The sequence below is a fragment of the Spermophilus citellus genome, assembly GCF_964194105.1.
Source record: "Spermophilus citellus genome assembly, chromosome: 4".
Lineage (NCBI taxonomy): Eukaryota > Metazoa > Chordata > Mammalia > Rodentia > Sciuridae > Spermophilus > Spermophilus citellus.
Window position 1 is genome coordinate 171,617,901 of NC_138185.1, and position 72,089 is coordinate 171,689,989.

The following is a 72,089-nucleotide window of genomic DNA, read 5'->3' on the forward strand; positions in this document are numbered from 1 at the left end:
TTATCTATGAGTTTCTCACACTCTCCAAATCATTTTATATTTTGACTTCTAAAGTAGCTTGTTTATTATACACAAGAAAAATTGTCATTTCTGTTCCTTTATGTTAGTCAAAGGAATCTTTCAAGAATATTGTTGCCTGCCTATTTGCCTTCAATTAACTATGTGTAGCTATGATTTACGTTCTTCCAAGAGTTTACAAATCAATCTCTATGCACAAATATACACTCATGAAAACAGACAGTCTTTATGCCCCTGAAACTTACATTGTGTTTCTTCTTTAATGGAAATGAATGCATTTGTTTTCTTTTACTAGGCTTCTTTTGTGTATATTTATGAAAAATTGGCAACTCCAAAAGGTTGGATCTTGATGTGTCTGTCTTACAAACCCATGCAGTTCTTTGATCTCCAGTTTGAATCACTAAGGTAAACTGTTCATGAGCAGAAACAGCAGGCATCGATTCTCCATCTGCTGCACAGCACTCCAGAGAGGTCATGGGCCCAAGGAAAGTAAAAAGCAGGAAGACAAAGAACATTTCTCAGTTTGTTTTAAATGACTGGAGCAAATGAAGCCCAAGAGTCTAGCTGTTAAGGGAAAAAGTAGAATCCATCATTATTTCCATGGGAAAAGGTGGATCATTTCCCTAGACACAGAAAAATGACCTTGAGGGAAAGAGAAAGAAAATAAAATCAAGTGCAAAGCACTTCAAAATCAATGTACTGTTAAAATCTAAAGCAATAAGTTAATTATTAAAAAGGTCTCTTATAGGGCTGGGGCTGTAGCTCAGCAGTAGCACACTTGCCTGGCATGTGTGAGGCACTAGGTTCAATTGTCAGCACCACGTATAAAATAAATAAAAAATAAAGTTCTATCCACAACTAAAAAACTTAAAAAAAAAAAGGTCTCTTATAAAAGACTCTTTCTCCCAGGATTCGTTGTAAAATCATACTTTCTGAGAGTCTCTGCAAGTGGACCAAGAAAATATGCCCCCAAACAGTGAGAAAGCATTACACTCAGTTTCAGGATATGAATATCCTGTTTGACATGTGTTTTCTCAACCAGATCATTACACCATGCAAAGCAGGAAGTGAAATCCTGGGTGCCACATGTCCAAATTAAAGGTAAATCAGTCTGCTAACTCCTTAACCGAGGTTGACAAGCTCTCCAGACTGAAGACTGAGGCCATTAGAACTGCAACTGTCCATTATTATCCCTTCTCTGTTATTATTCTTTTCTTAGCTGGTAGAGTTACTCTCTATCAGCATGAAGGCATCAGTCAAACTTCTGATTGACCACAGGAGCATTGATTAATACAAACACATGAGGAGTTCTCTTAAAACTTCAGAATCTTCCTCTAAACAGCTCAGGCACACAAAGTCACACTTGACACTGTGGTTATCAGAATTTGCAGCTTGCTATTTTTGATTACATTTCCTCCATAGTTAGGTCTATTCTTTATAACAGTGGATTATTATTCAGCAATTTCTGAATGAGAAGAGTGTACATACCATCCAGCAGATAGCCAAGAGGGCTCTTGATGCCTCCAATGTTAGGCTTGCTACTCAGTTCACTGTAACTAAATGAAAGTCAAAGTATGTGATATGTATTAGGGTCTTCATTTTAGGCAAACACATTACTCATATAACCCAATACATCACAAATTTAAATGCAGAGATGCTGCTAACTTACATTTCAAATCCTATGGATTCAAACTATACAATTCAGAGTGAACCCTAAATGTTTTTGACAGGTTACTGATGAACATTTGGAGAGCTTTTATGACTTTGTATGCTTATTTTTAATGTTAGTATTGAGTTTAGATTTAAAGCAGTAGTTATCAACAAGGGATGGATTTTGTCCTCCAGGCAATGTTTGACAATGTCTAGAGCCTGGTTATAACAGAGAATCTTCTAATAAAATAGGAAAAGGAGCATTGTACTTATATGGCCTAGCATGAAAGTCACCAGTCTCATTTGACAAATTTCAAAGAACAAATCACTTTCAAAACCAGGGACTAACTCCATCTTTGATATGGAATTGCCAAGGTTCTAGGAAAGCATGTTGCTGCAGTCTGACTGGGCACAAAATAACCGAGCTGTCACACAGCCTTGTAGGTTCAAAACAGGAACTCCTTTATTCTCCGCACCCCCGTGAACGCCACGCACACGGCCTTCTCCCAGGACACACCACACACCAACCGGAAATCCCTCCTCCGGAAATCCCTCTTCTGGCACTTCCCCAACCAATGCGAACTCTCCAGGAATCCCCCCCCCCAACTCCAAAGTAGCGGGCGGAGGCGAACAGTAAAGGTCTAATATACAATTGGATCATTCCAGCATCATCTTAATGGCTCGCCTCTCAACCAATACTATTGGCGAAATGCCAGGGGCCATTCCGACTCGGCTGTGGCTCTCAGCAGCATGTGAGACAGTAAATACTAATATTCAAGAGAAAGAAGAGTTTCCCATTGTAGTCCTACCTTACAACTCACAGAAGAACTTTGCTAATGAACACACTTCTCATTATCATTTACACAGTCTCATCAGGGCCTGCTGCAAGGAAAATTTGAAGGGTCAAATAGGAATCAAAACTCAAGACTTCAGGGGAAATTCAAATCCAACACTCACAAAAAGTGAGCCATAGCATATAATATTCAAAATGTGGTAATGTTCTGGCAGTGGTATCTGGGAAAGAAGAGGAGTAAAGAGAAAAACAAATCTGTGTGTACTCCAAATATAGATGTTGACCTGTTTCACTAAAGGAGGATCTATGTTTTAATTAGCTTCAATGTCTACAGATCACTAGGATTTCATAAATAGATCCCTGAGTTGGAATGTAGTTGTGAAATTCAATCATTAAACTAAATCAGAAAACATTTGAGTTCCTACAACATAGAAATGCAGTGGACACAGATACTTCCCCTGTGTGTAAGAAGATTCTACTTTAAGAAACTAAAAAGTAAAATTCAAAAAAAACGATTCTACTTTAATAAAAAAGATAGTAATGCACTATAATAATGCTATGTGAATAGGCACGGAGGCTTCTCAGGATGAGTATTTAGCTGTTTACAGCCAATATCCATTGAGACTTAGCCCTTCTCTGTTTTGGTTTTTGGTGTCCATGTCACATCAGGTGATAAATATTATCTATGGTACTGCTGCTAATTTTAACAGATGAGTATAACTGAGTGAACAGCCTGCTTGGGAAACTACACATAATACACTAGGAGCTACAGCAAGGTGGCAATGGTGGCAATGGAGAATAATAGATAAACTGGTGAGATTATGAAGGGTTTTCTATATTATTTTGGCATAAATGGAGAGCTATTGATGGAATTCTAATAAAGAGAGCAAGCCAATCAGATTGGTCTATTGAGACTATTATTCAATCTCTTTGCAAAAAAAAAATTGAGGGAGGGCTGGGATTGTGGCTCAGCGGTAGAGCGCTCATCTAGCACAGGCGGGGCCTCAGCACCACATAAAAATAAAGGTATTGTGTTATGTCCATCTACACCTAAAATATAAATATTTTTAAAAATTGAGGGAGCCAAAACCCAATTGAGTCTAATGTATGAAAGACGATATATCATGAGCTCTGTAATGTTTTGAACAATCAATAAAAAAAAAAATTGAGGGAGCAAAATGGCAAGCAGATAGTAGAAAGCAAATTCCAGAATCCAGGAAAGAAAAAAAAAGTTAAATATGATGAGGATGGAGAGCAGCAAACAAATATTAAAATGGAACTAAAAGGATTGTGATAGTTGAATGTGAGGCAGAGGGGACAAGGGCACTTTTCAAGAATAACCTTCAGATTTCTGGTATGGCAATTGGGATTGCTACCAATGGCTACCAAAGATATAACCCTGTGAAAACTTTAGCTACTGGCCACTGGAAGGTAGAAAACAACAATGGCACTTCTGTCTTAGGTGGGATAACCAAAAATGATGCTCAGATCTGGCTTAATAAGGATCAGATGCCAAGAGGTTTAGGGAGATGGGCAAGAGATTATTCCTTCTCCCTCTTTCCATCTCCTCTGCCTCACACACCCAAAGACCTAGAGATTACAGCTTTTACTGTAAAAGAGCAATGCTGGGTGAAAGACATGGAGGTTTCTTTAGGAGATTCTCCTAGGTGAGGGCAAAATGTTCAGAGTCTAATACCCAGTAGAAATCCTAGACTCATGAGAAAAAAACAGAAGCTATGTCCTGGTTATGATATCCTCCCCCAAGGGCTTCAGTACCCTTCTGTGTTAGGAAAAGAAACTCAATGGAGCAAGAGTTCAAAAGAGCTAATAGGCTAGGATATCCTAGCCAAGATTTTTATAGTCCCACCTTCTTTTGGCAATTAAAATCTGAAATTAAAAATCCTCAAACGGGGTTGTAGAATTTCAACCATAGTGGAGTCTTCAGGGAATTATAAGCAGAAAAGTATTGTCTAAAGTCTAGAGAAATATCAACATGGAGGTTCTGTTAGGGTGGTCACTTGCGTAGGAATTGTTCCCTTGGAGACATCTCTCATTTATGGAGCTGTCCAAGATGAGCCTGTTCATCATGGAAGAGCACCTTCTGTTCTAAGTTTGTAAATTTCCCTTAAAATTATCTCATTTGCAGTTTCTGTTTCTTGAGTAATTCTTAGTTATATTCTAGTTTATTTATTTAATAACAAAATAATCTTCCTAGAGAGCTTTCCATTTTTAGAAGAGAGAACTCTGAGACATTATTTCAGAATGTTCCTAAAATTCCTGCTATAGTCATTCATGAGATCACTACAAATAAATTATAGAAAATTTGCTTAGCTTCTTCCTTTTAATAGATTTTGGGAAAGTATTATTATAATTAATTAAAATGTTCCTCTTCAGAGACAATTTGGAAGTTTTGTGTGCCTTTGATATACTAAGTTGTGTCTCAACTTTGGCCAGTAAATTAACATCCCAAAAGCAAAAACTCTATGAAACTTGAATTAAACTACCATTTGACCCAGTCATCCCACTCCTAGGTTTATACCCAAAGGACTTAAAATCAGCATACTACAGTGACACAGCCACATCAGTGTTTAGAGCAACTCAATTCACGATAGCTAAACTATGAAACCAACCTAGGTGCCCTTCAATAGATCAATAGATTAAGAAATGTGGTGTATACATACAATGGAATATTTATTACTCAGCCTTAAAAAAAAGAATGAAATTATGGCATTTGCTGGAAAATGGATGGAACTAGAGAATATCATGCTAAGTGAAATAAACCCATCTCAAAGAACCAAGGGCTGAATGTTTTCTCTGATACGCAGATGCTAAGTTACAATAAGAAGAGTGGAGAATAGAGATACTTTTGAATAGACAGAGGGGAGTGAAGGGAGGGGAGGAGATATGGATGCAGGAATGATAGTAGAAGGAATCAGATATTATTACTCTATGTGCATATGAGATTACACGACCTGTGTAACTCTACATCGTGTACAATCAGAAGAATGAGAATTTATACTCCGTTTATGTATGATGTCAAAATGCATTCTACTGTGATGTATAACTAAATAAAACAAATTTAAAAATCAAGAAAAAGAAGCAACTATGATATTACAATGTGGACTGATCTAAGCATGTCATGATTTCACATAATTATAAAATGAGAAGTGTCTAATACCCCAGCTAACTTCCTCTCAAACTCTGCTCTGAGTTCAAGTGTGAATGGGTGGTCTCACACTAACAATATCTCACTTCCAAGATGGGCTTTGCCTCCTTCTAGCTTTCTGCCTCCAGGAAGTAGCTCAACAGCTTACATCTACAGCTCAAAAGCTCAAGAGAAGGAGCACCCTCCAGGGCAACCTGTGGTTGGTGGAAATAGAGCTGATGGATGTTACACCCTCCTCCTTTGGGCAGACAATTCTTTTTTTATTGGTATATACTAAGTATACAGAATGGTAGGTTTCATTTTGGTATACTGACACATGCATATAACAGTTTGATCAATTTCATTCCCCAATATCTCCCCTTGCCCACCCTTCCTCACTCCCCTGATCTTCTTCTTCCCAATTGGTTTCCCTTATACTTTCATGATGTCTTTTCTTTTCTTACCACTAGCTGCCACATATGAGAGAAAACACACAATACTTCCAAGTCTGACTCACTTTTCTTTTCATGATGCTCTACAGTTCCATCCCTTTTTCCACAAATAACATCATTTCATTTTTTATGGTTGAGCAAAACTCCATTGTGTATATACAACACTTACTTTTTTTTCAAGACCAGCCTCAGCAAATTATTTGGTTTTTGTTCTTTCTAGTTATACATGACAGTAGATTATAATTTGACATATTTCTACAAATATAGAGTACATCATATCCCAATTAGAATCTCAGTCTTGTGATGTACAGATGATGTACAGATTCACTGTGATGTACTCATACATGTACATAGAAAAGTTATATCAGAATCATTCTACTGTCTTTCCTATTCCTATTCTTCCTCCCACAACTTCATCCCCCTTTGTCTAATCCTCTGAACTTCAAGTGACCCGTACAGATGAACTAAAGAAACTGGTGAGGGGCAGAAGGGGATGTAGAAAAACACACACACGATATGAAGATTTAAAAAGGCTGAGATCCAGTGGGACACTGCTCTCTAAAGAGGGAATAGAGTCTGAAGAGTTGGCCCAACAAGCTTACTTCTATAGAGTGTCATAATCGAGAAGTAAAGGACTATAGAGGCAATGTTTTTTTGTGTACTAGAAAGTTAGAGGGCTAGAAACGTTGTTGTAGCTATTTTATTGTTGCAATGCTTGGAGCTTCCTGCAGCACTCAGGAAGCCCATTGTCTAAAGTTACTATGAAGCAGGCAGTCTTGGAAGTAGCAGCCTGGTAAAACATTGTTGTTAGCTTGCTATGTTCAGAATCCTGAATCCCTGGGAGCTAGTGTCTGAAATTTAGGTCAAGAATTAAATGGCTCTGGGGCTGGGGTTGTGGCTCAGCAGTAGAGCACTTGCCTAGCACAAAATAAAGGTATTGTGTCCAACTACAACTTAAAAAAAAATAAAAAATAAAAAAAGAATTGAATGGCCTGTGGCTAGCATAGAACCTCCTTTAGAACAGGGGGTCACCATGCAACTGGACCATCTCAATCAGCACCCTCATACCAAGAATATTCCCAGAGGGGCATAACCACTGTCACAGGACAGTTTCAAAACCCATCATTCAATCACTGTGTCCAATATCTTCTCCTCCCCCCTTGTTGTGTGTTAACATCCACATATCAGAGAGAACATTTGAACTTTTTTGCAGGGGGACGGGGGGGGGGGGGATTGGCTTATTTTTCTTAGCATAATAATCTTCAGATCCATCCATTTTCTGGCAAATGGCATAAAGGCATTCTTTTTATGGCTGAGTAATATTTCATTGTGTATAGATACCACATTTTCTTTATCTATTTATCTATTGAAGGGCACCTAGGTTGGTCTGATCTATTCCACTGGTCTACATGCCTGTGTTTATGCCAGTGGTTTTTGTTACTATGTCTCTGTAGCACAGTTTGAAGCATTATGATGACTCCAGCTTTTGGCAGGCAATTCTTGGAGACATTCTTATGTTTCTCAGGAGATCCCAACAGAATCACCCCCCATTGCCCCATCAGTAACCTCAATAATATTCCCTTGTATTGACTTTTTGTTTTTCCCTGTCCCATCCTCAGGTCCTTCTTCCTCCTCCCTTGGATGACTGCCCAAAATAAATCACCCACACACAGCCCTTATCTCCAACTCTGCTTTCAGGTGTTACTCAAGCTAAAATGGTTTTCCTGTGCTGGGGTTGTGGCTCAGAGGTAAAGCACTTGCCTAGCATGTGTGAAGCACTGGGTTCAATCCTTAGCACCACATAAAAATAAAGGCATTCTGTCCATCCACAACTACAAAAACAAAAAAAATGGCTTTCCTTTAATCTAACTCCTTCATTTCAAAGATGAGGAAACAAGAATATAATATTAGTTACAACAGAGACAAGCCTGCTATTTTCTTCTGGCTTCAGAACAGAGCATGGTTATTTTAGTGCCTCGGTCCCCATCAAATATTGAACAGTAAGAGATAGCAAGTAAGCACTGAACTATGGTGGACTGGAACTTCAGAATATCTGGCTTTCAGTTGGGACAGCTGTCAGTGAGCAGCTGTGCAGGCAGAGAAGGCTTCCTAGAGGAAGGGAACTTAAAGTCAAGCCTTAAATAATTATATAGACATTTCTAGGACATTCCAAGAACATGAAAAGATGAACAAAAGTATTAAAGTCAAAATTAGTAGTGTCTAATCAGGGTGTCTCATAGATTATCCTGGCAGGTCTCATTGAGGTATAAAAGAAATGCCAAACAGGTAAGATGGTGCCAGGTTGCAAAACTGCTAGTGAAGAAAAGGACTTTTTTCATACATAGTATGTTAATAAATCTGCCCACTGACACTCAACCAGGTAAAGATAAAGGTAGACCTAGAGGTAAATGTAGAGGCAAGTCCAGAAACCCCATATCCACATTTTTAAATCCTATGGTCCAAGGTAACTTCCTAAGTTACATTGACACATTTTAAAAGCTAACAATATTTTTGTATCATTTGTATTAAAATATTCATGGGATAAAATCCAAAATTCTTGCCCAGTTCACTAGATTCTGTGATCTATACCTTGCTTACCCCTCCTGCTTTCTCAATTCATTCAGCCCATACCCCATATTCTTTGCCTCAGGAAAAGTTCCTTCCTCCCTTGAGGTTGTAGCACCCTTCTTTGCCACATTACTTTTCTTGCTGGCTCTCGTTTATTGAACCTCAGCTTATTTGTCCACATAGATTGAGAATTACGTCCTGTGTTCCCAGGTTCTTTATATTTCTAGTCTCCCTGATATTCTGTGCAATGTGAACACCCACGCAGATGATCCAAATGATAACATGGCCTCATCATTATCTGCTTGATTTCAACTATCCTCTCTCCCCTCCAATCAATGCCTAGACCTTGTGATCAACCAGAACTGTATCAACTTTGAGATCTTGATTTCCAAAATATCAGTTTCTAAAAACAAACTCATAGTCTTCCTTCCCTTCCAGTATCATCTTGTATTTGTCAGGACCTAATCTGACATAATGGAGATTTGGGCCTACTTTTTCCCTCTATTAGGCACAGTGTCTCTGGTCTAATTCCTAAGTCCTTGATCCACTTTTAGTTGAGTTTTGTGCATGGTGAGAGATAGGGGTTTAATTTCATTTTACTACATATGGATTTACAATTGAAGAGGCTATCTTTTCACCAATGTATGTTTCTGGCACCTTTGTCTAATATGAGATAACTGTATTTATATGGGTTTGTCTCTGTGTCTTCTGTTCTGTACCATTGGTCTACATGTCTATTTTGGTGCCAATATCATGCTGTTTTTGTTACTATAGCTTTGAAATATATTTTAAGGTCTGGTATTATGATGCCTCCTGCTTCATTCTTCTTGCTCTGGATTTCTTTGGGTATTCTGGGTCTCTTATTTTTCCAAATAAATTTCATGATTACTTTTTCTACTTCTATGAGAAATGTCATTGGTATTTTAATTGGAATTGCATAAAATATGTATAATGCTTTGGTAGTACTGCCATTTTGACAATATTAATTCTTCCCATCTAAGAACATGGGAGAACTCTTCTAAGGTCTTTAGTGTTCTGTAGCTTTCATTGTAGAGGTCTCTTGCCTCTTTTGTTAGATTGTTTCCCAAGTATTTTATTTATGTATGTATGTATGTATTTATTTATTTATTTTGAGGTTATTCTGAATGAGGTAGTTTTCCTAATTTCTCTTTCAGAAGGTTCATCACTGATGTACAGAAATGCACTTGATATACTGGTATTGATTTTGTATCCTGCTACTTTGCTGAATTCATTTATTAATTCTAGAAGTTTTCTGGTGGAGCTTTTGGACCCTCTAAGTATAGAATCATGTTGTCAGCACATAGTAGTAGTTTGTGTTCTTCTTTTCCTATTCATATCCCTTTAATTTCTTTTGTCTGTCTAATTGCTCTGGCTAGAGTTCCAGGAACTACGTTGAATAGCAGTGGTGAGAGAGGGCATGCCTTCTCTCACAGGGAGTGCTTCCAATTTTTCTCCATTTAGAATGATACTGGCCTTGGGCTTAGCATAGATAGCTTTTACAATGTTGAGGTATGTTCCTACTACCCCAAGTTTTGTAGTGTTTTAAACACAAAAGGTATTGTATTTTGTCAAATGTTTTTACTGCATCTATGTTAAATCAACCTTGCATTCCTCGGATGAAACACTTGACCATAGTGCACTATGTTTTTAATATGACATTGACACATTTCTAGAGAAATATGATCTTCCCAAACTCAATCAGAAGGACATACACAATTTAAACAGATCAATTTTGAGCAATGAAATAGAAGACACTATCAAAAGCCCAAGAAAACCAAGAAAAGCCCAAGACCAGACAGATTCTCAGCCAAGTTCTACAAGACCTACAAAGAAGAACTAATACCAATCCTCCTCAAATTATTCCACGAAATAGAAAAGGAGGGAACCTTTCCAAACTCATTCTATGAGGCTAGTGTCACCCTGAAACCTAAGCCAGACAAAGACAAATCAAGGAAAGAGAACTTCAGGCCAATATCCCTGATGAACATAGATGCAAAAATTCTCAATAAAATTTTTTAGCTGCTTAATCCCTCCACTGTATCCTCCACCACTACACTCCCATGTCCTTGCTTCCTTCTCTTACTGGTCTAAGCTCCATAATGCAGTCTTTTAATTAATCACATCCTACTCCTCTCAGTATTGGTACTAGTCTCCTTCTCTTTCTCCTGCAGCCACTCTATACTCTCTAGATCTTGGATAATCTTAACAATAAGCCTTCTCTTACAATTGGTCTTCTTAGAGGTTCCTGAAAAAAACCCATAAATATTCAGGCTGATAGCATGGTACTCTGAATCTCTGATCTCCACCGGGCTGTTATCCTAGTCAGATCCTTGTTAGTTTAAAGCAAGTATTTTAATACTTCCTTGTCTTTTCACAACCTCACTAAAACACTAATGCTGCCATCACACATGCCAAATCCTAACAACTCTGCAAATTTCCTTTACTATGACCTCTGGAGCAATTAGAAACTTGATATCTCTCCAATCCTCTTTAAACTGTATTTTTTTTACTTCAGTAATATTGTTCCCTCTTGGTTTTCTGACTATATATTTAACCATTCCGAAAATTAAAATTTCTTTAAGCTCCATTCCTCTAGCCATTCCTAAATATTGGTATGTTGTACAGCTTTATATCAGGTCTTTTCTTCTTACTTTCATATATAAATTTAAGTTTCATCTACTTCTATAACATCGAATAGAGCCTTCTATAAGCTCAAAACAAAAAGCTAGATCTTCAACCAAGACATTATCTTAGCATCCAGAGCAACAGCCCACAGATATCTCTGTTTGACTCAACAGAGATAAACTTATTGTCCTTATCATTTCTCCCTAATCCAATTTCTACTGTTTTTTCTCTATCAAATTCACTCTTTTGCAATCACTAGCCTCCCAACCAACAAAGACCAATCTAAGAACTACTGTATGTTCCTCTTTATTTCATCCCTCAAAGATAATCAACTCACATTTATTCTACTTCCCAAACATTTTTCCTTATCCATTCCTTCAAAATAGGCCACTACATCCTAGTCGTACAGAATTATTGGATAGTATGTCCAAGTCCATGCTGTTTAATATCTCCATGGTTTTCTTGATTTGTTTTATTATCTGAAATACCCTCCTTTCTTTTTCCTATGCTTATTTTGCAGGACTCAGTATCATCTCCCTCAATTAGTCTCTTCTTGACCCTCTATTACTCCCCAAACCCACCAAAACTCCACACACACCCCCACTTAAACTCTCACATACCCCCCCCAAAAAGCACCTAAAATACACCATTTACTTGTGTCAATGTTTACCTGGCCATACATATCCTATTAAACCATAATTTCCCCCTGGAAAGAGACCATTTCTGATTTTACTTCGAATCCCTAGGACCTAGCACAATGCTTGGATCATTAAATATTTGTTAAATGAATGAATGAACTCAAAACATGTAACTCCTGTAATACATCATCTTGTGTAGCTGAGTAAACACTAAGAGATGGGCTTTGGAGTCACATAAACATAGGTTCAAGCGCTCAGCCTAACAAAGCATACATCGTTTGCCATTACCAAGTTAGTCTCTTAAATTTCAATTTTCTCATCTATAAAATAGGCCTGATACCACTACCTCATCCAGTTCTTGTGAGGATTAAGTGGAGAAAATGTATGCAAAGAGACAATCTATGTGGCATCTAGCAAAGACTGAAATCGTCATTTCTTATAGTCCTTCTGCTTGGTGACTCCTCTCCCAGGAAGCCAGTCTTCTCTTCTTTTAAAACTTAAGTTCGCTTTCGTCTTCTCTGGGTGTCTGCACTTTCTTCAACTCCTTGTCATTTTCACTTTTCCCAAGGTACTTTATACTGTTTGTTTCACAGTTCATGTTATAAGGAGCAAGTGTCTCCTTGCCCAACTCTTGCAGCAGACTTTGTGTTAAATAAGAATAAGAGCTAGACATTTTTACCCTCAGAACCTACCGATCTTCACAGCATGCATTTTGTGCTCAATAAACAAATACTGAAAAGAGAAACACTGCCTAATAGAGTACCATGAATATGGTAGACAAGCAAATATTTCTTGATGATTCAGTGGGATAAAATGATTGATTTACTGTGCCACAATGTTATCTGAGATAGACTAAATCAATTCCAGATCATCAAAAGATGTCAACTAGAACACAAAGAAATTAAGTGGTCAGCTATGATATTTTGATTTAGTCTAGATATAAGGGCTTGTATGTAGTGCATGGAAATAAGACCGCTTAGGAACAACTCCTTTTTGAATATCTCTGCCACTCTACCTTACACCTAAGTTTAAATGTAATATAGAAGGCTCTACATGAAGCAGAATAAAGCTTAATAGTAAACTCTTTCAGTGTCAAAGGCTACTTCTTCCCAGGTTTCTTTTTTGAATAGTATTTAAAATGTTTATTGCTTCATTCTCCATTCTGTTTAACACAAGGAAATTAAGACTATGAATCCTTGTCTTAATTACTACAATGAAACCTGCAGAATATAGCACATGTTGGTTTGATTTGTATTTGACAAAGAAAAATTATTCCTTGAAAGCAGCATGGTATCCTGAGATAATGGCTTAAAATATTTATTTATAATTGGGAAAGGCAGGCAGACTCTTAATTATGGCATAACTTAATTATAGCAATGTAAGCATAATTAGCACTGTTATAATAAATTACTAATTTTTAATACAAATTATCTTGCTTCAGTTTTCAAAATAAAAAAGAATTCTACACATTATTCTATAAATTCTTCCTTTAAATTATTATTCTGGATCCTATCAGTTGATAACTTCACATTATTTCTTCCTCTACACATTAATTTTTAATATTCCAAAGTTGAAAGTAAAAAGACCTTAAAAACTAACATAATAACTTTTTTAATTTGCATTATTTGTTCAGTATCAACTTTCATTATCTATTCGCCATTTTTAAAATTTATTTCAAATAGTTAATATTTGTTATCATTGTCATCGATACATGAGTAGAAATCATCATTATGGATTTATGCCTAAGCATGGTAGGGTGTAGTGACAAATGCTGAGATATTCTTGGGGATTATACAAGTTAATAACTGAAATGGTATTTCACAGGTAATTCAAATTCTTCAGAAGAAAGAATCATTTTGTATTGCTATAATAATGTCTTGCTTTTATTTTTCAACTTAATGCTTAAAATTCATTTTAAAGTGGCATAATTTTCTTTTAGACATCATTCTTTAGAAAAGGAGACCATGAAAGCAAAATATCACTAATTTTAATGTCGTCTACCTCCAATTACTCTTTTCTTTATTACTTGCCATTCTCTGTGAAGTGTGTTCCAGATATAAGCTCTAAACAAGACACATATTGCTAGAGAAAGATGGCCATTTAAAATTCTTTTTTCAATATGATTTTTGCCACAAATTCTAGACATTCCTTTTTCCTTTAAAAAGAAAAAGGAAAAAGGAAAAACTTTTCAGAAAAAAAAAAAGAATATTCTACTATTACATCAGGGCCCATAAAGTAAATAAAGGGTTAAAATAAATTTCAGAATTATCTACATTCCATTATAAAAGGCAAAGTGGGTTAAAATAATTAGACTTCTCAGTCTTCCAACTAATTTTCAAATTTTAGGGGTCAATCTACTGGAAAAGTTTGTACACTTCAGCCTTAAAAAATTTAATATATAAGTCTGGCATTTTGAAGTCATTTTCTGAAAACAATGATGTAATCACCTCGTTTTGTTGGAGTTCATATCCCCAGGCTGTCTCACTTCAAATTGGCCTGATGTGCAGACTCAACACAGATGTCTTTCAGATCAGCATTAATGAGACATTTTCCTCTGCCAAACTTCAAGAACTCAACCTCCATGACTCAGTGCTGAAATAATTTGCTACCATGAAGAACCCTGTGGATCAAAGAGGAAAAAATGATTAAGAAATTCCATTTAAGCTCAGCACAGTGGCTCACACCTATAATCCCTGTGAGTTGGGAGACTGAGGCAGGATAGCAAGTTTGAGGCTAGCCTGGACAACTTAATGAGACCCTGTCTCAAAATAAAAAGGGTTGCAAATGTAACTCAATAGTAGAGAGACTCTGGGTTCAATTCCCAGTGAGGAAGAGGAACAGGAACGGGAAGAGGAGGAGCGGAGGCAGAATCAGCAGAAACAGCAGAAATTCCATTTGAAATTAATAACATACATTATAAAATTTACATAGATTAACACAATTAGATATTTTTTTTATTTTTCCCCCCAGAGTAATAAACCATGACCTAGTCCTATTCTGTATAGTCTCACAAAAGAGTCAGATCATTGTAGTTAACTTTTTCATCTCGGTGACCAAAACATCCAGCAAGAACACCTCAGAGTAATAAAGGTTTATTTGGGGGTCTGGGGTTTCACAGCTCTCAATCAATAAACAGCAATCCCATTGCTCCGGGCAGAAAGTGAGGCAGTACTATCATGGCAGAAGTGCCAAATGGAGGAAAGTCCATTCGAATTAGGATGAAATAAATAAATAAATAAGGAAAATATTTAGGATGGACTGATTATGTTACAGTACTCATAATCTAATCATTTCACCTCTTAATATTCCTGCATTAACAGGGGTTTTTTGGGGAACAACTCATAACCAAACACATATTTACCATCTAAATAAAAAAATTAATTGTACCTTGAGATAAAAATATTCAACTAAATATGAAATATTTTCATTTGAAGACAAACTGGAATCTGTAGTATTATTGTTCTCTCTACCTAATCTTGTAGACAATTTGATGGCTTCTTCCTGACAGTGCCACTTTCAGTACGAGTCATAACAATGGAAGTCTGCTTACATAAGTGAGAGGAAACATCACTTTAAGCTGACATAGTCATATCATTGACCTTGAGCTTCTCCTGAAGGAAATGAATTGGCTTACAGAGGCAGTCAAGTAGAAAACAGAAACCATCATTTTCTAAAGGTTTTCAAGGTAAAAATCCTCAGGGACAATCCTTTGTCAGTGTCTAAGGCTTGATTAACTGTCTTAATTCACTATGATTAATGACTTTCAGAACTCTGGAGCACCAAGTTTCTTTATATGTCATATTATATGAACCCTGTAAGTGGAATGTTCTTCAAATGTAACCTACACACAAATAGTAACCTACACACAAAACACATCAACAACTGTAATAGATAATTATGCATTGTGTCACTCGGTTAGTAGGAAAGACATTTCCAGGGGAGCCCCCTCCATTCATTTAAATAGAGATGTCAATTTCTCACCCCAAAATCACTTTCTCATCACACAGACAATATTTCTTGCACCAATAAATGACACTCCAATCTTCCTGTTTCCACAAGTGACTATATGTATCTTTGAAAATCCACTAATGATTCATTTTCATCAAATCCAGATTTAAGTCAGAGCATTTAAAAATCTATTTGCTTTTTAACTGCTAGTGACTAGAAACTACTAAATAGAAAAAAAATGAATATGAATGCATATGGAGTATCAGAGCCATATATATTCTTAAAGATAATAAAGTTCAAGTTCCACCATCTAATGCAAATTATATAGAATTTGGTGGATTACTATGCTCTAAAGTGAATAAGACAAAGATTCCTATCTTTAATCAAAAGTAGAATCAATCAGTCACAAACTTTGGTCACAAAAGTTGTGATGCTAATATCAAAGTTATATTGAAAGTGCCATAGTCTTTCCCTGTGATACAGAGAATGAGAACATAAAACTTTCTTAGGTCTTCATATAGACCTAAGAACAGAGCACTGTTGTGGACTACTTGGGATTCCACTTTAGACTCATTTACCCTCAAAGCCAGTTTATTTCAAGTGTATGAGCATGCAGGAAAGCAGCCATGCCTCATATAGCCAGGTTCTCCCTAAGTGTGTCAGGAATATGCAACTCAAACTCTAAGATTTCCTTGTTTCTCCCAGGCTTTAGGAGAAAGATAATAAAAAGCAAACCAAATTAGCCAGGCACTGGAGCATCATCCTACTGGTGCTATTGCCTTAAATGATTTATTTTTTAGAGAGAGAAGGTTACATCCCACTTGGGCTGAAACTGGCATGACATATGTATCAGATGATCCTATAAAGCCTTTAGAAGTTACTTAAATTGAAAAACAAAAATGGAGAAATTTTACAAGAAAATAAGACTCTCAATCTACCAACCTCCTTCCCTAAATAAACTTAAATAATTCTAGCTAGTGCAACAATTATACTTTATAATTTTCATGAGTCAAATAACTTAAATAGAAATTGCCTCTTCTCTAAAGTTTGTTTATTTCATTCTAGATAGAGAATTCATCATTTGAATTATCTTTTCTTCTTCCAGAAGGGAAATAATGAGTTTAATTTTACATGGTTGATATGTGTTTATGATAGCTTTAAAAAAGAGTACCACAGGAGGCCTTTATTCATGGAAAATAAAATTGTTTCAGAGAATGCACTAGCTGGCCATTAGATTTTTTTTTCTCTCTACATTCCTCTTCTTTGTTAAGCTTACTTGATGATGCAGCTCAGCTATCTCTCAGGAATGTAAAACTTCTTTGATGTCAATTTTTTAAAAACGACACAAATTAATTCACAGAGGGAAGAAATGAATACAGACACATGATATTTAGGGTGTTGATAGGTGGTATTAATCACTCTGGGAAGGTTAAAATAGTATAGCCCTCAATAAAACTCTGCAACATTTTCTTTAGTGCAAGGTCTGTGACAGATGAAAAATCCATTCTATTTCTTCCTTTGTTAATAAAATGAACAACGATGTCCCTGAAAAGTTTTACAGCTAAACCTCGAGTGACTGACTTTCCGTACTGTACATAAAAGGAAAATGTAAAAAAGCACAGCCTTGGGAATATATGACCTTGAAGAGTTTATTCACTGGATTATTTTATCTTCAGTATCAATTTGAAATAAGTGAATATCCACCATAAATAAAAGCATTGCTCTTTGGGGGCAAAAAGCTACATAACAATAGTGTATTTTATGTATACACACACACACTCATATATATAATTACCATATAATACACAATGTAAGGACAGTTACTTCATGTATTTTACTAGCTAGTAAAAGATACAAATGGAAATCATCATGCTAGTATCAATTAGCTTTTGTCAGGTATCAAACCACAATAAAACTTAAAAGCTTAAAACAATAGTTATTTGTTATTATAGTTTACATGTCTGTATATCTCCTAGAGATATGCTCAACTCAATTGGGTTCATCTACGCATCTGTTCCTCCTACAACCAGAAAGTTAAGCTGGTAACATCCCTCTTGTGGTGATGGTAGAATTACTGGAGAACACAGAAAATCACCAAAAAAAAAAAAAAAAAAAAAACTTTTTAAGGCCTCTACTTACATTATGACTCATACCTTCTCATTAGCCAAAGCAAATCATAAAGCCAAACACAAACTTAATGAGAGGCAAATATATTCTGCCTCTTGATAGAAGGATTATCAAACGTATCTAGCAAAAAGATGAGGCAATAAAGAATGGGAATCATGCAGGCAATCTACCAGATCGGGCACTATTAGCCCTATTTTGTAGAAAAGAAGTTTTCCAAAATTCTTACTCTTTATTTTTGCAAGGTAGGTATTGAATGTACAGTTCCTCTAGCCAACATTTCCCAAACACTCATTTCATCAGGGAATAATTATTTCTAAGATCCCTTATGTCAACTAATAAACATTTTGGTACCGATTTAGATAGTGATCCTTGAATTGTTTGCCATAACAACCTCTGGAATGTATATTTGTCATTAAGGTGCTCCTGAGAATAACCAACAACTTTGGGAATGCAAATCCTAATTAGGACATCTCTAATGTTAACTAACAGTCCCTTAGCTGAAAAACAAAATTAAATACACCGTTTACCTCACGTTGTTTGTCTTGAAATATTTGAAAATAAATTACAGATAATATAATCCTCATAAATATAAAATAAAAGGAATTTTTTTTCAAAATATAGTCTGGCAGTATAATTACATAATCCCTCTAATACTGCTCTTTTTCTCAGTAGTGAGATACCCAGTAGTGGAATTGATGGATCATATGGCGTTACTTCTACTTTTACTATTTTGGGGAAAGTCCATACTATTTTTTCCACAATTGGTGTGTTGATTTACATTCTGTCCAGTAGCAATCAAGATTTTCCTTATTAACAAGATAAAACATAACAAGAATTGGTGAGAATATGATAATAAGATTCATTCTTCTCAAAAATCTCTCCAAAGCATTGATTTTGTTGAACACTATCTTCTACATATTTTTTATTTGTTCTAATTAGTTATCCATGACAATATAATAGATTTTGGCACATTGTATACAAATGGAGCATAACTTCTCATTTCTTCGGCCATACATAGTGCTGAATCACACCAATAGTGTAGTCATACATGTGTACGGGGTAATAATGTCTATCTCATTCTACCATCTTCCCAACCCCACAGCCCCACCCCTCCCCTCACTCTCCTGTGCACAATCCAAAGTTTCTTCATTCTTCCCTACCCCTACCCCATAATGGATCAGCATCCTCTTATCAGAGAAAGCATTCAGCCTTTGGTTTGAGGGGATCGATTTATTTCACTTAGCATGATATTCTCTAGTTCCATCCATTTACCTGCAAATGCCATAACTTCCTTCTTCTTTAAGGCTGAGTAATATTCCATTGTGAATATGTACCACATTTCTTTATTTGTTCATCTGTTGAAGGGCATCTAGGTTGGTTCCATAGTTTAGCTATCCTGAATTGAGCTGTTATAAGCCAATGGTACAAAATAGAAGACACAGAGACAAACCCACATAAATATGGTTATCTCATACTAGACAAAGGCACCAAAACATACATTGGAGAAAAGAGCCTATTCGACAAATTGTCCTGAGAAAACTGGAAATCTACATGTAACAAAATGAAATTAAACCACTATCTCTCACCCTGCACAAAAACCAAAGTGGATCAAAGACTTAGGCACTAGAACAGAGACACTATGCCTAATAGAAGAAAAAGTGGGCCTAAATCTTCATCATATCAGCTTAGGACCTGACTTCCTTAACAAGACTCTTAAAGCACAAGAAGTGAAATTAAGAATCAATGGAAGATGGGCTGGGATTGTAGCTCAGTGGTTGAGCACTTGCCTCCCATGTTTGAGACACTGGGTTCAATCCTCAGCACCACATAAATAAATAAAGATATTGTGTCCATCTACAACTGAAAAATTAAAAAAAAATTGATGGGAGGTATTCAAGCTAAAAAGCTTCTTCTCAGCAAAGAAAACAATCAATAATGTGAAGAGAGAGCCTACAGAGTAGGATAAAATCTTTACCACATGCACCTCAGATAGAGCACTCATCTTGAGGATATATAAAGAACTTGTAATACTTAGCACCACAGAAACAAATAACCCAATCAATAAATGGGCTAAGGTACTGAATAGACACTTCACAGAGGAATAAATACGATGGAGGGCTGGGGTTATGGCTCAGTGGTAGAGCACTTGCTTAGCATGTGTGAGGCACTAGGTTCAATCCTCAGCACCACATAAAAATAAAGGTATATTGTGTCCATCTAGGGAAAGGGAGAAAAAAAAGGGAAATCACATGGAAATGGAGGGAGACCCTCATTGTTATACAAAATTACATTTAAGAGTTTACGAGGGGAATGGGATAACAAACATGGAGGGAAATGAATTACAGTAGATGGGGTAGAGAGAGAAGATGGGAGGGGAGGGGAGGGGGGATAGTAGAGGATAGGAAAAGTAGCAGAATACAACAGTCACTAATATGGCAGTATGTAAAAATGTGATGTGTAACCGATGTGATTCTGCAATCTGTATTTGGGAAAAAATGGGAGTTCATAACCCAATTGATTCTAATTTATGAAATATGATTTGTCATGAGCTTTGTAAAGTTGTGAACATCCAATAAAAAAAAATTTAAAAAAAAATAAAATAAAATAAAATAAATTTAAAAAGAAATACAACCAATCAACAAACATGAAAAAATGTTCATCACCTCTAGCAATTAGAGAAATGCAAATCAAAACTACTCTAAGATTTCATCTCACTCCAGACAGAATGGCAATGAATACAAGCAATGGTAAGTGCTGGTTAGGATGTGAGGGGAAAGGTACATTCATACATTGTTGGTGGCACTGCAAATTGGTGCAACCACTCTGGAAAGCAGTATGGAGATTCCTCAGAAAACTGGGAATGGAACCACCATTTGACCCAGCTATCCCAACTCCTGGGTTTATACACAAAGAACTTAAAATCAGCATACTATAGTGATGCAGCCACATCAATGTTTATAGCAGCTCAATTCTACAGATTTTTAATCCCCTCTGATGGTTCTTAAACTAGCTCCTCTACCTTCTCCTTCCCCTCACATATGCCTGAACCCCTCACCTCCCACCCCACACATATAGGAATCAGTCCCCCTTTGCACCTCTTTCGGGGAAAATTTCTCATTGATTTCATGAAAAGTTCATCTGTCTCTTTTTGCCTTCAACTATCACCACAAGATGGAAGACCACTAAGTTCACCTCTCCCACACATCATGTCATCAAAATATTTCCTTTTTTTAAATTTTTCCCACCAAATTAGCAGTCACTCAGTCCTTTGTCATCCTTTCCAAATGTTCCAATTCTCATTCTTCACATTTTTTAGTAGTTGTTATTTTTTATTCTCAACACATTCATTTGACAAATATTTGCTGAATAGTCACTATGTTCCACGTACTGTTCAAGAAATTATGGATACAGCAATCAGCTAGGTCCTTATGTCGACTTCCTAGTTCCCACATTTCCTTCAAAGTGCCTTCTCATGACCAGAAATGCAACCCAATACCAATTCTACTCCCCTGGGGTTTTCTAGTAAGTTTACTCCCATTTTCCTTGGATCCAACCTATACTTTATCATCTGGTCCTTGACTTTAGTACAATTTTTATAGCGAATGCACTTATAAATAATTCATCCATATGTCTAGATGTACAGATGTTCCTCAACTTATGATAGGATTATTTCTCAATGATTCATCCTAAGTTGAAAATATCACAGAAGTCAATAATGCATTTAATATATTAATGCACTAACCTACAAACATCATAGCTTAGCAACATAGTACACTATGATGGAGTATCAGTTATTTACCCTGGTGATCATATATGACTGATAAAAATGATGTGGCTTGCTGCCATTGCCCAGTATCGTGTGAGGCTACCATACTGCATATCACCAACCTAAGAAGAAAAATTCAAATTTCAAAGTATGGTTTCTACTGGATATGTATCACTTTCACACCATTGTAAAGTTGAAAATTTGCAAGTCAACCATTGTTAAATCCACAACCATAGGTGTATTTAATGTATACATTATACAATATAGACAATATGCAACAAAACATGGAAATTTTTCCATCTACTTCGTAAGTTCCTCAAGAGATGGCGTATTTCTAACTTGTTTCCCTAGCACAGAATAAGAATATTAAAACATTTAAAGAATGAATCAATGAGAATACCACTGAAAAATAAATATCTATTTGTGCATAAATGAAACAGAGAAAACACACTGACTTAATTCCTCATTGTAATACTAACAGGTAATTCTTATGGAACACTTATGTATGCCAAGCATCACTGTAAATACTTGACATACATTTAATCCTCAAAAAAAATTCCTATGAGGAAGTTACTATTATTATCCCCATTTTTATATGATGAAACTGAGAAAAAGAGAAGCTAAAAGCTGCTTCAAGGTCATTAAATGGTAGTATCAGAATTCAAATCCATTAAATTTGATTTCAGATCCAATTTTCTTATTCTTTCTTACTTCAGAATCCATAGACTTAGTATTTTGACACTATCCAATGCCTCTGTTCTGATAACTTTCCTTAGTATCTGCATACAAATGTCTTAGTGAAACCTTTAACTGTCAATAAAAAAGAAAATCCCCTAATAAATTCATGAATGAAGCTTCTATTAACATATCACCTTTATATAGAGTCACCTTATCATTCTTTATCCAAATCAAGACACTTTTGAGAGTGGAATGGTGTTGCATTTGTTCTATTTTGCTATATAAAAATTATCCCAAAATTAAGCATCTGAAAACAAGGAACACATTATCTTGCACATTTCTCAGAGTCATAAATCTGGGAGAGAATAAGCTCACAGTTCTGTCTCATGGTCTCTCATAAATGTGTCACCAAGATATAGGCCCAGGCTTTAGTCATCGAGGCTGGATGGGGTTGGTTGGAGGATATGTTTCCACGGTTGCTTAAAGGGCTATTGTATTGGCAGAGGCTTTGATTCCTTGACAAGGCATCAGGTGTCTCCTAGAGGGAATGATGAGAAAGACAGAATAAGAATGAATCAGTCTTTTACAATCTAATCTCAGAATCTTTGTTCAATAGTTAAACCAACTGTGGTACAAGTGTTAAGAGATTTCCTATATGAATACTATGCAGAAGATCACTGGGCACAGGCTATCATAAGTGTTATTTAATAATTATGCCAGTACAACAGGCATAAATGAGGACAGTCCTTGACAAGTCAAGGTTTATAGTCACCCTATCTGTGCCTCAATTTAGTTACTTCAATTTAATTACTTCAATTAGGAAGTAATTTTATACCTCTGAAATTATTTTGTTCTATGACTAAGTCCCTAAAATTCTATAATATGAATAACTGCTCTGACCCTGTCCTACTCTCTCCACCCAAATCCCTCCCACGACATTGCTGTGGAAGCCACCAGCAGTCCACAACCAGTGGCTTCTCAACCAGTTCTCTTCCCTTCCAGAGCAAACACCAACCTGTTGTTTCTCATCCCTTGCAATTCCACTCAGGCTCCTAAACATCTATATATGTCTCCTTAGAAATCTAGGAGGTTCATGAATGATAAGAGTTTAGGGACCTTGAAACCTAATTAAGATCTAAGTAGATCTTGGAAAAAAATGAGTCCTAGAATAACAATCATGATATTTTCAATGCAGATCAATCTACTGAGATAGGAAAGCACTAAAATCCAAACAGGATTTGCTAGTAATTATTGGTACTCCCAACCCTGGGCATTTTCCCTTTCACAGTTAACTTGATTGAGTGTTAATTTCCAAGTGCATTTGGTCCTGGTGATAAAGTCAACTTGAACTCATCAACTGGTTTGGACAAAAACTAAAGCAGAGGTAATTATTTATGTTAAGTGGTTTGGTTATTAGAGTTAGTTAATTCTTCTTTGTTTTGGAGATATTAAGCAGATCTATCTACAAGCCTGATAGAGAACAAGAAAGAAAAATAATAATGACTGGTACTATATTATTATTAATTATAACTGAGTTAAGTAAACCAATTAAGTCTGAAAACAATCTGCCTTTTAACAACCATCAAAGTAAAGGCAAAAAGCAAACAAAAAAAAAAGAATTGTGAATATTGGAATTATTTGGTTCTCAGAAACTATCCTTTTCACCATCTGCATATTGTTGTGTAAGACTGAGTTCCCAGGAGAGCTCGTTAAAACTGGAGAATGTGGTGACTGTCTCAAATATAGCAATAGCCATGATCATATTAAAAAGCAATTTGGGAGTCAAGCTTAAAACCAGAGATTTCATGCATGATTTAGTGCTATTGATATATTGATATGATGCAAAGAGACTGAGAGCAAGTGGGGAGAGAATAAGCAGAGAGAGGCTCCACCAACTTCCTCCTAATTGTTTGTTCAACCCCACAATCAGGGAAGTCAGGAACTATCTGAAGAATGAAAGCAACTATAAATGTCCTATGAAAATCAAACCAAAAAAAATGAACCATGGGAGAACAGAAAAAAAGCATTCCAGGGCTGGGGATGTGGCTCAAGCGGTAGCGCGCTCGCCTAGCATGCGTGCGGCCCGGGTTCGATCCTCAGCACCACATACAAACAAAGATGTTGTGTCCGCCAAAAACTAAAAAAAATAAATAAATAAATTCTCTCTCTCTCCCCCCCCTCTCTCTCTCCCCCCCCCTCTCTCTCTCTCTCTCTCTCTTTTAAAAAAAAAAAAAGCATTCCACTGATGGCTATCATGTTTCATCACTTACATTCACCCAATTTCCTGAACCATCTTGACAAGACTGTTAGTAAGGATAAAGGAAAGTAACAGCATTACCAGGGTATATTAGATTGCTTTCCTTCATTGTCCTTTAGGTTGTGTTGGAGAAACAAGTTGTTTGCTATTTTTCTGGGATTTTTTTTTCCCAGTAGATCATACATCTTCCCATCAATGGTATACCCAAATCCCTTTTCTCATTTGAGTTTTAAAAACAAAGCTGCTGCCAGTTGAAGCTGACTTTGCCTTGCTAAAGCTGGGTAATTCCTCTAGGCAATAGAGTAGCTCATCAGTTACTCGAATGTTGTTTTCCTTAGTGGAGTGCTGTCAACTATTTTTTTTCTATTTCCCTGTAGTTTAGGGACCATTATTGATGAACCCTAAGTTAAGTCAATTTACCCCTAAATTTTCCTAGCTGTGATTTGGGAATATTCATTCAAGTGCACAAAACACCAGCCCATGAGTCACATTTACATGTGTATTTCATCTTAAACCTTCAAGCACCTGCTTGAGTTGTTCTCAGTTCTCTCTTGTTTTTACAGCATGTACACAAAACATTATTTAATGGGGAATAAAACTTCAAATCTTTTTTTTTGTTTAGTAGATGTCATAGAATAGATATCCACATGTAAAGAAAGTGTTTTATGTGTCTATAAACTGCATAAGAGTATTCAATTCTATTTGAAAGGAACTGTAAACTGATTTTATTTGTTAAATTGCATTTTCTAGACAAATGGAGTTACTTTTTTTGGTATGTTTTAAATTTAAAATACAGACAGTTTTTCTGTCTGGATTTCCTGAAATTTATAGAAATATAGCTTGTCCTTAGGCTGAATTTCTGATACAATACACAAATCCCATAGAATTAGTTGTTTGCTATCAAACATGGTCCCTATTATTTTTCCAATACTGGTTATATAGCAAGCTATATAGGAGTGAAACTCACTGTTGGCTACACAAATATGATGGCTTTTGCCTTTGCATTTCCTTCTTTCACATCACAGCAATTGTATTCATACAATAAATAATATGTATGGAGTATCTGTTATGTGCTAGGCACTAAAAAAGAACAACACAGTCCTTTCTCTCCAAGTGAATACAAATTCTGGAATTTGGGGATTATTTTTAATATTAACCCAGTGTTTTCCATGCCCTCTTAGCTGGATTATCATTTTTTGAACCCTAATACTACTTCATATACACCACAGATACAAGCTGAAAAAACTCTATTACAAGTAAATTCAATGGCGTCAGTAATCAGGAGCCATGATACTCAGCCTTCAACGTAGAGGATAAGGCAGTCACCTGATGAGGCTCTGGGACCCAACAGAGCATCTTTTAAACCATAGATATTTCCAATCCACCCATTTTCCAGGTTAGAAGCACTGTTTGACTGTAACCAACCAGAGGCCCATCCAGAACTATTCACTTCTCCTGACACTCAAGTTCTGAGTTCTTTCCAAGGAACTATAACTACTGCTTACTTTTTATAATGCTGATACTTCATTAGAAATACTTCCGCTTGTAAATATTTACCTTTTGGTGCTTTATTAATTTTTAAAATATATTGATTACATCTTAGAAGCAAAAAAAGAAAAAGTTTTCCTCATTTATTTATCTTTGATGTCAGATCATAGTCGATCTTTAAATGCCTTATCTCTTCCATGAAGTAGATACATGAAAACAGGGTAGTTCATCAGCCTTCACAAGTTAGAAGACTAACCACTATACCTCAGAAGAAAGAAAATATTTATTCACCTCCAAATCACTGAAAGAAATTCCTACTGCTAATAACTCCTAGTAAGAAGAAATCATGCATACCTCCAGGATAATAAATAATAAAATAGAAGACATTGTTGCATGTCCAAGACTGCTATCCTTCCAGGCTATTTATCTACTTCTGTCACTTTGCTCCTTTGTACTATGCCCACCCCCACCCCCCCGCAAGGGCTTCTTACAATCTTTTACAATACCTAGAGTGAAGGTGTTATGCCACAGCCTTTGCCCAGGTCACGTGCCCTACTACTAATAATAATGCCTCCCTATTGTTGAGAATACAGTGGCATTTGGATCACAGTGGCAAGAAGAGGAACACTGCCTCCCACAACAGTGGCTCAATATCGATCACAGGTATGCAGATACCTGAACCACTGTAAAAACTAATTTGAGCCGGCCTCTTCTCTAGCTTTTAATTATGATAAAACAGTCTTCCTCACCTCGTCAATTAGTATATATTCATTTCCAGGAGTCCAGCACTTTTTTCAAAAGTTATTTCTAATCCATTATTTAAAATAAAAACATTAACCATTACCCCATGCTATGCTGGTAAAACATTAAATCCAAGCTCCTGAGGCAGACTGTTTTTATACCACAGATATTATAATATGACCCTTGCCATTATAGACTGATTAAAAGGGAAATTTTATGGCATCCCAGCATGTAGTCTACTTTCAAAGATTAAAATTTAAAAAAGAGTAAATAATAATGAATTACAAAGGCAGTTGGAGCTATCAAAAAGTGCTTAATTTTAAAAAGTATTTCCCAGAGTTGTAGTTCAAGATGTTGATGCTCATAACCAAATTAGTTTACAACTCACCTGCACTAATTCCTTAATTATTCAGTTATTACTATGTATACTGTTTAAAGAGTAAAATGACTTTCAGAATAATAGTTTCTTTTTTTGTTTTGTTTTGTTGTTGTTTTTAATAAACACTCAGTTCCTTGAAACAGTAAATCATGTGTATTAACAGGTCTCCTTATAAAGGAGCTGAGCTGTGTGTTAGTGCAGAGGCAAAAAGGTATAATTCCTTTTCTTCACCAATCTCAAGGTGATGGCTCACACCCTATGACAAAGACAAGTTAAAGAAAAAAGGATAACAAATTAGTTTAATCAAAGTTTTTACATGACACAGGATCCTTCAGAAATAAAAGTCCAAATCCCCAGAGAAAATTACGTCTTTTTATAAGTTGTGTGAAGAATGGAGAGCAATATAGAAATATGATTGGACCAAAAGTGGCAATAATTAACCTGGGAGAAATTTAGCAAGGCCTATTTTTGAGATTTTTCTTGGTCTCTCCACGTAGCATTATTCCTTCCTGGGTCAGAGGCAGGGCCCCCCTAAAATGGGGGTCTCTGAGAATGAAGGTCAGAGAGTGGCAGTTCTAGGGTTTATGGTTGCCTTGGGGAGAAAAGAGTTCTAGTTTATATGGATAATATTGGGGAAGAGGAATTCTGGTTTCTTTGACTCATTTCAGGAAACAGGAGGATAGAAAATCAAAGAGATCCTTCTTCTGAGGCCCTTCCTCTCACCCACCACCCACGTGGGCTGTGGAAATTGGGTTCCCTTCAGTGGATTGAGCTGGCTGAGAAATGAAAGCTAGGAAAAATAGAATGACCAAAAAACCACAGGAAGCCGTTTCAAAAGCAGGGGGAAGGATAGATAAGCCAATCAGATGGATAGAGCTTCTAGATTATGGCAAAATGGAGTCTGGGCCTGCTTTATTTATATCAGAAAACATCAAAGTCTTCCATAGAATGTTCCTCACCAAAAAAGGTTCAAGTTGGGCTCTTCAGTTCCCAACAGGTTACGCTCATCTCCCAAGTTACTGTGAGGTATCTTCCTAGCAGAGCAGAGATAAAGGTCACGTACATTGGGAAATCTATTGCCAAGGGAGAGCCATAGATAGTTCACAATGCCAAACCTAAATTCCGTGGCTACCATACTGAGAGAAGACCCTCAAGTAACTCACAGATGTCTTCCTGAAGCTTCCAATCTCCCTCAATTCAAAGTTCTCCACATGCTAAAACATCATGGTACATACTTTGGGGATATTTTGTTCTGAGCCCCTAAAACAGCCAATGTGATTTGGATATTTTTCCAACAATATTAAGAAATTAAATGTTTTAACACCCTATGATGTATTATCCTCATTGCACAATTTTCTTGTATAAGGAGTAGTCTGTTTGTTTTCACATTTGTATAAAATGTCATAACATAATCTTATCATACAAATGTCCACTATAATAATAACTTTGCATGATAAATATACATTGAATTTTTCATGGGTCTATGAAGAACAAAACAGAAATGTACTACCACTACTGATTTAGCCTCATATATGTATACATTAAGTCTCTATAAATGTTTTGGATGTGAAGAAAGAAGATACCTAATGTTTCAAGTAAAATAGTATTAAAATAGACCCAATCTATATTATATAAAGTAACCTTACAGTAAAAGAAAAAAAAATACAGTCATTCCAATGCTTTAAAAATACCATAGGCCTCTGTTACACAAAAGGATATGTCCTGAAAATAGAAGGGATAACAGTATAGTAGTGAATGGGGATCAGGGTAGGGAAGGGAGGAGGGAAAGGGGAGGTACCAGGGAATAAAATTCACCAAATTATGTTATGTACATATATGAATATATCACAATGATTCCCAATGTTATATATAATTATAATGTACCAATAAAAATTGATTTAAGAAAAGGATATGATACCCAGGCTGGAGTTATGGCTCAGTAGTAAAGCACTTGCCGAGAATGTGTGAGGCACTGGGTTCTATTCTCAGCACCACATATTAATTAATTAATTAATTAATTAAACATCCATCAACAACTAAAAATATATTTTTTAAAAAAGGATATGTCCTAAGTCATTCATGAATTCACGAATCCCACATTTGTGAATATACTAAAACATCATTTCCTCTATAAAACACAATGAGTTACAACTGAAAAAGTTAGGCAATTTCTTCCGATCCTTAATGATTCCATAAGTATGTCTAGTCATTTGTAAAACTATTAAAATGATTCTCTGCCTCTAAAATAAACTCACAAGTACACACTATCATGTTATTCCTGGAATAAAGTAACACAAAATTGAACAAATTTCTAAATTCTTATAGCTTAAGTTGGGCTTTACCCAGGGACAGATGGCCAAGTGCTTGTGTGGGGGTTGAAATCCATCCGTGAGACCCAGAACTGCACCGGGCCAGCACCAGCTTTGTGGAAAAGGAAACTTCTAAAAATTATTATTACAGAGAGCCAGAAGAGGAAAGATTGGGAAGAGGCGCTCAGGGTGAGAGTGAGCCAGTTGCTACAGAAGGCAAGATGGGGTTCATTGTCATAGCTAGATACTGCAGCCTCCATCTTCACTGCCTGGGACTTGGGGGGAAAGGGGCAGGGGATGAGCAGGCTAGATGGAAAAAATAAATCAATTAAAATTCTTACAATGCTTTTTAGGTTCTGTTGATAACCCTACTTCTCCCTGTACCTCTGGACAAGCCAAAGTTAAGGAAAATCATATAAGTAGAGCCCAAATTATCTTTCTAAGTCTACTTGTTAGCATCACTGCTTAGACGGAAACACCACATACCTGAAAATACTCTCCCTTACTGTGTAAGGATTTGGAACAACCTTGGCAGACAGATGTTTGGATTATTCAACCTGTGCTCCATCCCCCCAGGGAGGCTGAGTACACAAACATCTCTTTCTATGGGACCAAGTAACTCAGTTTATTGAACTGCACTGAGGAGGCTACCAAACTGGAACAGTGCCTGGTGTGTTCTCTAGGATGGACTTTCCCAATAAGGTATATGCTAAATGTAGACCAGTTTTTATCTAATCCATGTGAATAATTAGTGGGGCCTGTGGGGAGACAGAGTCTCCTCAGGTCCCTAGAGAAACTTACGGGGAAATATTCAGATGATGAAACTGATTGTTTTCCCATGATAAGGAAACAAAAAGGCAAAACTTCCAAGGTGTCCAAGAAACAAAGTTCCTTTTGCAAGGTTGTTCATGCCAAAAAGATAAAGGCATAGAAGATAGAGAACCAAGAGTCCTTCTACAAGGTTTGACCAGGGTTAGATCCAGGACAGGTGAAGAATTGGAATAAGCATAGAAAACCTGAAAGTAATTAAGCTAGAACTGATAGTTCCTGTGCACACCCACTGAAATCATTTCTATAGCAGGAGTGATAATGAAACTGCTAACCCTATTGAAAAAGGACCTGTGCCAGACCCTAAGTAGACTAGGGAGGAAAAAATGAGAAGAGGTTTCCCCTTCCTTCGCAGGATACTGGAATGATTAAGCAACAGGTGTACTGGGATGACTGGGGCAGATCTCCAGGTGAAGTCGCCAGGGGCTTCCAAGTACACCTGGCCTCTGGCCCAAGATTGAGTCATCACTCTGCCAAGAAAGGTGATGTCATTTATATTTTTATTGGCTTTTTCTGAAAATCGAGTTAACATAAATGAAGTTTCCAATTTAATATTTTTCTCTCTGAATAAAATGCAGGTATCAAACTTTATCCTTGGATCTCTGGGATTATACTAAAACCAGTTGGTTGAAATGTGTCCAGAATTTACTTCATTGGGAATCTACATTTTTTTTTAAATTTGGAAAAAGGTCTGTCTTGTGTATATGTGCCCAACTAGATTGATTGATTAGATAAGTGGTTGATCTATTGTGTAAGAGAATGTGAAAATCTCTACATCTAATTTTTTCAGTATGGCCCATATTCCTGTGCACATTTAATATAATGGTTTTCAGAAATTTTAACTAAACTAATGAATAAATATTGCTATAAATTATTAACATTCAACTTAGGAATACTGTGTTTTAACCAACATAAAGAGAGAAGGGAGAGTATAATTTAACAGATGTTCAGAACCAGGGTTATCACAACATTTTTCCCAGAGCCTAGAACTTTTGAAGGTTTTTTTTTCTATAAGTCATTTTAGAATGTTGGCATGAGGCCCTGACTTCTGAGCATTTCAACACACTCTCACCACCTCCAGAGCCCTTCATTAATAATGTTTTAGTCAGCTTTTTTGCCACTGTGACCAAAAGACTTGACAATAAAAATTACAAGAGGAAAAGTTTATTTGGGGGGGGCTCATGATTTTAAAGGTCTTAGTCCACAGACTGCTGACTCCATTCTTTGGAACCCAAGGAGAGGCAGAACATCACGAACATCAGAAGAGTGACTATAATCTCTTTAACAACCACACATTCGTTAGCCCTAGTTCTACTTACACTTTTCTGGCACAACTGCAGGTTTTTCAAATCTTTCTTCTTTGCTTTCTGTTCCTGATTATCACAATAAGTTTGGCTAAAAGCTGCCAGCAATATAAACAACACCACCTGAATATTATACTGCCTAGAAATTTCTTCTGCCAGATTAAGATGTTCATCACCTTTTAAAATCATCCTCACAGGAAGTCTCAAGACATGAGTAAACTGTAGACAACTTCTTAGAACATATTACAGATGGCCTCTAGTCCAATTTCCAAAAGAGTCCTCCTCTGCTCTGAAACCCTGTCTTCATTGTCCACAGTCTTATCAGTATTCTGGTCTTCTGAACTCCTACCACAATCACCCATTTAGCTTTGCTTACAGTAATCTGAAGTTTTTCTAGTTTGCATCTCTAAATGTCTCAAAATTCCTCCCACAAATTTCAAAAAGCTCCAAAAGCTTCTAAGTCACATGGTAAAGCTATGACCCCACTTTTCTGTACCAATCTGTTTTAGCCAGCTTTTTAACTGCTTTGACAAAAAGACTTGACAAGAACAATTAGAAAAGTTTATTTGGGGTCTCACAGTTTTAGAGATCTTAATCCATAGATGGCTGACTCCATTCTTTGGGCCCGGAGGTGAGGCAGAACATGATGTCAGAAGAGTGTGGTAGAGGAAAGCAGCTGGGAACATGGTACCAGAAAGCCAAAAGAGAGAGAGAGACTCCATTCACCAGGGCAAAATATATACCCCAAAGCCATACCCCTCAAAGACCTACCTCATTCAGCCACACCCTACTTGCCTTCAGTTACCTACAATCAGTTAATCCTTACCAGAGGATTAATTCACTGATTAGGTTAAGGTTCTCATAACAAGCATTTCACCTCTAAAATTTCTTGCATTATCTCACACCACATACCTAAATCATAACAAATGTTGATCTGTTAAAGAGAATAATGAATGTTGCAAATGTTTTCTTCTAAGAACTCTTTTATATTAAAATATTTTAATGTAAACATAACAGAGGCAATGTCCAACATCTCCCTGGGGGGTTCTTCTTCCTGCTGAGGAGGGTATAAGCCACTCAAAAACTTAAGATCTAAAATAATTACTGAAAAACAAAACACAAATAGACAGAAATATATTTACATAAAGCAGAGCCCCGCATAGATCTAGTACACAAGGGTGCTGGAATTAGACAAAGAAAAGATGGCTCTGGTGGTTTATTTAAGGGGGTACATCAAAGGCAGGGATAAGATTACAAGGGCGGAGTCTTCCTTTGTGATGTCTTGTGGTCAGCAAGTTGATTGGAATCTTGGCAGGTCACACTCATCTCAGGTACTATGTGGGCCACGGCAGAGTGGGATAGAAATTCACACTGTCCCTAGGCAATTGACCAGAGAAAATGTCCACTGGTCATTCCCAGACACCAGATGTTTCTATCCATTAGGCTTTGATGCACGGTGACCCACATGCAACCCATGGATGGCTTGTGACATAAACAAAATAATGAAAGATGCAGTAGAAGTGAGAAAGCAACTTACTGCTGAGATTGTGTGTGTACAGGTGCATGTTCGCATGTGCATGTGCGCTTATTGTGCTAAGAATTTAACCCTGCGTTTCACACATGCCAGACAAATGCTCTACCACTTTGCTTTGCCCCCAGCCATAAACTATTTTTGACAAATATTTCTTTTTTTAACATGTTCTTCAGATTGAAGTTGCCTACATTTGAGCTCTAGAAATTCTTAGATTAAAATCTTAAAGACTTGAAATGTATTTTTTAAGATTTTAAGTTCATTTATTCTAATAATGAAAATTATAAAATGGTAAATTTCAAATAGTCTTTTTAGACTGAACTAAAAAAGATGAGAAATAAAAAAAGGTTGCCATCGGGTCAAGAAGGATCAACTCTTTAAAACAATCCTTGAGAGAAGTGCAGAAGATGGCGGCGAAGGGAGTGCATCACCCCAGTGCGCCGTGTCACTGTGCGGGAGAAAGACGAGGTGAAACAGCTGAAGGCTATCTTGTTGGGAATTTCCAGTGAAATTGAGGTGCTCCAGAATCTAGTGGACGGATTTCCATTGCGTGAGGTTCGGCTGCGGGGGCTTGGATGCGGGCGATTTCTCCGCGCGGAGGGTCGCGCCCTACAGCTGGAGTCTGCGGCGCACGCTGGGAAGCGGCGAGGTGCCGGAGCGGGGGTGCAGTGATGCGGATTCTGGGGGCTCCTGCCAGTGGTGCAATGGCCATGCTTAGTGCTGAGTTCCGGCTTTGAGACAGAGGAGAGAAGCGGTCCAGTTCGGTTCTCGACACCGGTCGGACCACGGAGGAGGACAGCAGCTGCCATCTTGAAGAGCTGATGTAATCATCCCTGTTTTCTACTGATCTCAGCTCATTCAGCTATGGAACAGGTGATTTCAGGCTGGTATTTGCCTGCATCTCGCAGACAGATCGCTCAGGCTCGGGGCTGGAGAACCAGTGGAGAATACTCCTAGGGGCTCGCTCCTGGCAAGGCGTGCGCCGGGCTCTGAGCGGCCGGAATCTGGTTCCTGGGGCTGCTTTGGCCCAGGGCTGGGGAACTGCGACCCACCGGCGTGTTGAGGCCAGCTCCAAGTGGAGCGTGCGCTGAGCTCGGGGCGGCTGGGTTCTGACTCCCGGAACAGTTTTGGCCCGGGGCTGGGGAGCCCACGGGGACTGCGTCTTTGAGCCTGCTCCCAGCGGAGCATGCACCGAGCTCGGAGAGCTTGGAGCGGCCAGGCTCTGGCTCCCGGAGTTGCTTTGGCCTGGGGCAGGGGAACCCACAGGGGTCGCTCCTTGGAGCCTGCTCCTAGCGGAGCGTGAGCCGGGATCGGAGAGGCCGGGTTCTGGCTCCCGAAGCTGCTTTGGCCCAGGGTTGGGGAACCTGCGGTGACTGCTTCTCGGTCCGGGTCCTGCTGGGTGCTGTGGGGGCCAGGGGGGCAGAGTGGAGCTGCCGCCTGCGCCCAGAGCAAGCCAAGTGACCCGCCAGCATGGTATCACGACACCCCAACTGCAGCTAGGGCCAAAGAGAGTAGCCGCCCATGCCTAGAACAGGACCAGCGACCGATGGCGTGGTAGCCAAGTCACCACATTTGGAGTAGGGGCTGTGCAGAGCAGCCGTCTGAGCCTCCAAGGTAGGCAGACCTGCGTCCCACTGGCAGAACAGGCCCGGTAGCCTGCCAGCGTGGTGGACACGTAGCACCGAGGCAGTCATGTCACACTGGTTGGAGCAGGGGTGGAGCAGAGCCGCCGCCCATGTCCAGAAAAGGCCCAGCACCCAGCGACCTGTTGGAGAGGCAGTCAGGTACCCCCACTGGGAGTAGGGGCTGAGCAGAACTGCCGCCTGAGCCCGCAAGGTAGGCAGACCTGCGACCCACCGGCGGAACAGGCCTAGAGGCCTGTCAGCGTGGTAGACACGTCACACCAATTGGAGTAGGGGCCGAGCAGAGCCGCTGCCCACATCCGGATCAGGACCAACAACCCGAGGGCGTGGTAGTTATGTCACCACAATTGGAGTGCGGGCAGAGCAGAGCCACCACCCACAGACCTGCGACCGACCAGAGTGGTAGACAGATCACCCTAATTAGAGGAGGAGCACAGCCACTACCCACCCTGCAAGGGAGATTTTCCAACTATACAAGAGCAATATAAATAAATAGGGGGAAAATTTCAAAAACACAACAGATTCACCAAGCAGAAAGAAACGCGAGCAGTATGAAAAGACAAGGAAAGAAAGGACCACAAGCAATGCAGTTCAACTCAACTTTAGAAGAGGTAATAGCTGCAACAGATGGAATGTCAGAAAAAGAGTTCTGGATATACATGCTTCAGATGATCTGGAGTCTCAAGGAAGACATGAGACAGCAAAATCAGACAATGAAAGATCATGTTGACAAGGAACTACATAAACAAATCCAGGAAGTAAAAGATAAATTACACAGGGAGATAGAGGTAATAAAAAACAAACAAACAGAAATCCTAGAAATGCAGGAAGCAATAAACCAACTTAAAAACTCAATTGAGAATACTACCAGCAGAGTAGATCACTTAGAAGATAGAACATGAGACAATGAAGACAAAGTATTTCAACTTGAAAAGAACATAGACAGCTCAGCAAGACTGCTAAGAAACCATGAGCAGAACATCCAAGAAATATGGTATAACATTAAAAGACCAAACTTAAGAGTCATTGGGATACAGGAAGGCACAGAGCTCCAAACCAAAGGAATAAACAATCTATTCAATGAAATAATACGAGAAAACTTCCCAGACTTGAAGAATGAGACAGAATCCCAAATCCTAGAAGCCTACAGGACGCCGAATGTGCAAAATCATAAGAGATCCACACCTAGACACATTATAATGAAGATGCCCAACATACGGAATGAGGAGAGAATTTTAAAAGCTACAAGAGAAAGGAAGCAGATTACATTTAGGGGTAAACCAATCAGGATAACAGCTGATCTCTCAACACAGACTCTGAAAGCTAGAAGATCCTGGAATAACATATTTCAAACACTGAAAGAAAATGGGTTCCAACCAAGAATCGTGTATCCAGTGAAATTAAGCTTCAGGATGGAAGATGAAATTAAAACCTTCCACGATAAACAAAAGTTAAAAGAATTTGCAGCTAGAAAACCATCTCTTCAAAAAATCCTTGGCAAAACATTACAGGAAGAGGAAATGGAAAATAACAATGAAAACCAACAGTGGGAGGTAGGACAGTAAAGGGGGGAAAGTAATCAAAGAGAAAAATAAATCAGGTTTAGTAACATTAATAAATAAATATGGCTGGAAGAACAAACCATATCTCAATAATAACCCTAAATGTTAATGGCTTAAACTCACCAATTAAGAGACACAGGCTAGTAGAATGGATCACAAAACAACACCCAATAATATGCTGCCTACAGGAGATGCATTTGATAGGAAAAGACATACATAGACTGAAGGTGAAAGGTTGGAAAAAATCATACCACTCATTGGATTGCAGAAACAAGCAGGAGTGTCCATACTCATATCTAATAAAATAGATTTCAAGCCAAAGTTAATCAAAAGGGATAAAGAGGGATACTGCATACTGCTCAAGGGAACCATACACCAACAAGACATAACAATCATAAATATATATGCCCCAAACAATGGTGCAGCTATGTTCATCAAGCAAACTCTTCTCAAGTTCAAGAGTCTAATAGACCACCATACAATAATCATGGGAGAATTCAACACACCTCTCTCACCACTGGACAGATCTTCCAAACAAAAGTTAAATAAGGAAACTATAGAACTCAATAACACAATTAACAACCTACACTTAATTGACATATATAGGATATACCACCCAACATCAAGCAGTTACACTTTTTTCTCAGCAGCACATGGATCCTTCTCAAAAATAGATCATATATTATGTCACAGGGCAACTCTTAGACAATATAAAGGAGTAGAGATAATACCATGCATCCTATCTGATCATAATGGAATGAAACTGAAAATCAACAATAAAAGAAGGAAGGAAAAATCATACATCACTTGGAGAATGAACAATAGGTTACTGAATGATCAATGGGTTATAGAAGACATCAAGGAGGAAATTAAAAACTTCTTAGAGTAAAATGAAAACACAGACACAACATATCGGAATCTATGGGACACATTGAAAGCAGTCCTAAGAGGAAAATTCATTGCTTGGAGTTCATTCCTTAAAAAAAGAAAAAACCAACAAATAAATGATCTCATACTTCATCTCAAAATCCTAGAAAAAGAAGAGCAAAAGAACAGCAAAAGAAGTAAAAGGCAAGAAATAATTAAAAACAGAGCTGAAATTAGTGAAATTGAAACAAAAGAAACAATTGAAAAATTTGACAAAACTAAAAGTTGGTTCTTTGAAAAAATAAATAAAATCGACAGACCCTTAGCCATGCTAACGAAGAGAAGAAGAGAGAGAACTCAAATTACTAGCATCCGGGATGAAAAAGGCAATATCACAACAGACACTTCAGAAATACAGAAGATAATCAGAAATTATTTTGAATCCTTATACTCCAATAAAATAGAACATAGTGAAGGCATAGATAAATTTCTTAAGTCATATGATCTGCCCAGATTGAGACAGGAGGATATAGACAACATAAACAGACCAATAACAATAGAGGAAATAGAAGAAACCATCAAAAGACTACCAACTAAGAAAAGCCCAGGACCGGATGGGTATACAGCAGAATTTTACAAAACCTTTAAAGAGGAACTAACACCAATACTTTTCAAGCTATTTCAGGAAATAGAAAAAGAGGGAGAACTTCCAAATACATTCTATGAGGCCAACATCACCCTGATGCCTAAACCAGACAAAGACACTTCAAAGAAAGAAAACTACAGACCAATATCTCTAATGAACCTAGATGCAAAAATCGTCAATAAAATTCTGGCGAATCAGATTCAAAAACATATCAAAAAAATTATACACCATGATCAAGTAGGATTCATCCCTGGGATGCAAGGCTGGTTCAATATACGGAAATCAATAAATGTTATTCACCACATCAATAGACTTAAAAATAAGAACCATATGATCATCTCCATAGATGCAGAAAAAGCATTCGACAAAGTACAGCATCCCTTTATGTTCAAAACTCTAGAAAAATTAGGGATAACAGGATCATACCTCAACATTGTAAAAGCAATCTATGATAAGCCACAGGCCAGCATCATTCTGAATGGAGAAAAATTGAAGGCATTCCCTCTAAGATCTGGTACAAGACAGGGATGCCCTCTCTCACCACTTCTGTTCAACATAATCCTCGAAACACTGGTCAGAGCAATTAGACAGACGAAAGAAATTAAAGGCATAAAAATAGGAAAAGAAGAACTTAAATTATCACTATTTGCAGATGACATGATTCTATACCTAGCAGACCCAAAAGGGTCTACAAAGAAACTATTAGAGCTAATAAATGAATTCAGCAAAGTGGCAGGATATAAAATCAACACGCATAAATCAAATGCATTTCTGTATATCAGCGAGAAATCCTCTGAAACGGAAATGAGGACAACTACTCCATTCACAATATCCCCCCCAAAAATAAAATACTTGGGAATCAACCTAACAAAAGAGGTGAAACACTTATACAATGAAAACTACAGAACCCTAAAGAGAGATATAGAAGAAGACCTTAGAAGATAGAAAAATATACCCTGTTCATGGATAGGCAGAACTAACATCATCAAAATGGCGATATTACCAAAAGTTCTCTATAAGTTCAATGCAATGCCAATCAAAATCCCAACAGCATATCTTGTAGAAATAGATAAAACAATCATGAACTTCATATGGAATAATAAAAGACAAAGAATAGCAAAAACAATGCTAAGCAGGAAGTGTGAATCAGGCGGTATAGCAATACCAGACTTCAAACTATACTACAGAGCAATAGTAACAAAAACAGCATGGTACTGGTACCAAAACAGGCGGGTGGACCAATGGTACAGAATAGAGGACACAGTAACCAATCCACAAAACTACAACTATCTTATATTTGATAAAGGGGCTAAAAGCATGCAATGGAGGAAGGATAGCATCTTCAACAAATGGTGCTGGGAAAACTGGAAATCCATTTGCAACAAAATGAAACTGAATCCCTTTCTCTCGCCATGCACAAAAGTTAACTCAAAATGGATCAAGGAGCTTGATATTAAATCAGAGACACGGCGTCTGATAGAAGAAAAAGTTGGCTATGATCTGCATACTGTGGGGTCGGGCTCCAAATTCCTCAATAGGACACCCATAGCACAAGAGTTAACAACTAGAATCAACAAATGGGACTTACTCAAACTAAAAAGTTTTTTCTCAGCAAAAGAAACAATAAGAGAGGTAAACAGGGAGCCTACATCCTGGGAACAAATCTTTACTCCACACACTTCAGATAGAGCCCTAATATCCAGAGTATACAAAGAACTCAAAAAATTAGACAATAAGATAACAAATAACCCAATCAACAAATGGGCCAAGGACCTGAACAGACACTTCTCAGAGGAGGACATACAATCAATCAATAAGTACATGAAAAAATGCTCACCATCGCTAGCAGTCAGAGAAATGCAAATCAAAACCACCCTAAGATACCATCTCACTCCAGTAAGATTGGCAGCCATTATGAAGTCCAACAACAACAAGTGCTGGAGAGGATGCGGGGAAAAGGGTACACTTGTTCATTGTTGGTGGGACTGCAAATTGGTGCAGCCAATTTGGAAAGCAGTATGGAGATTTCTTGGAAAGCTGGGAATGGAACCACCATTTGACCCAGCTATTCCCCTTCTCGGTCTATTCCCTAAAGACCTAATAAGAGCATGCTACAGGGACACTGCTACATCGATGTTCATAGCAGCACAATTCACGATAGCAAGATTGTGGAACCAACCTAGATGCCCTTCAATAGATGAATGGATAAAAAAAATGTGGCATTTATACACAATGGAGTATTACTCTGCATTAAAAAATGACAAAATCATAGAATTTGGAGGGAAATGGATGGCATTAGAGCAGATTATGCTAAGTGAAGCTAGCCAATCCTTAAAAAACAAATGCCAAATGACTGCTTTGATATAAGGGGAGTAACCAAGGACAGGGTAGGGACGAAGAGCTTGAGAAGAAGATTAACATTAAACAGGGATGAGAGGTGGGAGGGAAAGGGAGTGAGAAGGGAAGTCGCATGGAAATGGAAGGTGATCCTCAGGGTTTTACAAAATTACATATAAGAGGAAATGAGGGGTAAGAGAAGAATAATACAAGTGGAAGAAATGATTTACAGTAGAGGGGGTAGAGAGAGAAATGGGGAGGGGAGGGGAGGGGAGGGGGGATAGTAGAGAATAGGATAGACAGCAGAATACATCAGACACTAGAATGGCAATATGTAAATCAATGGAAGTGTAACTGATGTGATACAGCAATCTGTATACGGGGTAAAAAATGGGAGTTCATAACCCACTTGAATCAAACTGTGAAATATGATATATTAAGAACTATGTAATGTTTTGAACGACCAACAATAAAAAAATAAAAAATAAAAAAAAATAAAACAATCCTTGAGTATTGGGGATATAGCTCTATGGTAGAGCACTTGCTTGGCACGTGCAAGACCCTGGGTTCAATTCCCAGCAAAACACACACACACACACACACACACACACAGTAAAAGAATCCTAGAGAATTATTTGAATCAGTCCCACATTTGCTCCCATATTCCAGTCTCCTCAAACCTTGAGAACTTTAGCTGTTTGCCACTCCCTTCTTGTCTATAATTTTCAATACATATCAGCATCTACTAATGCTCTTAAATATTGCCTTATTTTCCCATCTGCCATGCTGTCTCCAATATCACAAAATAACTCTGTCATTTGTTCAGTTATTTGAAGGACTGATAATATGCATTCATTATTGTTACTCATGGCCAAGTCAAATGTCTTACCTAGCTTCTCTTTCCTTTATTCTTTTTCTGTCAGTGTCTTTTGCTTGGTGCTAATAACTAAATCAACCTTAGCTCAAAACCCAACCCACTTGATTATCTATGCTAAAATGATACCTTCACTTTAACTTGTTAAGTCAGTGAATCTGGCTTCAGAGTAACCAGTACTAATGAATGAAGATACTGAGGCACTAACTGCAGTTCAGGTCTTAGTTCCCTCAGAGGTCATTAATAAAGACCAAATCTCTTAGAGACAGTAGGTATCTTCTTACAATCTTTTCACTTTCTTAGAGCCTTGGATTTCTTCTTCAAATATTTGTTCTATCTTTGCCAATTATAAGATGATTTTCCTTACAGAGGAGACAGAAGCAAAGTTAGATTTGTGAATTTTCCTTTCTCTTTTTCACCCATCTGTTCTTCTATGAATCCTGAGCAAGATATGTCACTTCAAATTTACTATACCCTAAATTTTTAAAAAGTCTTTTTAGCCTCATTGTATTTGTATAAGACTCAAATTGTTTGAAGTTATAGTCCTGATTTTACTCTTAAAAGTCTATGCCGGAATCTCATTCATCCTCAGTCATGGGCTCTTATTTCTATCTTTTGTTCATGGATTTAAAAATCACTAGAGAATCCTCAATGCATTCATGATAATTTCTTTGGGTCCTTTTGCATTTTCTAACTCATTTATAATCATGTGGCAGAACTGCCTCTTTTGGTAATATTCTAAACCTTTAGCTTGTTTCTCATTCAGGGATTCATGCCACATAATTATGCTGGTTTTTTCCTCTCAATTTTGTAAAATCTGTCTTCCAAAAAAATCTAGGTTCTTTATCATGCCCAGTCCTCCTCTTACTCGTTATCATTAAGTCTGCAATCATACATTCAAAATAATAGATTAAGAGTCAAGAAGACCTAGATTGTCTTCCCATGTTTTACTCATAATTTGACCATGGAAAAATTATATAATATCTGAACTCTGATTTTGTCATTTGAAAAGGGAATCCAATATTCTAATGCCAATCAATCTAATTGATAGTTTGGCATTTGGGGATAACAACCTGTCCCAAATTCCTGGGCAGAAACAGGATTTGAACTAAGTCCATAAAACTCATGTTCTCTCCAAAATACCAACATGCCTATTTCTGTACTGAAATTCAATAGAAGAAATTCTCTGACTACTATAGGCCCATCTTTTATGAGCCTCCCAAGAAATTTCATACAAAGTTCAAAAATCAGAAAACAGACTTCTCAAGTGTCACACTGGAAGCTAAAAGTCAGTGCCATAATAATCCCTTCAAGATTACCTCCTAGAATTTATTATTTCCCAGAAATATTTGCTAGACTTCTATATCAGTAAATTAGATGAGAAGACAGAATAAAGACATTTTCAACACTTTTAACACATCTTCTTAAGAAGATAAAATTGATGAAATGCCCCATTTGTTTTAGCATACTGAGAGGAGATAGTAAGTACTTAGAAAACAAAACAAAGATTATTATTAATCTCAAGGAAAACAAAAAGTGGGGCATACATGTCTTTTTTTTTTCATATGGTTCTTATCTTTGAGTCTATTGATGTGGTGAATAACATTTATTGATTTCCGTATATTGAACCATCCTTGCATCACAGGGATGAATCCCACTTGATCATGGTGCACAATTTTTTTGATGTGCCTTTGTATCCGATTCACCAGAATTTTATTGAGGATTTTTGCATCTAGGTTCATCAGAGATATTGGTATGTAGTTTTCTTTCTTTGAGGTGTCTTTGTCTGGTTTCAGAATCAGGGTGATGTTGGCCTCATAGAATGAATTTGGAAGAGCTCCCTCTTTTTCTATTTCCTGAAATAACCTGAAAAGTATTGGTATTAATTCTTCTTTAAAGGTTTTGTAAAACTCTGCTGTATACCCATCCGGTTCTGGGCTTTTCTTGGTTGGTAGTCTTTTGATTGCTTCTTCTATTTCATCCATTGATATTGGTCTATTCAAATTGTGTGTATCCTCCTGACTCAGTCTGGGCAAATCATATGACTTAAGAAATTTATCGATGTCTTCACTATCCTCTATTTTATAGGAATATAGGTTTTCAAAATAATTCCTAATTGTCTTCTGTATTTCTGTAGCGTCTGTTGTGGTATTGCCTTTTTCATCCCATATGTTAGTAATTTGAGTTCTCTCTCTTCTTCTCTTTGTTAGCATGGCTAAGGGTCTGCTATCTTATTTATTTTTTTGAAGAACCAACTTTTAGAAAGGCATGAGCTTGGGGAGATCCAACATGGTGGCGGGCGCGGAGAGATCAAGTCTCTGACCCCATCAGCTGTGTGGGCATAGGGAGTCGTAAACAGTCTAAATGCTATTTTCTCAGGATCACTAGGCAATGCAGAGCTGACGTGGATCTCGGGCGAACAGTCTGGGCCTCTCAGAACACACACCGAGCCGGGATCGGCTGCATTCAAGCTCTCGTTCGCCTGCTTCTCGCAGCCAAACCGCTATGACTCAGCACTAACTGGTCAGCCCTTCTGATCCTATGGAAGTAAATGCCAACCGATCCTTTTTTTTTTTTTATTGGTTGTTCACAACATTACAAAGCTCTTGACATATCATATTTCATACATTAGATTGAAGTGGGTTATGAACCCCCAATTTTACCCCAAATGCAGATTGCAGAATCACGTTGGTTACACATCCACAATTTTACATAATGCCCTATTAGTAATTGTTGTATTCTGCTACCTTTCCTATCCCCTACTATCCCCCCTCCCCTCCCCTCCCATCTTCTCTCTCTACCCCATCTACTGTAATTCATTTCTCTCCTTGTTTATTTTCCCATTCCCCTCACAACCTCTTATATGTAATTTTGTATAGCAATGAGGGTCTCCCTTCATTTCCATGCAATTTCCCTTTTCTCTCCCTTTCCCTCCCATCTCATGTCTCTGTTTAATGTTAATCTTTTCTTGGGCATACATGTCTTATGGTTCACTTTCAAGAGAATGTACAAAGTCAAAATAAACAATGAAATTTAGGTCTAACCAAAATTACAATATAGCTCAATCAAGATGATGAGGGACAGGTGTATATGAGAGTATATATACATACTAGTGAATGTATATGCAGGAGGTACTGTGGGAAAAAAAAAAGCTAAATATCTTATTTACAGTGGGAAAAGAGATATCATCCTGCATAACAGTGAGTCCATAGGTAATACCTAAAACTGAAAAACAAACAAAAATCTAAACATTGTTTAAACATATGGCAATGCATGATCAAAAAATAATGGTTAAATTGTTGAAGATAGTAGTCTCTAAAAATGGATGGGAAGCAAGAAGATAGGTAAAACTGTTATTACTTTAAACAAGCCTTGGTTTGCTATTTGACTCTTCAAACTCTATGATTAAACAAAAAGGAGTGGGGACTTGGGATCAGAAGTAGAGCAGTTGCCTGGCATACGTAAGTCCCTGGGCTTGATTTCCAGAACATTAAAAAAAATAAATTTAAAAAAAAAAAGGAAAAAGAAAGAAAAGAAAAAGAAAAAAGTGAAAAAAAAAATCTCTAAAAAAAGGCTGTTGCTGTATGGTATCCATGGTTTAATGGAAGACATCAACTGATAACTGCTTAAGATTGACTAAAGGGGCCTGAACTAGATATTTAGGAAGATCACAATGTTGACCTAAAATAAAGTCAACCTAGTTGAAAACAAAGAAAATCACATTTATTTGGGAGCTAATTAGGATTGCAATCCAGGAAAGCAAAAGGAGTTCAGGAAAAATAAAAGCAAACTATAAAATGTGCTCTAACGTTTCACAAACTGATAGCTGTATTTATAGCTTTGAAACACAAGGGGGTTTGAAATTACATCACTTGTTAGTCAAGAATTAGGATTGGTGCTAGAAAGAAATTCAGCTATTTTGTAAGAAACACATTGGGCACAGTGTCAGTCTTTAGAGAGGTCGGGGAAGGGGTTCCCTGTACAGAGGCTGGCAGAGGTTAATAATGCTTCAAAGGTCAACTCCCATTTGGAGGTGGATAAGTCTGCAGTCCAGTTCAAAAGTTTAGCTACAGATGTGCCTGAAATCTGATTAACAATTGACACTGGTATTGGACATCAGGAACTGGCCCTTGTTTCCCCAGTGTTGAAAATTAAACACCTAATAAATGCCAAGTTAAGCATAGAAAGAAGTTTTATTTAAGAAAGTGATAGAGACAGATTTCTCCAAAGAGAAGGAGGCTTCCAAGCCAAAAAGCCCATGGGAGGGGTGTATCTTGCTCTTTTATAAATCCCAGAACCCCTCTTTTTAATTATTGACTTCTCTTTCTTCTCCATGTACTTGCCAGAGAGCAGATACGTAGAGGTTAATTGTTAGCAACCCAGAGTGCCCGGGAGCAGGATCGCAGAGATTAACAACCTTTCTGAGAACCAGTCATCATCCTTTATCAACCCCGCCCCCATTATTACCTATACTGACTACCTAACCTTTACCCCTGCCTCAGTTTGCTGAGAAATGGGATATATCCTGTCCACTTAGGCTGGGGGACTCCAGGGGCAGCTTGTTTTTTGGTAAAGAAAGCATGTGGAGGTCAGCAAAATGGGCTTTATAGAATTATTCTATTAACCTCACATTTGCACCATTCTCATCTATCTGTCCCATTACACGATAACTTCCCAACTCCATTTTAAGTGCTCTGACCAACTGAACTCTACTTTGATTTTTCTTCCTTGACAATGAGAAGGTACAATTCATTCTTCCTTGGGAAGAAAACAAGTGGTAATATGTCATACAGATTAGGTCTTCTTTGGGTAGAATATTAAATTTTTAATTAGGAATGTTCTAGGCAGGATAAGAAGGGAAGGATCATCTAATCTAGTCAGGAAAAAATAGCACTAGTAAAGGAACAGAAGCATGAAATCATCTTTCGATTTTCAGGACTCTGTCTTTACTCTGGCTAGGATTTGCTATACATTCAAATGAATGTTAGGTAATGTAACTAAAACACCTTACATTTCAATCTATAGCAAGATACTCTTAAAAGTCACAAATCCAATCATATATAGTAAATGATATCAACATCCAGTGGCTTACTCTAACTCAGGAAGTCATCCTTCACATTTTCCTGTCCTTAATCTACATTTCTCATCCATTATCAACTGACACTTTCTCCAAATGGATGAAGACTTGTGAACCAGTGGAGCTAGAAGCTTTTTGGGTTTTGTTTGTTTGGTTTTTATATTTATTTATTTTATTTTTTTTTTAGTTTTTGGCGGACACAACATCTTTGTTTGTATGTGGTGCTGAGGATCGAACCCAGGCCACATGCATGCCAGGCGAGCGCGCTACCGCTTGAGCCACATCCCCAGCCCAAGCTTTTTAAACAGAGCATTATTGATACAAGTATGTGGGGCAGCTTTGTCCACCTTAGTTCAAATTCCCACCATTTCTTACTTGTACCTTCATAAGTGTTTCCTAAACATTTCTAGGTTTGTCTCTTCTCCTTCCATTCTCCACTTGCAGTTAGAGTGAGCGCATCAAAATGCAAATTTTACCATCTCAATCCTTCTACTTAGAATACTTCAGTGATTTTCCATTTCTATTAAGATATCTTCCAAATTATTTTCAAAATGGTGCAGTCAATTCTGGCATCATCTCCATCATGTTCCCCAATAAAATATAGCCATCTCTTCCCTCTAGCCACATGGCTTTCTTTCAAGTCTTCTAAACCCTACATATACCCTCTACCACTGGGCCTTTCCCCATGATACTACCAGCCTTGAACATTCTCTTTCAGTATATGCCTCCACTCCCACCCCTCTTTCACATTTGGTCCATGAGTTCATTGAACTCATCTTTTACATGTATACAGGACATCATGCATATACCCTTTATAGCACTGATCACATCTGTAATTTTAAATTCATTTGTAGGGTTACTTGATTACAGTCTATCTCTCTTCTATAAGTTCAATGTGAGCAGGAATTATATCTATATTTAATGAATGCATAAAGAAAAAACATGCTAGAATCTACAAAAAAATAAAATAAAATCTTTAGAGAACAACAGAACATGCTTTCTTAGCAATTTCAGAAAAAGTAAGCTCTCTGATACCATGAGCACTATCTAAATGGACAAGTTGTTGTCCATTATATCTCAATTTAAAAACACAATAAAATATACAAATAAATATAATTGGAAGTAATCTCTTAAGTGGCACACTTAAAACTTGCATGTCAACTAAGAAATGCAGCAGATTTTCACCAAATTTTAGGTGGCTCACTCTTAATTCTCTCTGATTCCTGTGTAATCTTTTTAAAAATCAGCACCATGCTGAGAACAGACTCTGAGGAGGTTGATAAAAATACAAAACTTATTCAATAAGTAGTCTCTTCTTCCATTTCCTTCTGAGTAAAAAGAAGTGTCATCCTTACAAAGCTTCTAGCCGTCAGCAGGCCAGATAATCCATCTGTTTCTTTAATTAAACAGACTGAACATTGCTTCATTTGAATTGGACTCTCTCCAATCTTTCTAAAGATTTTCTACCCACAGAGGTTCTTATCTATTGAAAAAAAATTTTAAGGATGATACCTCATTTTTCACTTTTTACTAAAAGTGATTTGCTGATGCATTTTCTTCCTTAGCTCACTTTAAACCAGATGCTATTTCTAGGAAAAAAACAATGATTCATGTTTTATTTTAACTAACTTTGCATGCTTAAGTGCTACTGTGTCCTCTCTTTTTAGATAAGTAGCAGGAACAAAAGACAAATTTACCAGTAAATAGCACAAAAATTCCTTTATTCTCTTAACAATAACTTAGTAAGTCACCAAACAGCTATCAAGTTTGTGAAGGAATTTACTGCGCTCCTCTTGAATTAGGATCCTCAATGTAAAGGTAAAATTTCTAAGCTGATTCTAAGCTGCAAAAGCCTGAATTAAAATGTAGAAGACTGGGCATTGTAAAGCTTCTAAATTGCAAAGCCTAAATTAAAATGCAAAAGATGGGGAATTGTAAAGTGTCTAAGCTGCAAAGCTTGAATTAAAATGTAAAAGACTAGGTATTGTTAAGTTCCTCTGCTACACCCAGAACCTGAAATTCCTGAGATAATTAAAACAACGCCTTACTGGCCATTTAGCCTAGGGCCCTGTGCAGTTTGTCACAGGGCCCGAACCAATCAGTTTGAATGTGTACCCTGCTTAGGAGTGACCAATCACCCCGCCCAACCTGTTCCTGCCAATGAATGTGCTAATCATGTCTCAGAGTTGTTGTTCAATTTTCCCGCGCCTCATGATGATTTGTTCTGATGTATGCAAAACCCCTGCCCTCCCCAAAAAGTGTACTTAAGCTCTGCTTGACCTCTGCTCTGGGCTCTGGGCCGCTCTCCCTTCCTGAGTGAGCCTTTAGCCTCAGTGCACTGAATTAGGATCCTCTTCAATAAACTCCCTCCTGCTCATTGCATGAAGCTGGTCTCTTGTGGTCTCTTTCTCCAACGATTCGCCGGACCCTTACACTCTGTTCATTCATTTGTACTGCAAAGGTTAATATTAAATACTTGTCAAAAACTTGACTTGACCAGGGCCCCTGCCTTCAAGGAGATGAGAGTCCAGTCAAGAGAAAATTAATGCAGCATTATGGATGCCAATACAGATTTTGGTCATTCCAGATGAAGGAAATAAGTTATCATAACAAAGTAGGAGACAAAGGCAATTTAGACTGAGGAAACTATGGGAACCTTTGAAAATTAAGGGGCTATTGAAACTGTAAAGAATGAGAATAAAGGCTAGAATGGAGGGTAGGATTTATGTTAAGAAAGACCTGGAAAATCATGCTCAAGAGCTGGAACTGAAACTGAAGAGAACGATTCATAGGAAAGCTTGTGACCTTGAATCTCTCATTTAGAAAAATTATCATGGCATTGATATGGAAAACAAAATTTAAAGGAAAATAAATCTTCCTATAAAGTCTAGAAACAATTCCTAAAATAGAGCAAAGTTTCATATTACTATAAATATAAAAAGATAAATATTATACTTAGGCTGACTATCTAGAGAGGTTTGAAATATTCTTCTTTGTAATACCCTTGCAATAAAATAATTATAGAAACTCACCAATCTTTAAGTTCTTTGAAAACTAAACACTTAGTCCTAAAATTATCCACAGCTAATTTCTAACTTTATTTTTAAAGTGATAAGTGCAGCCTTAACATTCCCTTTAGCATAACTAAATTTTTTAAAAAATATTTTTAGTTGTCAATGGACCTTTATTTGTTTTTATGTGGTGCTGAGAATTGAATGCAATGCCTCACACATGCTAGGCAAGCTCTCTGCCACTGAGCCACAACCCCAGCCCAGCATAACTAAATTTTAAACAGGTTTCTTCCTGAATATAAGATCCTGATCTCCCTTTTCTTAGAAGCATTTATTATAGAAAATTTTCTTTTATAAGTTCTTTTTCTGCCCCTTTGAGATGTAAATACAACCCAGAAATGTTCTCTAAGATTTAGGAGCCATCCCTTGGAAATACAGTCATCAAGAAAGATAGCTACACTATTTCTTAGTCCATTGCTTGTAGTATCTTAACTTCAATAAAGCACCAAAAAGCAAACATAGACAACCAACTTCCCTAGTGTCCTCCAGTGCTTAAAAAGTCCTCTCACCTTTCATTTCTGTGGACTTGAGTTCAATCTCTCCAATATTGCTTTGGTTAGAGCATTTATCCATGTCTTCTCTGTCATCCTTCACATCTCAGCTTGAATGTCACTTCCTCTAAGAGGTCTTCTAAGGGACCAGTCCTTCAAGTCTAGATCTAGGACCTTTCTCCACTTCCTCTTAGGTAACATTTATTATATTTTATTAATTCCCAATTTACTTGTCCCTAAACCCTACTACATTTCATCAGGACAGGAGAATATTTGCTGTATTTATCATATTATATATAGTTTTAATGACTACATATTTATTGAATAAATTGATGAATGAGCCATGACACTAAGACTCCTGAAATTTCAAAATAGAATGCTAATATGTCATCTTATCTGTTTTTATACTATGTGAACCTGTGTTCAATCAAAATAGGAAGTGGAACATTCTATGTCCTTGACAAAAAGCTCAGTGTCTGCTCTCCCCTTCTTTACAGACTTAGTCAAAAGAGTTTGAGACAAATTTCCCTAGAAGCAATCTACCTTTTCCTCTATGTGTACTGAATTACATATAAAGTTTAAAAGACAAGAGGGTTTGATGTTACTATGAAAATCAAGAGTCAAGTTTGACCAACAAAAGTCTAAATGTTTGGACCATGTTAGTTTAATTCTTCTAAGATTCACCTGAGAACCCTACATCTGTGAAAACCACATGGGCACTATGTAAGGGTCCGGCGAAGTGTCGGAGGAAGAGACCACACAAGAGACTGGCTTCATGCAATTGGCATAAGGGGATTTATTGATTCAGCGTGCTGAGGTTCCAGGCTCACTCAGGAAGATAGAGCAGCCCAGAGCCCAGAGCAGAGGTCAAGCAGAGCTTAAGTACACGTTTTTGGGGAGGGCAGGGGCTTTGCATACATCAGAACAAATCATCATGAGGCACGGGAAAATTGAACAACAACTCTGAGACATGATTAGCACATTCATTGGCAGGAACAGGTCGGGCGGGGGTGATTGGTCACTCCTAAGCAGGGTACACATTCAAACTGATTGGTTCGGGCCCTGTGACAAACTGCACAGGGCCCTAGGCTAAATGGCCAGTAGGGCGTTGTCTTAACTATCTCAGGAATTTCAGGTTCTGGGTGTAGCAGAGGAACTTAACAATACTTAGTCTTTTACATTTTAATTCAAGCTTTGCAGCTTAGAAACTTTACAATGCCCGGTCTTTTACATTTTAATTCAGGCTTTGCGGCTTAGAAACAGCTTAGAAATTTTACCTTTACAACTACACACTTAGAATTCTGCATAAAAGGCACACACACTGTGTCTCATACACATGCTGGTACAAGTGTATACACTTTACAGTTTATTTGAATAGCATCTTCTGGAATTACATAAAGTGGTGGCCTTGCAATCACCTCCATCAAGTTGCTCTTTGTACTAAGCCTCTACCTTTTGTGAATAAAGCTAGACACACAGAAAGTCACACCTCAATTTTCAGTAAATATACTATCAATGATACTATCCTCTTCAATGATCAGTATCATCTATTTGAAACCCCACCAAGAAGTGTATTCTTGAATTTGGTGTTAGTACAAATTCAATGCAAGTTTCTTGGAGAAAATAGTGAAATGGAGGGCTGGGGATATAGCTCAGAAAGAGAACACTTGCCTAGGATGTGCAAGGCCCCTGGGTCAATTCCTAGCAGTGTTAAAAAAAAAATGAAATGGACAAACCATTATTGAGTCTAGAGAGAAATTCTGAAGGTTCCAAATCCTTTTGTGTCCCTCCCGCTCCTCATTCATTGTATCCCTAAGGAAGAAGAAACCCACTATGAATTAGTCAAATTCCAAAATAATCTTTGGGTTATTATACTAGGTATTGTCAGGGACTAGAAGGAAATTCTCCTTCAAAGATTAGCCTGACAGCCCCCTGGGAGACATCCTGCCTGGGAGGCATCCTGCAGCTACCTATCTCCCTGGAACATCCTGCGGTTATCAGGATCATCAGACATCTTGCAGCTGGCAGTTTTACCACCCACATCCAGCAATTGCTGATTAGAGAGCTTCCCCATCTCCAGCATATAAATACCCCTGTGTGAACAATAAAAGTTTGCAGCTTGATCAGAATTCCTGTCTTACTGTCATCTCTCGTGTCTCTTGTCCCTTCATTCCTCCCCATCTAGGTTCGCTGCCCACATTGATGTGTCCTGCCAGTCGGGACAAGGTATCTTTTGGTAATGTCTAACTTTCATGAGGGTGGAGACATGAGATAGAGCTCAGGTATTTCACTTGCTTAGGAAGCATTATTCTCCCCACCCATATCCCCTTTCCCTTTAGAAAACCAAGTGAAAACCAGAGTAAGTCTGAGATAAAAGGAGTAAGCTGTGATCTGCCTATTCTAGGAGGAATAAGCAACGTATAAGTAATTCTTAAAGCCATGCTGGTGTGGAATGAGAAAAGACATAAGACAAAATACAATTACTTAAACAGTAGTAAACAATGAATGACAGGAAAGAAGCCTACAAAGGATTGAGAAGGTGTAAGACAGAAACTGGATGAAAAATGAGAGTGACATATGAGAGCTACTAGAGGAAGAGGGATTTTTTCCAGACAGGAAGGAGTATGGCATTGGGTTAACAAAGTCAAAACCTACTAACAAGTCAAGTAAATCAAAAAGTGTCCATTGAACTCAGCTATATGGAAGGCTGGACCTTGAGGGGAGTAGTTAGTGAAGGGAAAGGATGCTATCTGAAAAGAGACCGAGAAACGAATCAATTAAAAGCGTCAGAGAATGAACAATACGTTCAAGAGGTCCCAGTGAAAACAGGAGGGAAAAGAGAAGAAAGATAAGCCAGGATTTGAAAGAGCTGTGAATAGCTGGGTGTTGTGGCACATGCCTGTAGTCCCAGCCATTCAGGAGGCTGAGGCAGGAAGGTCACATTAACTCACAAATTTGAAACCATTCTGGGTGTCACAATGGCAAAAGGTGTGACTTATGCAGTCGAGTAGGAGAAACAAAGAATATCCACGAGCTTCTGCCTTTGTCAATGCTTTATTCACTCAAATCACTCAATACAATTTCACTCTATAGGTTCTTGATCAAGAAAATGACAATCCTTAAAGCTAGGCACTGCAATAGACATAATCAATTCACAACAAATAATTCGAGATTAATTCTAAGCACTGCAAACACAATCATGTCAGGCTCATGACAGACATTCCCTCTGCATGCTAAGTTCAAGTGTCATATCAAAAGTCTCTAGCCTTAGCCTTTAAGTCCAGCAGATGCACACTCACTCAGACCATGGTGATCAGGTCAGGAACCAAGGCAGGCTTCTCCTGGGATGGAGCTGACAGCCAGTTGAGGAAAGTGTCATGGGGAGAAGTTGTGGCCCCCACCAGGGTCGAGATGTGGCTGCAGAGTTTGAGAACAGTGAGAAAAATTCAGAGGATCAAGCAAACGATGAAAAAAGTGTTGGGATGTCAGTCTAGGTTCTCATCAGGCCATCCTCACACTGGGTAATATAGAAGAACCCATATATTTTTAAAAAAACCCAGATAATATTAGAGGGAGATTTTACTGATTTAATCGGTTACTTAGTTTCGTGTTTCATTGTTTTGATGTTATTGTTTGTTATGGTTTAGATATGATATGTCCTCCAAAAGGTCATGTATGAGATAATGAAAGAATTTTCAGAAGTCATAGTCTATAAAGCCTATGTTCAGGAATCAACCTAACTCAAGTTATAACGGAGGGACCAAATTATATGAGATACCTATAATTGGATCACATAATGTGTTTTTACTAGATGAAGCCAAAATATTTTCCCTTATACATATTGCAGTTCTGTTTAAGAGACTGGAAGACTTGTATTAAATTGTGAAGACCAAATCTCTGCTGTAATACAGTTTTTCACATTAAATTACTCTTTGAGAAAAAAAATTTTCAAAGGTGAAATTATTACAATATAAGAGGTGTAACATAATCAGTGGATTAATCCACTGATATGGATTAACTGGGTGGTAATTACAAATAGGTTGTGGGTAGCTAGAGGAAGTAAGTCAGTGGGATTGAGCTTGGGGGTATATAGTTTGTCCCTGGTGAGCAGAGCTAGCCAAAGTTTTCATAAAAATTCATTATTCCTCTTCATTCTTTCTTTTTTCTCCTCTGTGTATTTTCAAATGCCTTGTCTTTGAAATCATTAATCCATCCTTCTGGTGATATAGCCTGCTTTATCTATCACATTTTAAATTTTACTTTGTGTATATTTCAATTTAATGATTTGTTTGATTTTTTAAAAATCTCTTCCATCTCTCTGTTAAATTTCTTTGATGGAATATTGGACATTGTTCTGTGTTCTCTTGAAGCTCGTTGAATTCCTTAATACTGATGTTTTAAATTCTTCATCTGAGACTTCATCCATAATGGTTATTATCTATTTAGCTCTGGCACCTTATTTGGTCCATTAGGTGAATTCATGGTTCCCTGAAAGTTCTTGAGGCTTGTTTTTGGGTATTTTCAGCTGGGCATTGAAGGAGTACGTATTTATTCCAGTCTTCATAATCTGGCTTTCTTTTTGCTAATTTTTCCAGAAATCCAAGCGGACTGTAAATATTCTATGAGCTTTTAGTACTGAGTGGTGCTTTAAAAGCCAGCTTTCTCTCTAGTTTGCTGTTTGTGTGTTGTCACTGTTTCAGCACTAGATTATAATTCAGGCCTAGATTTGTCCCAAATTCACAGTTGTATTATTTAGCATGAACTGAGGGAGTACCTAAAATGTGTGGTCTTTCCCTGTATGCTTCTCCCTGTAGTTGAGAAAAGTCTAGATATGTCATCTATGTCACTGACCTGTGGTCTCACACTAAAGGATTCTGCCCGGCTTTGAGTATTGGACTATGGAGGGACCCGAACTAGGCATCTGTGCCATACCTGTGGCCACCAGTGTTGCAACACTGTGTCATCCATTCAGCCCCTTTATCACTTTTTAAGTTTTTTATTTTTTGGTACCAAGGATTGAACTCGGGGGCACTCAAACACCGAGCCACATCCCCAGCCCTATTTTGTATTTTATTTAGAGACAGGGTCTCACTGAGTTGCTTAGCACCTTGCTTTTGCTGAGGCTGGCTTTGAACTTGCAATCCTCCTGCCTCCACCTCCCCAAACCACTGAGATTACAAGCATGTACCACTGTGCCCAGCACAATCACTCTTAATAGATAACTATTAGACAAGAAAACTTTTTTTAACATTTTATTTTTTAGTTGTAGGCGAACACGATACCTTTATTTTCATATGGTGCAGAGGATTGAACCCAGTGCCTCGCCCATGTTAGGCAAGGGCTCTTCCTCTGAGCCACAATCCCAGCCCCAAGAAAACTTTTTTTTTAATTTATTTATTTTTATTGGTTGTTCAAAACCTTACAAAGCTCTTGACATATCATATTTCATACATTAGATACAAGTGGGTTATGAACTCCTATTTTTATCCCAAATACAGATTGCAGAATCACATCAGTTACACATCCACATTTTTACATAATGCCATATTAGTAACTATTGTATTCTGCTACATTTCCTATCCTTTACTATCCCCCCTCCCCTCCCCTCCCATCTTCTCTCTCTACCCCATCTACTGTAATTCATTTCTCTCCTTGTTTTTATTTCCCATTCCCCTCACAACCTCTTATATGTAATTTTGTATAACAATGAGGGTCTCCTTCCATTTCCATGCAATTTTCCTTTTCTCTAGGTCTGTATGAGCTCAAAAAACAAAATAGAACTTCATGATATGGGAAAGGGCAATAATAAAATAGATATTGAAAAAAGCATCCTGGTTCTGTCGCAGATGTAAGGATAGCCAAATTGGAGTTTTGGATATCAGCTGTTATGGATTTGAGCCAAATCATCTTCTTTTTGGTCTGTAGAAATCGCTTTAGTTAATCTCTCTGGAATCCAAGTCCACTGCTGTTCTCTCTGTGGAAATACACAAACAGGCCCCCGACTCCAGACAATCACTGGGTCAGGATTTTAGTTAATCTTTCCGGAATCCAAATCGGTTGCTGTTCTTCCTGTGGAAACACACAAACAGACCCCCGACTCCAGACAATTACTGGGTCAGACCTTTCCATTGTCCTGTTAGAATATCTTTCCAAAGTACCTTGGGCTTATGTACATTTTTTGGACACATATGCCTTTCTGCAGCACTAAGTCCTGATGAATCCAAATTTAAAAAGTTTAGAGTAAAAAGGGTTATTTTAAGTTTATCTTTGGGGAATATATACCCCTTCCCAATTCCGTCTTTTTGCTTTAATAAGTACATTTTAATAGTTTGATGAGCTCTTTCAACTATGCCTTGTCCCTGTGGATTGTATGGGATTCCTGTTATATGAGTAATGCCAAATGATGAGCAAAATTGTTTAAAAGAGGTAGAAGTATAACCAGGGGCATTATCTGTTTTTAACTGTTTTGGAATGCCCACAGTGGCAAAATTTTGTAAGCAATGAGCTATAACATCTTTAGTTTTTTCTCCGGCATGAAGGGAGCCCATCAAAAATCCAGAAGAAGTATCAACTGTAACATGCAAATATTTTAATTTTCCAAATTCTGGCAAGTGTGTGACGTCCATCTGCCAAATATGGTTAGGTATCAATCCTCTAGGATTGACTCCAAGATTAACTTGTGGTAAAAAGGTCACACAATTTTGACATTGTTTTATTATTTGTCTAGCTTGTTCTTTAGTTATTTTAAAATGCTTTTGTAAAGTATTAGCATTGACATGGAACCTTTTATGAAAATTTATAGCTTCTTCTAGTGTAGAGAAAATATGTATGTCATGTGTAGTTTTATCTGCTAAATCATTGCCCAAACTAAGGGCTCCAGGCAATCCTGTGTGTGCCCTGATATGTCCTATAAAGAATGGATCTTTTCTGTCCCAGATTAAACTTTGTATAGTGGAAAACAAAGAGAAAACAGTAGAAGAAGGGGAAATCCTACCAGCATCTTCAAGGGATACTATAGCATTAACTATATACTAACTATCAGAAAATAAATTAAATACAGAATCTTTAAACATCACAAAAGCTTGTAATACTGCATTAAGCTCTACCTTTTGAGCTGATTGTTTGGGTACTAAAAATGTAAAAGTTTGATCAGGTGTAACTATTGCTGCTGTACCATTATTTGACCCATCAGTGAATATATTTGGAGCATTCATGATAGCTGTTTTTCTTGTCATTTTTGGAAAAATTACAGGATGCAATGACCAAAAAGACAATAAAGGATTAGATGGTAAGTGGTTATCAAATGAAACATTAGATTTGCACATGATTATTGCCCAAGTATTTAACTCATTAGCTAATTCATCAATTTGATTCATAGTATATGGAGTAATAATTTTATTGGGAGAAATTCCAAATACTCCCTTTGCTGTTTTTATTCCTTTGAGTATTAATTGTCCTACAGCCTCAGGATACCTAGTAAGAATAGTGTTAGGAGAATAAGATAAATGTATCCATAATAATGGACCTTCTTGCCAAAATACTCCTGTAGGAATATTTTTTGTTGGTAGTACAATAAATAATAAAGGCAAACATATCAATTCTATCCAAATGCATATTTTCCATATATGTTTCAATGAATTTTAATGCCTTTCTTGCTTCAGGCGTTAACATTCGGGGTGAATTTGGATCTGATGGACCTTTTAGGATATCAAATAAAGGTCCTAATTCTCCTGTTGGAATACCTAGATAAGGCCTTATCCAATTTATGTCTCCTAATAACTTTTGAAAGTCATTAAGTGATTTGAGTTGATCTACTCATATTTGAATTTTTGGTGGACGGACCATGATTGAGGACAATAGAACTCCTAAATAATTAATTGGAAAATTTAATTGTACTTTATCTATTGCTATCTCTAGATTATAATTTTTTAATAAATTTGTAAGTGTGGCATAACATTCTAGCAATGTGTTTTTAGCTTTGTGTGCTAATAATACATCATCCATATAGTGAAATATTTTTAGTTCAGGATTTTGATTTCTAAGTGGCTGGATTACTTTGTTAACATAAATTTGACACATAGTTGGGCTGTTAGCCATCCCTTGAGGGAGTACTTTCCATTCATATCTCTGATCAGGACCTTCATGATTCAGTGCAGGGATAGTAAATGCAAAACGTGGACTATCCACAGGATGAATTGGAATTGAAAAAAAACAATCTTTAATATCTATAACTAAAACATACCAAGTTTTTGGCAAAGCAGACAATTGAGGAATCCCCGATTGAGCAGGTCCCATAATGACCATTTCATTATTAATGGCTCTTAAGTCTTGCAATAATCTCCATTTACCAGATTTCTTTTTGATGACAAAAATGGGAGTATTATGGGGAGATACAGAAGGTTGTATATGTCCTTCCGCTAATTGTTGTTTGACCAGATCATGGGCTACTTGTATCTTTTCTTTAGTCAAGGGCCACTGAGGAACCCATACTGGTCTTTCTGATTTCCATGTAATTTTTATTGTCTCAGTGGCCCTTTGTGAAAATCCGACCCATGTCTGTCTGTTCCTTGATCTATTTGTATTGGTGCTGCTATACCTTGTTCTTGTTTTTCTAATCGTTTTCCTTTCCTAAAACCTTGTCTAGCCATAATAGTGGGTGCATTTTGATTGATGTTATTTGTTAATGTCAAACCTAATTGATCTAAGACATCTCGTCCCCATAAATTTACGGGAAGATGATCCAATACATATGGCTGTATAGTTCCTTCACATCCTTCAGGATCCTTCCAATCTAATACCATTGCACTTCTATGGGGATTAGTCACCACTCCTAGGCCTCGAAGCATTTGAGTGGCTTGTTGTAATGGCCAATGTTTTGGCCATTCTTGACGAGAGATGATGCTAAGGTCTGCACCTGTATCCAGTAGCCCATTAAATTCATGTCCTTGAATATTTAGTTTTAGCATGGGGCGAGAATCTAAATTTAAAGAAAGCATAGCCCAATCTACACCTGTGGAGCCTAATCCCTTGGAACCTCTTTCTACACCATGACTGGAAAATTTATCATGTAGGCCTGGTATTATTAGTAACTGTGCTATTTTATCTCCTGGTGAAATTATTGATATACCCTTTGGAGAACTGGCTATAATTTTTATTTCACCTTCATAATTGGGATCAATTACCTCAGGACTTATCAAAAGTCCTTTTAGAGTAGAAGAGCTGTGTCCCAATAATAAGCCTACTGTTCCTTTGGGAAGAGGTCCTTTTACCCCTGTGGGAATGATTTGAACTCCCATCTCTGGAGTTAGTACTGATCTGGCGCAGGCGCAGATGTCCAACCCTGCACTCCCTCTGGTTTGTCTGATGAGGGATCTGATGGACAATGTGTCCTGGGCACTACCCTGATGGGGTTGCTGGGTTCCTCCAGTGCTCCGTATATTTGTGGTTTGGGGCCCCGGAGCATTGGGGCCCCCTGTCCATTTTTTTGGCAACGGAGCCTGATGCCTTTGTCCACGATATAGTGGATAAATACCTTGTCCTTGTTCGTTTTTTGATAATGGAGTACCCTCTATGGTGGTTTGAGAACGGCATTCATTAGCCCAATGTAATGGAGTACCCTCTATGGTGGTTTGAGAACGGCATTCATTAGCCCAATGTCTCCCTCTACGGCATTGTGGGCAAATACCCGGTATTCTACTCCTTTGATACCTAGTTTTGTTAAACCCTCCTCCTATGGGGCAATTCCTTTTAAAATGTCCTGTTTGTTGACAATTGTAGCATGTTCTTGGCCTGGTATATAAAGCCTGTTTTACTGCAGCTGCCACAATTTGCCCTTGTTCATTAATGTCTCTGGCATCTAAAGCCTGTTTTACTGCAGATGCCATGACTTGCTCTTGTTCATTAATGTCTCTACATAATTTAATATATGTGTTTAAATCTTCCTGTTTCCATGGTCTAATGATATCTCTGCACCAATGATTCGCTTGGTCATAAGCCAGTTGTTTTATTAATGGCATTGCTTGTTCTGTATTCCCAAAAACTCTGGTAGCTGTTTGAATAAGCCTATCTACAAATTCAGCGTAAGGTTCATTAGCTCCTTGTATTATCTTAGATAATTGACCTTGTAAACCTCCATGTCCTTGTAAAGTCTTCCATGCCTTAACTGCATCTACAGCAATTTGTAAATATACACCAGGATCATATGCAATTTGTTGCTGCCGATCCTCATAAGGTCCCTTTCCTAACAACATATCTAGATTTCTCTGAGAATAACCAGCTGCTGCATTTCGCCTAGCCGTCTCCTTGCAAAATTCCTCATTGGCAACCTTCCATAACAGGTATTGTCCTCCATTTAGCAAAGCTTTACAAATATTAGCCCAATCTGCTGGCGTCATGTTTAAGTTGGTAATGGATTCGACCAAGCTTACAGTGAAGGGTGCCTGAGGACCATAGGTTGTTACAGCCTCTTTTAGCTCCTTCACTGTTTTGAAATTTAAACCCTGGTAAATTCGCTGCCCTCCTACCTCAAATACAGGGCATACTTGAGATCCTGTCTCAGGATCCCAACTATCAACTGCGGGGGTTGGGAGCCTCCTAGCATATGGAGGTGGTGCTGTTGATTGGACATTTATGCCCTCTGGTGATAGAATGCTGTTAGTAGCAGTCTCCTGTAGAGGTGGTGCTGTTGGTTGGACACTTACGCTCTCTGATAGAAAGGTGTTATTAGCAGTCTCCTGTTGTAACTTTTCCCCTGATGGCTTTTTCTGCTCTAAACTTCCTTCCTCTGTCTCACTAGCTTGAAAGACCTTCTCTTTTACTTGAATCTTTTCCTCTTTCTGACTAACTTGAGAGACCTTCTCTTTTACTTGAATCAATATGTCTTCTCCTTCCTCTACCTCTGTCTGAACTGAAGGCTTTGGACTAAGCAAACCAGATATGAACATCCACAATGGCAATGTGCCAACTGGCAGAGTCCCTGGGTTGTTCTTTTCTATTCTTTTTAAATCTTCACCATGATTGTTCCATTGTGATATATCTAACAACTCCTCCTTAAAAAGCCACGGGCTACACTATTGTATTGTATCAACGTATGCCCTGACTGTTCTTGATTTTACTGAGATGCCTCCTTCCTCTAACAATTTACTTAACAGTCTTTCAGTTTGTTTTTTACTAATTTCTGTTCCCGTGTTTCTACTATAATACGACCCAACAAGATAACACCAAACAAAACCGAGACAGAATGAAATAAAAATGGAACCACACAAAATCATTATATCAGCCTTTCTATCCTCCTGACATGTGCATCCGTCCTTTCTCCCTATCTGTTCCTCAGACGCAAATAGTTTTTCCTCAGATGTGAGCGGTTTTTCTTCCGTCTCACTCATCTCCAGGGACAGGCAAGTTAAAACAAAAATGAAGCAAAACAAAAGAGGAAACATAGAATGGCTATCTATCCTCTCAACCTGCCCTCAGGGACGAGCAGTTTACTTACCCTCAGTTGCTCCCTGTGCGAGCCACCAAATGCCGCAGTCTGGCTGGGCACAATTCAGGAGCCACTTGTCAAAAGAAACTAACTTTATTTTTAGAACTACAAATGCCAAATAAAACAGCTCCTCAGGAAAAAACCCTCAGAGCCCAACTGCCACCACCAGCTTCCCACAAGCCTCTCACCCCCATACAAACCTCACCACCTCCCACAATCCTCCTGCTCTTGAGGCTGATTGGCTGGGTCTTGAGGGCAGAGCCAAAGAAGTCCCCCAATGAGCAGCTCCGTGGAGGAGCCAATCAACTAGATGTTGCTGGGGCCGCTGTGAGCCAATCATCAGCTGGCAGTCTGAAGGGCAGTGAAACAGCCCAATGAACATCACCGCAGAGGAGCCAATCAGCTAGATGTTCCTGGGGCCGCTGTGAGCCAATCATCAGCTGGCAGTCTGAAGGGCAGTGAAACAGCCCAATTAACATCACCGCAGAGGAGCCAATCAGCTAGATGTTGCTGGGGCTGCTGTGAGCCAATCATCAGCTGGCAGCTGGAAGTTTGCTGGCAGCTGGAAGTTTGCTGGGGCCCCTTTGGCTGTGGCTCTCAACAAGTAACTGTTGTATTCTGCTAACTTTCCTATCCTCTACTATCCCCCCTCCCCTCCCCTCCCTTCTTCTCTCCCTACCCCAACTACTGTAATTCATTTCTCTCCTTGTTTTTATTTCCCATTCCCCTCACAACCTCTTATATGTAATTTTGTATAACAATGAGGGTCTCCTTCCATTTCCATGCAATTTCCCTTTTCTCTCCCTTTCCCTCCCACCTCATGTCTCTGTTTAATGTTAATCTTTTCCTCCTGCTCTTCCTCCCTGCTCCGTTCTTAGTTGCTCTCATTATATCAAAGAAGACATTTGGCATTTGTTTTTTAGGGATTGGCTAGCTTCACCAAGCATAATCTGCTCTAGTGCCATTCATTTCCCTGCAAATTCTATGATTTTGTCATTTTTAGAGCTGCATAATACTCCATTGTGTATAAATGCCACATTTTTTATCCATTCATCTATTGAAGGGCATCTGGGTTGGTTCCACAGTCTAGCTATTGTGAATTGTGCTGCTATGAACATCAATGTGGCAGTATCCCTGTAGTACGCTCTTTTAAGGTCTTCAGGGAATAGTCCGAGAAGGGCAATAGCAGGGTCAAATGGTGGTTCCATTCCCAGCTTTACCAGGAATCTCCATACTGCTTTCCAAATTGGCCGCACCAATTTGCAGCCCACCAGCAATGTACAAGAGTACCCTTTTCCCCCACATCCTCGCCAGCACTTGTTGTTGTTTGACTTCATAATGGCTGCCAATCTTACTGGAGTGAGATGGTATCTTAGGGTGGTTTTGATTTGCATTTCTCTGACTGCTAGAGATGGTGAGCATTTTTTCATGTACTTGTTGATTGATTGTATGTCCTCCTCTGAGAAGTGTCTGTTCAGGTCCTTGGCCCATTTGTTGATTGGGTTATTTGTTGTCTTATTGTTTAATTTTTTGAGTTCTTTGTATACTCTGGATATTAGGGCTCTATCTGAAGTGTGAGGAGTAAAAATTTGTTCCCAGGATGCAGACTCCCTATTTACCTCTCCTATTGTTTCTCTTACTGAGAAAAAACTTTTTAGTTTAAGTAAGTCCCATTTGTTGATTCTTGTTATTAACTCTTGTGCTATGGGTGTCCTATTAAGGAATTTGGAGCCCGACCCCACAATATGTAGATCGGAGCCAACTTTTTCTTCTATCAGATGCAGAGTCTCTGATTTGATATCAAGATCCTTGATCCATTTTCAGTTAACTTTTGTGCATGGTGAGAGAAAGGGGTTCAGTTTCATTTTGATGCATATGGATTTCCAGTTTTCCCAGCACCATTTGTTGAAGATGCTATCCTTCCTCCATTGCATGCTTTTAGCCCCTTTATCAAATATAAGATAGTTGTAGTTTTGTGGATTGGTTTCTGTGTCCTCTATTCTGTACCATTGGTCCACCTGCCTGTTTTGGTACCAGTACCATGCATTTTTGTTACTATTGCTCTGTAATATAGTTTGAAATCTGGTATCTCTATACCGCCTGATTCACACTTCCTGCTTAGAGTTGCTTTTGCTATTCTGGGTTTTTTATTTTTCCATATGAATTTCATGATTGCTTTATCTATTTCTACAAGAAATGCCATTGGGATTTTGATTGGGATTGCATTAAACCTGTAGAGAACTTTGGGTAATATTGCCATTTTGATGATGTTAGTTCTGCCTATCCATGAACAGGGTATATTTTTCCATCTTCTAAGATCTTCTTCTATTTCTCTCTTTAGGGTTCTGTAGTTTTCATTGTATAAATCTTTCACCTCTTTTGTTAGGTTAATTCCCAAGTATTTTTTTTTTTGAGGATATTGTGAATGGAGTGGTTTTCCTCATTTCCATTTCAGAAGTTTTGTTGTTGATATACAGGAATGCCTTTGATTTATGCATGTTGATTTTATATCCTGCCACTTTGCTGAATTCATTTATTAGTTCTAGTAGTTTCTTTGTAGACCCTTTTGGGTCTTCTAGGTATAGAATCATGTCATCTGCAAATAGTGATAATTTAAGTTCTTCTTTTCCTATTTTTATGCCTTTAATTTCTTTCATCTAATTGCTCTGGCCAGTGTTTTGAGAACTATATTGAATAGAAGTGGTGATAGAGGGCATCCCTGTCTTGTTACAGATTTTAGAGGGAATGCCTTCAATTTTTCTCCATTCAGAGTGATGCTAGCCTGAGGCTTAACATAGATAGCTTTTACAATGTTGAGGTAAGTTCCTGTTATCCCTAGTTTTTCTAATGTTTTGAACATAAAAGGATGCTGTACTTTGTCGAATGCTTTTCCTGTGTCTATCGAGATGATCATATGGTTCTTATCTTTAAGTCTATTGATGTGGTGAATAACATTTATTGATTTCCATATATTGAAACATCCTTGCATCCCAGGGATGAATCCTACTTGATTATGGTGCACAATTTTTTTGATGTGTTTTTGTATCCGATTCGCCAGAATTTTATTGAGGATTTTTGCATCTAGGTTCATTAGAGATATTGGTCTGTAGTTTTCTTTCTTTGAAGTGTCTTTGTTTGGTTTCGGGATCAGGGTGATGTTGGCCTCATAGAATGAATTTGGAAGAGCTCCCTCTTTTTCTATTTCCTGAAATAACTTGAAAAGTATTGGTATTAATTCTTCTTTAAAGGTTTTGTAAAACTCCATTGTATACCCATCCGGTCCTGGGCTTTTCTTGGTTGGTAGCCTTTTGATAGCTTCTATTTCATCCATTGATATTGGTCTGTTCAAATTGTGTGTATCCTCCTGACTCAGTCTGGGCAAATCATATGACTTAAGAAATTTATCAATGTCTTCACTATCTTCTATTTTATTGGAATATAGGTTTTCAAAATAATTCCTAATTATCTTCTGTATTTCTGTAGTATCTGTTGTGATGTTGCCTTTTTCATCCCGTATGTTAGTAATTTGAGTTCTCTCTCTTCTTCGTTAGCATGGCTAAGGGTCTGTCAATCTTATTTATTTTTTCAAAGAACCAACTTTTAGTTTTGTTAATTTTTTCAATAGTTTCTTTTGTTTCCATTTCGTTGATTTCTGCTCTGATTTTAATTATTTCTTGCCTTCTGCTACATTTGCTGTTGTTTTGCTCTTCCTTTTCTAGGGCTTTGAGATGAAGTGTGAGCTCATTTATTTGTTGGTTTTTCCTTTTTTTGAGGAATGACCTCCAGGCGATGAATTTCCCTCTTAAAACTGCTTTCAATGTGTCCCATAGATTCAGATATGTTGTGTCTGTATTTTCATTTATCTCTAAAAATTTTTTTATTTCCTCCTTTATGTCTTCTGTAACCCATTGATCATTCAGTAACATATTGTTCATTTTGCATGTGATGTAGGATTTTTCCTTCCTTCTTTTATCATTGATTTCCAGTTTCCTTCCATTATGATCAGATAAAATGCATGGTATTATCTCCACCCCTTTATATTTACTGAGGGTTGCCCTATGGCATAATATATGGTCTATTTTTGAGAAGAATCCGTGTGCTGCTGAGAAAAAAGTATATCCACTTGATGATGGTTGATATATTCTATAGAGGTCAGTTAAGTCTAGGTTATTGATTGTGACATTGAGTTCCATAGTTTCTTTATTCAACTTTTGTTTGGAAGATCTGTCCAATGGTGAAAGAGGTGTGTTGAAGTCACCCATAATTATTGTGTTGTGGTCTATTTGATTCTTGAACTTGAGGAGAATTTGTTTTATGAACATTGCAGCACCATTATTTGGTGCATAAATATTGATAATTGTTATGTCTTGTTGGTGAATGGTTCCTTTTAACAGTATATAATGTCCTTCCTTATCCCTTTTGATTAACTTAGTCTTGAAGTCGATTTTATTCGATATGAGGATGGCCACCCCTGCTTGCTTACGAGGACTGTGTGCGTGGTATATTTTTTCCCAACCTTTCACCTTCAGCCTGTGTATGTCTTTTCCAATCAGATGTGTATCCTGAAGGCAGCATATTGTTGGATTTGGTTTTTTAATCCATGTTACCAGCCTATGTCGCTTTATTGGAGAGTTTAAGCCATTAACGTTTAGAGTTACTATTGATATATGGTTTGTACTGCCAGCCATGTTTGAGTATTTATCTTTTTTTTAATTTAGTTTGTTTCTCATTGATTAGCTTTCCCCCCACTTTACCGAGACACTTCCCACCCATGGTTTTGGTTATTGTTTTTCATTTCTTCCTCGTGTAGTGTTTTGCTCAAGATGCTTTGCAATGCTGGTTTTCTGGCTGCAAATTCTTTTAACTTTTGTTTATCATGAAAGATTTTTATTTCGTTGTCATACCTGAAGCTTAATTTGCTGGATACAAAATTCTTGGTTGTCATCCATTTTCTTTCAGTGTTTGAAATACGTTGTTCCAGGATCTTCTCGCTTTCAGCGTCTGTGATGAAAAATCCGTTGTTAACCTTATTGGTTTATCCCTGAATGTAATCTGCCTCCTTTCTCTTGTAGCTTTTAATATTTTCTCTTTGTTCTGTATATTGGATATCTTCATAACAATGTGTCTTGGCGTTGGTCTACTGTGATTTTGTATGCTCGGTGTCCTGTATGCATCTACAATTTGTATATCTGTTTCCTTTTTTATTTCTGGAAAGTTTTCTATAATTATTTCATTCAGCAGGTTGCTCATTCCCTTGGTTTGAGCCTCTATACCTTCCTCTATCCCGATGACTCTTAAGTTTGTTTTTTTTATGTTATCCCATATCTCTTGAATGTTTTTCTCATGATTTTTTACCAGCCTTTCTGAGTTGGCTAAACTCTTTTCAAGATGATATATTTTGTCTTCATTATCTGATGTTCTGGCTTCTACTTGCTCCACTCTGTTAGTGATACTCTCAATTGAGTTTTTAATTTGGTTTATAGTTTCCTTCATTTCTAGAATTGTTGTTTGATTTTTTATAATCTCTATCTCCTGATAAAGATGCTTAATTTCTTCTTTTATCTGTTTATGTAATTCATTTTCAATGTGTTCTTTCACTGTTTGAATTTGCTGTCTCATATTCTCTTTAAGGTTCCATTCCATCTGTCTAAGGTATTCCTTGAGTTCTTTTTTTGACCATTTTTCTGATGCCTCTAGGTCCTCCTGAATATTTAGGCTGTCCTGCATTGTTTGTACTCCTTTTCTTCCTTGCTTTTTCATGCTGCTCATGTTACTTCTTGTTCTGTTTGACTGCTGAGTTACTGTTTACTCCTATAAATTTATTTGATGCTTGGGAGGAAAGGTATTAGAAGGGAAGGAAAGAAGTAACTAAAGAGAATGAGAGTAAGCAGGTAGAATTCAAGGAAAGGGGAATAAGGAAATTGAAAAGAAATGAAAAGACAAAATAAAAAAATAGAAAATAAAAAAAAATTTTAAAAAATTTAAAAATAATAATAAAAAAATTAAAATTAAAAAAATAATTTAAATTTTTTTTAAATTAAAAAAACAACAAAAAATGAAAATGAAAAAAAACAAATAAAAAAATTAATAAATGCAGTCTTAGAGTTTGATTAACTTCTCTTCCAGTAGGAGGAGCTGTGCCCACCCAGCGGAGCTTCTTTTCTCAATATGGGGGAACCAATCACTGTGCAGCAGCTCCTCCTCCCAGACGGGGTGCGTCTCCAATCCTGAGTGCCTATGGCCTTCTCTTGTGTCTAGTCATTTCCCCACTTTTCCTCAAGCCAGGCCCCGCTCACCGGTGACGCTCACCACAATACTGGCTACACGCCAGGTCTGTTGCTCCCGGGAGCCCTATTTTCATGAACGACTGGGCATACTCTCCCTGTTTGCCATTCCCTCAGACCCTAAGTTTGTAGAACTTGGGGCTTGAGAACCCTCAGCGAATTTTGCTCGCCCCCAGTAGCTGGTGCAAGAGACCTCAGTTGTCAGCACTGGTGGAAGCAGTAGCCGGGAGTTCCACGCCGCGGGTCCTGCACCACTCCTGATTCCCTCGGTCTGGCTATCGATCTTACAGGAGAGCTGGGAGGGGCCCTTACGGGAGAGCTGGGAGGGGCCCTTAAGGTTTCCCCGCTGTGTGGAGAGGGAAGGCTAGGGTGTTACACACCTGTCACCACTGGTTTCAATGAAGTTATCTCCTCTGCCGCATTCTGGTGATGTCAGTTCTCTGCCATGGTGGTATTCCATGCAAATGGCGATAGTTTGTTCCCTTTGCCGGGTAACCAATGCAGTGGGTGGATCCTGACTGGCTCTCCCAAGCCCCGTCTCAATCCTATGGCCACTGCCTATGAAGGCTCGGTTGGTATTAACCTCCGCAGGTTCAGAGGGGCCGACCAGTTGTTTCAGTGAGATTGTTTAGTGCTGAGTCACAGCAGTTTGTCTGCGAGAAGCAGGCAAACGGGAGCTTGAATTCAGCCGATCTGGGCTCGGTGTGTGTTCTGAGAGGCCCAGAATGTTCGCTCCAGATCCACGTCAGCTCAGCATTACCTAGTGATCCTGAGCAAACAGCATTTAGATGGTTTACGACTCCCTATACCCGCACAGCTTTAGAGGTCAGAGACTTGATCTCTCTGTGCCCGCCGTCATGTTGGATTATCCCAAGAAAACTTTTTAATGTATGTATTTTTGGATGCCAGAGATTGAACTCAGGGGCACTCAACCACTGAGCCACATCCCCAACCCTATTTTGTATTTATTTAGAGACAGGGTCTGAGTTGTTAGCACCTCACGGTTGCTGAGGCTGGCTTTAAATTCCCAATCCTCCTGTGCCAGCCTCTTGAGCCACTGGGATTACAGGCATGCACCACCATGCCCACAAGAAAACTTTATAGCATGCATTCTCGTTCCTTGCCATTGACCAACAACTGGATATTCCAATCTTTTATTTCCTTTTTATAAAATGAAAGAGACACTCTTTCTCCTATTGGAAGCTAATCATAACATTTTCTTCTTCTGCCTCCCCAGATATCATTGAATCTTGGGACCTTGCACATCCAGATATTTTGCATACCAATGATCTTCTCCTTCTTTTGTATTTTGACTTTTCCCTTTAAATACTTTAACCTTCTGTATTAGTTATTTATTGCTGCATAACAATTTACCAGCTTAAAACAACATATATTTATTTTCTCACAAAGTTTTTATAGGTCACGAATCTCAGAGTGGTCACTCTGGGTGATTGTGTCCCAGAGTACCTCAGGAGTTTGCAATGAAGATATCAATCAAGTGAGACAGACAGTTGTCTGAAATAGTGACTGGGGATAAAAAAATCCACTTCTAGAATGGCTCACCTCTAGCAATGTTGATAGGATGCCTTGGTTTCTTGCTAACTGTGGGCAGGAAGCCTCAGTTCCTTGAACCTCTTCATAGGACTAGAGTATCCTTACAACTTGACAACTGGCTGGCTTCCTACAGAGCTGGTAATTCAAGAAAGCACAGCCAAATCACAATGACTTTTATAACAGCTTTAGGAATCACACACCATATTTTTCAGGTTATCCTATATTTTACACAGATCTGTCCTCTTCAGTTTGAAGGATGAGGTCCACAGGGGGAACTAGATAAAAGCAGAATACTAGAAGGCTGGGATCACTGGGATCATCAAGGAGGCTGACTCCTCCACCTTCCTTTAAACACTTAAACATATTTGATTCTCTCCTATTGAAGCCAGATTTAAAGACAGGTAGTTACTGTAGCTAGGTAAATCTGGTCTGATAGAGAAAATGAAGTCCCATTTGAGTCAGAAAATCGGAAACTGCCCCCCCCACATTGAAATGTTAATGTCCCCCAAAGCCAGCCTATACTGCCCATCCTAAAGAATTGTTAATGAAACAACTACAGAGCAAATAGAAAATTGCTAATTAATTTGTCCTGGGCCCCCTTCCTGCCTGGATCACTCCTCTCTGGCCCCTCCAGCTCACCTGTTTCCCACATTTTGGCTTTCCCATGGGTGTCCCTGGATTACATATGCAGGATGAGGGGAAATGAACAAAATAAAAGAGAGGAATGTAAAAGGACAAACAAAATCTGAAGGAATGTATCTCCACCAGGAAGTATTAAAGGGAGTTCTTCAATCTGAAATAAAGAGATGTTAACAAAAAAAAAAAAAGAAGAAAACATTGAAAGGTATAAACTCATTAATAAGAGTAACTATACAGAAAAATTCAGAATGCTATAGTGTTGTAAACACAATAAATAAACCATTCATATCTTAAATATGATAACTTAAAAAAGATTTAAAATAATAACTACATTAATATGTTAAGAGATAGACAATATGGAATATTAAAATGGGACATCAGAAGTGCAATATGTTAAGAGTTTTGGAGGGCAGGTATATTTTATATTCATTTTTTTTCTTTTCTATTGTTTTTGTTCTTATCTTCATGGTCACATTAAGTGGCTATCATTTCAAAATAGCTTTTTTAGGGCTGGGGATGTGGCTCAAGAGGTAGTGCTGGGTTTGATCCTCAGCACCACATAAAAATAAAATAAAGATGTTGTGTCCACCGAAAACTAAAAAATAAATATTAAAAAAAATCTCTCTCTCTCTCTCTCTCTCTCTCTCAAAAAATAGCTTTTTATAATCAAAAGATTTTTTGATAAGATTTAAGGTAACCACAAAACAAAAATTGATGCCCTATAACTTAGTCAACTGTAGAATAACTAACCAAAATAAATGAATAAGTAATACAAATATAGTAAATCATTTAGTCACGAAGGAAGACTGTAAGAAAGAGAGAAAGAGAAATGAAATACAATGAAAGTAAAAAATAAATTACAAAATAGATGTAGTAAAAATGTACCTATCAATAAGTTAAATGGATTAGGGATGAGGATGTAGCTCAGTAGTAGAGCACTTGGCTAGCATGTGCAAGGCCCTGGGTTTGATCCCCAGAACTGAAAAAGAGAGAGATCAAATAAGATAAATGGATTAAGCTCTCCCATAAAAAGAAATAAAAGTGATTAAATGGATTTAAATTTACATATAAGACCCAATTATATTTTGCTTATAAGAAACTCACTTCACCTCCAAAGGCACACATAGATTGAAAGAAAAGATACGGAAAAAATATTCCATGTAAACATAATCCAAAAGAAAGCAGGAGTAGCCATATTTATATTAAATGAAACAGACTTCAAATCAAAAGCTGCAAAAAGATACAAAGAATACCATTATATGATGATCAATTCAGCAAGAGGAAATAATAGTTATTATATTACATATATATAATAGTTACAAACATATATGCACCCAATAATTGAGCACTCAAATAATAGAATAAATATTATACCTAAAGGGAGAGATCAACTCTAATACAATAATACTAGGGGGCTTTAGCACCCCCACTTTCAGCAATGGATAGATCATCTAAACAGAATATCAACAAAGAAATAGCTAAGTTAAATTGTACCCTGGACTAAATGGGTATAACAAACATCAATAAAATATCCCATCCAACAAATGGAGAATACAAATTTTTCTCATCAGTACATGAAACATTCTCCAGAATAGATTACATGAAAAGTCATGCAACAAATCTTAACTAATTTTTAAAAATTTAAATCATATTATTTACTTCAACAGCACATATACTACAATCAGAATGATACAGAGAATATTAGCATGGCCCCTGAGCAAGGATAAAAAAGCTAATTCATGGGGTTGGGTTGTGGCTCAGCAGCAGAGTGCTTGCCTAGCATGTGCAAGGCCCTAGGTTCGATCCTCAGCACCACATAAAAATAAGTAAAATAAAGGTATTGTGTCCAACTACAACTAAAAACAATAAATATTTTTTTTAAAAAAAGCTAATTGATGAAACATTCCATATATTTTTTTGTTTTGGTTTTGGCATCATTTCTTCTAGCAAAATTGTTTCCATTTATAAAATATTACTCTTACACTCCTGATGTTCGGAAATCACATTAAAAATAAAAGTTCCAGGGGCTGGGGTTATGGCTCAGCGGCAGAGCATTCGCCTAGCATGTGCGAGGTGGTGGGTTCGATCCTCAGCATCACATAAAAATAAATAAAATAAAGGCATGTGTCCAACAACAACTAAAAAAATATTTTTAAAAAGTAAATAAATAAAAATGAAAGTTCCATACTGTTTGATTTTAAAAAATGAAATCATGTCAAGTAGCTCTTCCAATCAGAATACAATAAAACTAGAAATCAGTAACAAGAAAAACTTTGAAAGCTATATAAATATGTGG